Source organism: Bos javanicus, chromosome 13 (genome assembly GCF_032452875.1).
Source record: "Bos javanicus breed banteng chromosome 13, ARS-OSU_banteng_1.0, whole genome shotgun sequence".
NCBI lineage: Eukaryota > Metazoa > Chordata > Mammalia > Artiodactyla > Bovidae > Bos > Bos javanicus.
In genome coordinates this window covers 75,015,168-75,076,115 of record NC_083880.1, presented here as the reverse complement: position 1 = coordinate 75,076,115, position 60,948 = coordinate 75,015,168, and the positions used below count along the sequence as shown (strand labels likewise).

At 53.2% G+C, this 60,948-nt stretch overlaps 2 protein-coding genes across 10 annotated transcripts; both read left to right on the top strand.

The window, feature by feature from the left end:
* Nucleotides 1–7,628: 7,628 nt before the first annotated feature.
* ELMO2 (engulfment and cell motility 2) lies at nt 7,629–45,968 on the top strand. Of its 7 annotated transcripts, XM_061437816.1 has the most exons (23): nt 7,658–7,734; nt 16,143–16,270; nt 19,005–19,128; nt 19,422–19,462; nt 19,899–19,971; nt 20,316–20,366; nt 23,932–24,113; nt 25,736–25,835; nt 25,962–26,033; nt 26,930–27,081; nt 29,491–29,569; nt 32,575–32,625; nt 36,789–36,911; nt 37,211–37,345; nt 37,919–38,023; nt 38,108–38,216; nt 38,545–38,681; nt 39,772–39,935; nt 40,035–40,147; nt 40,330–40,437; nt 41,211–41,293; nt 43,279–43,356; nt 44,480–45,968. In XM_061437816.1, exons 3-23 carry the CDS (start codon nt 19,051–19,053, stop codon nt 44,678–44,680), a joined length of 2,235 nt encoding a protein of 744 aa, XP_061293800.1. In that variant the 5' UTR covers nt 7,658–7,734; nt 16,143–16,270; nt 19,005–19,050; the 3' UTR covers nt 44,681–45,968. The 7 variants fall into 7 exon arrangements, with proteins under 7 accessions (XP_061293796.1, XP_061293799.1, XP_061293798.1 ...); XM_061437812.1 differs by lacking the exon at nt 16,143–16,270 and having other exon boundaries at nt 7,629–7,734; nt 19,001–19,128; XM_061437814.1 differs by lacking the exon at nt 16,143–16,270 and having other exon boundaries at nt 7,652–7,734.
* Nucleotides 45,969–48,775: 2,807 nt separating this feature from the next.
* SLC35C2 (solute carrier family 35 member C2) lies at nt 48,776–58,890 on the top strand. Of its 3 annotated transcripts, XM_061437818.1 has the most exons (10): nt 48,776–48,850; nt 51,201–51,553; nt 51,870–52,020; nt 52,801–52,864; nt 53,363–53,435; nt 53,974–54,142; nt 54,237–54,320; nt 56,587–56,762; nt 57,881–58,010; nt 58,338–58,890. In XM_061437818.1, the coding sequence occupies exons 2-10, from the start codon at nt 51,434–51,436 to the stop codon at nt 58,466–58,468; spliced, it is 1,098 nt and encodes a 365-aa protein (XP_061293802.1). In that variant the 5' UTR covers nt 48,776–48,850; nt 51,201–51,433; the 3' UTR covers nt 58,469–58,890. The 3 variants fall into 3 exon arrangements, with proteins under 3 accessions (XP_061293802.1, XP_061293803.1, XP_061293804.1); XM_061437819.1 differs by lacking the exon at nt 54,237–54,320; XM_061437820.1 differs by lacking the exons at nt 48,776–48,850; nt 51,870–52,020 and having other exon boundaries at nt 51,470–51,553.
* Nucleotides 58,891–60,948: the final 2,058 nt, after the last annotated feature.

Here is a 60,948-nt window from a genome sequence, read left to right as displayed (position 1 = left end):
CAGGATAAGGATACACAGTGGGGTTGGAGGAGCTGGATTACAAATGATAGTGTGGTCAGGGAAGACTTGCCTGAGGAGGTATTAGAGTATGACCTCAATAAAGTAAAAAAGTAAGCCATGTGATGATGGGGGAAGAGCATTCCAGGAAAGGGAACAGCAGGTGCAAAGGCAGAGAGAGAGGAAAAAACTGATCAAGGAATGGGAGATTAGACCTATGAGACTCAAGTAGAGTGAGCTAGGAGGAGAGTGGAAAGAAATCAAATGCCAGATCATCTGAGGTCTTGAAGACGATGGTGAAGATTTTGTCTAAGCACCCCGAGCACTCTAGAGGTGGACCACAGTATGGCATAGGTGGATGCTGATGGGAATAACCAAAGCATTGGTCTGCAAGGGAGAGGAGAAAACTACAGAAGTAACATTTCTGAGTAGGTGACAGGAGATGAAATATACCTGCACCTCCAGGATCGCCCTTATGGAGGATCCGAGAAGGATGCAAAGCATTCAGGCTCTGATGCAAGTGGATGGGTGGATTTGCAGTGAGAAGATGAGGTTGTTTTCTTCTTATTGTTTCTTTTCCTTTCTTTTTTCTCTTTTGTCAGAGAGATAAGGTCATCAGCTAAGAATAAGGAATCGTCTCCTCTGGTGGACTGATGTGAGGGTCTGTATTTTCCTCTGGCCCCAGTCCATTGCTGGGCATAGGTGTGACATATGGTGATTTAGGTTGAGGGCAAACACAAGGGCATGATTATAGTGAAGACCAGGGGTGAGGCTGTGAGCTGGGTAAGGAGGAAAGTGAGGCCCCAAAGGGATGCCAGACTACACAAATGTGGGTGGTCAAAGGATTAGAGAACTGGGAGAAGTATTTCCATATGCTCCGGTTTCAGATGTGACTTTAGAGGAACTAAAAGAATACAGCGAGTACTTACTGCTGCTGCTGCTGCTAAGTCACATCAGTCGTGTCCAACTCTGTGCGACCCCATAGACGGCAGTCCAACAGGCTTCCCCGTCCCTGGGATTCTCCAGGCAAGAACACTGGAGTGGGTTGCCATTTCCTTCTCCAATGCATGAAAGTGAAAAGTGGAAGTGAAGTCGCTCAGTCGTGTCCGACTCTCAGCGACCCCATGGACTGCAGCCTACCAGGCTCCTCTGTCCATGGGATCAGGCAAGAGTACTGGAGTGGGGTGCCATTGCCTTCTCCCATTTTGAAGACTACATACAACTTAATGAGCACTGGTCATGTTCCTGCTGTTGCTGTTTAGTCGCTCAGTTGTGTCTGACTCTTTGCAACCCCATGGACTGTATGTAGCCCGCCAGGTTCCTCTGTCCACAGGATTCTCCAGGCAAGAATACTGGAGTGGGTTGCCATTTCCTTCTCCATATTATGTGCCTGGCACCCTGCTAAGTGTTGGGCATTTACTGTATTTCACTGAATTCTCATGACAGTCCACCAAGGTCGATACTGTTATTATCTCCATTGTACAGATGAGGAGACTGAGCTTCAGAAAGATCTAGTTAATGTACCAGAGAACACACAGCTTGGCCTGTATGGTTAGGCCATTCAAGACGGCAGCTCTCTTGCTCTCTGTACATCCCCCACTCAACCTGGCCCCGCTTCACTCACATGAATATCCAATTCTCTTAATTATAGGGCTGAATTAGACCCTAGTAACTAATGCTCCCACCTAGCATCAATTCCCCCTATAAACGGTCACCTCCTCCTCCACCCAAGTAGTGAAGACTGCTACCATGCCCACCATCTGCCACACACAGTAAGGTGTCGCTCCAGGACCCTTTGTGTAAGAGTGGTTGTTGTTTAGTTGCTAAGTCGTGTCTGACTCTTTTGCGACCCCATGGACCATAGCCTGCCAGGCTCCACTTGTCCCAGGCAAGAATACTGGAGTGGGTTGCTGTTTCCTCCTCCAGGAGATCTTTCAGGCCCAGGGATCAAACCCAAGTCTCCTGCTTGGCAGGTGGATTCTTTACCACGAAGCCACCAGGAAAGCCCTTGTGTAAGAGACAATAAACCATTGGTGTCTCTGGGCTCTTTCTTTGGTCTTTGCAGGTCCGTGAGGCTACAAAGGGCTCTTGTGTAATTACGAGGCCCGGGGATCATAACTATCATACCATATTGGCTTCCAGACATTGTGTTGGGTTCGTATAATGATGACATTCAGCTTCAGGTACTTCTCCTAGTTGATTTCAGTCTGAAAACAGGGCGCCTGGTCTGAAATGCCAGGGTCTCAGCTGGGAGTGGAGATGCAGGGATCTGAAGAATTCTTGCCTCGTGTAGTAGCCTTGGTTGAGCCGTCAATCAGGGTGCCTGCCTTCCTTGGCTAAGCGATGTTTCCTTAGCTGGGCATGCTACCTGAGCCCAGCCACTAGACTCTTGCTCCAGGGACCTTGGCTCTGATCAAAGAAAGATCTGATCAAGAAAGGGGAGAAGAGGGTGGAATGAATTCATTTTGGCTACGTACACACCCAAAGCATCTCCAGGCTCTGTCCTTTTCTAACCCTAGTCCTCCAGCTTCCTGTCACCTCTGTGAATTGCCACTAGCCTGCCAAGAAACTCCTTTACTGCTAAAGTTAGCCAGAGCTGGTTCCTGAGACTTGCAGTTAAAGAAGCTGCACTCGGGGAAGTGGGAGGGTGAGGAGACCAAGTATTGTAAAGCTAAAGGGAATGACTTATTCCTTGGCTAAATGGGTACTGAACAGGACTAAGACTAGGGTAAGGCAAGTGAGATACCCAGGGCACAAAATTTAAGGAAGCTGTCACTCTCGGGGTTGTGTAAGTGCAGGGCTGGTTCTAGCCAACAGACACGTACCCTCCCACCCCAAAAAAGTCAATGGCTTAAAGAACAAAGATTACTTTTCTTATGCTCACATAAGAGCATAAGGTGACCCAGAATTATTCCAGGTCTGCCTGTAGCTTTCTCTCCATGTGATCTATTCAGGGACCCCAGAACTTTCTGTGTGGTGGTCCTTTCATCCCTCAGCATGTTATGATCATCACAAGGTCAGGACTGGACCCAGCTAGAGAGAGAAGAAAGAGCAGGGAGGAGCCAGGCCCACTGACTAAAGGCCTTGCCTGAAGTTTCATACATCACTTCCACTGGCAAAAACTTCCTCAGTCTTCTTTTGTTTCGTTTTTTTTAATTTATTTGGCTGTGCCAGGTCATAGTTGAGTGGCATGTGGCATCTAGCTCCCTGACCAGAGATTAACCCTGGGCCCCCTGCATTGGAAGGAGGGAATCTTAACCACTGGGTCACCAGGGAAGTCCCTACCCAGTTGTTCTTAACTGTAAGTGAGGCTGGGAAGGGAAGCTTAGCTAGGCAGCTCTGTCACTGTGAAAGGCTGGGAGAAGGGGTTTTGGCAGACAGCTAGCAGACTCCACCAAAGCCAATGCCCACATGGAGTCTATTTCCCAGCAGGGTTTATTCTCAGTAACAAAGGCTACTAGGGAAACAGACTCACAGACCTAGAGAACAAACTTATGGTTACCAGGGGGGAAGAGTGAGAGGAGATAGCGAGAGAGTTTGGGATGGACATGTCCACACTGATATGTTTAAAATCCATAACTAACAAGGACCTAAGGTATAGCACAGGGAACTCTGCTCAATGTTAGGTAACAATCTAAATGGGAAAAGAATTTGAAAAAGAATAGATATCAATACTCATATATATAACTGATCACTTTGGTGTACACCTGAAACTAACATTGTTAATTACCTATGTTTCAATATAAAATTAAAAGTTTTAAAAAAAATGATAAAAATAAAAAGCTGCTTGGTGTGGGGGCTCAGGGAGGGAGAGGTGTTTATGGGCTACAGTAAATGAATAAGGCAGGAAGAGCTGGGAGAATGTTCCTGAAGAAGGGAACTGCAGGAGTTATTACCACCCGAGGCTGGGGAGGGAAAATGAACTTGGCCTGTCATCTTGTAATGGGGCAGGAAAAAAGTTCTGCTAGACCAAGGAGATTCAACCAGTCACTCCTAAAGGAAATCAGTCCTGAATATTCATTGGAAGGATTGATGCTAAAGCTCCAATACTTTGGCCACCTGATGTGAAGAACCGACTTATTGGTAAAGACTCTGATGCTGGGAAAGATTGAAGGCAGGAGGAGAAGGGGATGACAGAGGATGAGATGATTGGATGGCATCACCGACTCAATGGACATGAGTTTGAGCAAGCTCCAGGAGGTGGGGATGGATGGGGAATCCTGGTGTGCTGCAGTCCATGGGGTCGCAAAGAGTCAGACGACTGAGCTACTGAACTGAACTGAGACCAAGGTGGAACTCTCAAGGGTTCCTCCAACCAGTTCTGTAGACAGAAGATGAAACTGGGAATGAGGAAAGCTGGACCTGAGTTCTAGTTCCTGTTCAGTTTAGTTCAGTCGCTCAGTCGTGTCCGACTCTTTGCGACCCCATGAATCATAGCATGCCAGGCCTCCCTGTCCATCACAAACTCCCAGAGTTCACTCAGACTCACGTTCTTCGAGTCAGTGATGCCATCCAGCCATCTCATCCACTGTTGTCCCCTTTTCCTTCTGCCCCCAAACCCTCCCAGCATCTGAGTCTTTTCCAATGAGTCAACTCTTCGCATGAGGTGGCCAAAGGACTGGAGTTGCAGCTTCAGCATCATTCCCTCCAAAGAAATCCCAGGGCTGATCTCCTTCAGAATGGACTGGTTGGATCTCCTTGCAGTCCAAGGGACTCTCAAGAGTCTTCTCCAACACCACAGTTCAAAAGCATCAATTCTTCGGTGCTCAGCCTTCTTCACAGTCCAACTCTCACATCCATACATGACGACTGGAAAAACCATAGCCTTGACTAGCCGGACCTTTGTTGGCAAAGTAATGTCTCTGCTTTTGAATATGCTATCTAGGTTGGTCATAACTTTCCTTCCAAGGAGTAAGCGTCTTTTAATTTCATGGCTGCAGTCACCATCTGCAGTGATTTTGGAACCCCCCAAAATAAAGCCTGACACTGTTTCCACTGTTTCCCCATCTATTTCCCATGAAGTGATGGGACCGGATGCCATGATCTTCGTTTTCTGAATGTTGAGCTTTAAGCCAACTTTTTCACTCTCCTCTTTCACTTTCATCAAGAGGCTTTTTAGTTCCTCTTCACTTTCTGCCATAAGGGTAGTGTCATCTGCATATCTGAGGTTATTGATATTTCTCCCAGCAATCTTGATTCCAGCTTGTGTCTCTTCCAGTCCAGCGTTTCTCATGATGTTAAATAAGCAGGGTGATGATATACAGCCTTGATGTACTCCTTTTCCTATTTGGAACCAGTCTGTTGTTGTGTCCACTTCTAACTGTTACTTCCTGACCTGCATACAGATTTCTCAAGAGGCAGATCAGGTGGTCTGGTATTCCCATCTCTTTCAGAATTTTCCACAGTTTATTGTGATCCACACAGTCACAGGCTTTGGCATAGTCAATAAAGCAGAAATAGATGTTTTTCTGGAACTCTCTTGCTTTTTCCATGATCCAGCAGATGTTGGCAATTTGATCTCTGGTTCCTCTGCCTTTTCTAAAACCAGCTTGAACATCAGGAAGTTCACAGTTCACGTATTGCTGAAGCCTGGCTTGGAGAATTTTCAGCATTACTTTACTAGCATGTGAGATGAGTGCAATTGTGTGGTAGTTTGAGCATTCTTTGGCATTGCCTTTCTTTGGGATTGGAATGAAAACTGACCTTTTCCAGTCCTGTGGCCACTGCTGAGTTTTCCAAATTTGCTGGCATATTGAGTGCAGCTCTTTCACAGCATCATTTTTCAGGATTTGAAATAGCTCAACTGGAATTCCATCACCTCCACTAGCTTTGTTCATAGTGATGCTTCCTAAGGCCCACTTGACATCGCATTCCAAGATGTCTGGCCCTAGGTGAGTGATCACACCATTGTGATTATCTGGGTCGTGAAGATCTTTTTTGTACAGTTCTTCTGTGTATTCTTGCCATCTCTTCTTAATATCTTCTGCTTCTGTTAGGTCCATACCATTTCTGTCCTTTATCGAGCCCATCTTTGCATGAAATGTTCCCTTGGTATCTCTAATTTTCTTGAAGAGATCTCTAGTCTTTCCCATTCTGTTGTTTTCCTCTATTTCTTTGCATTGATTGCTGAGGAAGGCTTTCTTATCTCTTCTTGCTATTCTTTGGAACTCTGCATTCTAGTTCCTGAGTTGACCTCAAATATAATCCTTAACCTTGCTACACCTTCAGTTTCTCCTTTGTAAAACGATGAGGATGATAACGTCTACAGTAATTCATTAATAATTAAAAAGGACAGCCTGAATAATAACAGTCTTCTGTGAAGATCTCACAAAGCGATGGTCTACTAAAAGCTTTGGTAGGCAAGGCTTGGGCGAAGTACAGCCACAGGTCAACACCTATTTTTTGTAAATAAAGTTGCATTGGAACACAGCCACCCTCACTGGTTTACATATCGTCTGTGGCTGCTTTCACAGTCCAACAGCACAGTTGAATAGTTTTGACAGAGGCTGTATAGCCAAAAGCATTTACTATCTGGATATTTATGGAAAGTTTGCTGATGACTTCTGCAAGGGCTGTAGCTATGTTAGCTATTACTAAGCCACAACCTCCATGAGCATCATTGTATTCACCAGTAAAAGGGGACTAATAAAGGTCATCTTCAATTCCAAGATGTTTTGAGGATCAAATGAAACAACATATGTAAAACTGCCTTTCAGATGCTTTGCAGAGTGTAAAGTGCCATATAAATGAGAGTCCTTATTTAGTCTCTTTGCTGAGTATCAGTTTCATTATTTCCTCTCTTCGTTGAGCATCTGTAAACGGGACAACAAAATACCCATCCCTCAGGGGGTTGTAAGGATCCCTGAGACAAGACGGTTAAAGCATTGACTTTAGAATCAATCAGGCACAGGCCGGAGTTTTGCTCTGCCCATCACTAGCTGGACGGTCAGGGAACCCATTTAAAACCTACATCGGAGTTGCTGTGCGTGTAAAAGGGAGGCAGCACGAGTGAGGCCCTGGCGCAGGGCCCGGCTCCGATCCGCAGGTGCAGTGACAAATACCACCTCCCACGGGTCCCTACCAGCAGTACGGCTGAGCTGTACCCCTCTGCCTCTACTCCGCGCCCACGGTCAGCCCTGGGTGCGTGTATAATTAGCTCCAGCTCGGTGGTGAGCAGCCGCGGCTGCTCACAGCCTCTGACACGACTGTCACCTCCCACTCAGTTCTCCAAACCACAGTTATCCCACTGCTGTGTGCGTTCCATGCCTGCTGGGCACCCGGCCGAGTGCCATTGGAGGACATCTGAGCCCTCAAAACCTCTGATTTATCACCTGGGACCCAGGCTGTGCCAAAAGAAAAGTTTCGGGGAGCAGGGGAATGTGGGGAGGAAAGGCTGCTTCTTGCATTTGCCGGGGGGCGTGGAGGGGATCCCATTTCTCCAAAATCAATAACCCGAGGCGGGAGAAACAGGCTGCGCCTTTAAGAGGCCTCGGGCAGCCGGGTGGAGACCGGCGGCTCCCTCTTCCCCGCCCGGGCAGTTGGGCCCTCCCTGTTTTGAGTGACAGGCAATCCGCCCAATTGAAGAAAGAGAGCTCAGCGTGACGGCGAAACGGAGCAATAGGAGCCTGGGTCGGCGTGCGCGGGGCGGGGTCCCGAGAGGGCCGGGCAGGCGGGAGGCTTAGCGGAGCGGCGGCTGGGGGACCTCGGCGCGGGAGCTGGGCCTTGGTCGGCGCCCTGGTGAGTGTGGGGCGCTCCTGGGGCCGGGGCGCGCCGGGCAGCGGAGTGGGACCTGGCCCGAGGGGCGGAGGGCAGAGGGGCCGGGCCGGGCCGGGGAACGGGCGGAGGGCTGAGGCCTGCTTCTGCCCAGGGGCCTGGGGGCTGGAGAGGGCGGGCCTGGGCCCCCGAAGAGGTCAGCAGGCCCCAGGTGGGCCCGCCGGGACCGGAGGGCACCGGGTCCCCAAGCCAGAAGGGCCGGCTGGTGGGGAAGAGGGCGGAACAGGCCTTGAGGAGCGGCGGCTAGGCCGGGTAGGGGACGCGGGGTCGGAAAGGAGAAGGGTGGGAGGATGGAACCAGGGGGCGAAACGAGATGCTGGGGGCAGGGAGGGGGTGACCGGAGGGGGAGCGGCTGGCTGAGGACTCGATCGGAGCCCGGGAGTGTGTGGGGCTGGGTGGCACCCGTCGGAAGCCTGGGGAGTCTCCCTTTATATCGCCGCCCTCTCCTGCACAAACAGACCCTGCTCATCACCCCGCCCCGGCTACCGGGCCGGCCCTGGAGTCCCCCAGACCGTTGATTTACTGGCATCTCTGCCGCTTCCCCCTCAGTGCAGACCTCTCTCGCCTCTTACCTGGACTGATGCAGTGTTCTAACCCATCTGCCCACGCAGGCGCTGGGGCCGCTCTCCTGTGGGCCTCGCACCGTGGCCCGAGGGATCTTTTCAAAATTCCATCCAGATCCGTTCCCTGGCTTACTTTGTAACTGGCCGGCTTCCACCTCTTTGCAGGACCACCCTCAGATCCTCACCCAAGCTCTGGAGATGGGATGCCACCCACCTCTCCTCTCTAGTCTCCATCTACTAACCCTTCTTGCTCAGTACTCTTGTCACACTGGCCTTTTCTTGTTCCTGCTACATACCGAGCCCTGGGCCAGATCAGAGTCTGCACCCTTAACCTTCTTTCCTACTCCCCAGGAAGTACCTTCCCCTCCTGCCTTCTTCCAGTCAAGTCCTCTTTATCTTTCAAATCTCCACTCAAGTATCAGTTCCTCTAGAGGCATCCCTGGCCCCAGCAAGTGAATTCCCCGCTTTCATCACCCTCTGTACTTCTCCTTCACGCCACTTGAACAGCAGTTTGACATATATTTATGAACGTATTCGTGTCTGTCTGTCCCCCCATCCCCAGGTAGTAAGGTCCACAGGGGAAAAGAAAGGGTCCGTCGTTGCTCCTTGTATTTCCTGCATCTTGCCCAGGGCCAGGCACTGTGAATGTGTGTTAAACATATGAATGGAGGACTTGGCTTTGGCCAGAGGTACAGGGTGTGAGTCGCAGCTCTAATGTCCTTCACAAACTGTGCCAGGCTCTGTGCTCAAGCATTGCTGTCCAGTGGAAATATAATGCAATATTTGTGGTTAAAAAAGTTTTGATAGCCACACTAAAAAAGCAAATGACTTCCGTGGTGATTCAGTGGCTGAGGTTCTGCACTCCCAGTGTAGGGGGCGCCTGAGTTGGATCCCTGGTCAGGGAATTAGATCCTGCCTGCTGCATCTAAGTCCCGGAGCAGCCAAAAAAAGAAAAAGGGGAAAAAGTGAAATTACTTCTTGTCATTTTACTGAACCTAGTAGATTTTCAAAGAATACTCTTTTGACATATAATCAATAAAAAAACATTACTAGTGAGGTATTAACATTTTTGTGTGTTATTAAGCCTGTGAAGGGCTTCCCTGGTGGCTCACTGGTAAAGAATCCACCAACTAATGCAGGAGACATGGGTTCAATCCTTGGGTCAGGAGGATCCCCTGGAGAAGGAAATGGCAACCGCTCCAGTATTCTTTCTGGCAAATCCCATGGACAGAGGAGCCTGGTGGGCTACAGTCCATGGAGTTGCAAAAGAACTGGACATAACTTAGAGACTAAACAACAATAAGCCTTTGAAATCTGATGCGTGTTTTATACCTAGGGCCCATCTCAGCTTGTGATAACCACGTATCAGCTGCTCAATAGCCACTCATAGGGGTGTGCAGTGCTAGAAGCTGTATATACCGGCAGCATTTAATTGCCTTAAACCGTTTGAGGTAATTATTGTTACGTGCATTTCACTAATAAACATAATGAAGCTCCTAGAAGTCATGTTGCCTGCCAGCAGTCATCCTAAAGTTTGTGAGCGGAGGAAGCAAGATGGGACCCAGGACCCCAATCTCTTCATCTGGAGTTTGGTCCTTCTGTACCCTGTGCTGCTTCCGGGAGGCGCCAGGGGAGTCCGGGGGTGCCAGAAGTGGAGGCTAAACTTCTCCCCCCAAAACGGCACCTGTGGGTCGCACTTACTCTGCCTTGTCCTTGCAGAGTCAGTGTGTCCGGGTGCACGTGTGCCACCTATGTAGATGGCTCAGGAACAAGCGCGCTTGATGCAGTTGAGGAAAAACCTGCAAAACCAGTGCTTCTGGGTCCAGTCACCGCAGCTCAGCGCCTACACCAACTCAGCCTGGCCCTTGGGTCGAAAAATGTACCCAGCCCGCAGCATCTCGTACAAGGTGCCAATTAACAGTCTGGCTGTTCAGTTCAACAGCAGCTGGCTGAGTGAGGTCCCCATCACTGTGAGACCAGGATCTGGGGAGACTGGGGAGTGTGGTCACAGCCCTCATCTTCAGGACGCCAACTGGGTATGCGGAAAGACAAGGCCAGATCACGGAAGGATTAGATGAGCGGCTGGATACTCTGCAGTGTAGTGGAGGACCAGGATCTGGTGTGCAGAGGCTGCAGCAGCTGCATAACGTGTGTCAAGTGCTGGGTTTGAAATCCTCTAGGCTGTGGCAAGGGGTCCTTCGCAGTTTCCTACAGTTCCCATGTAGGTGCTGCCTGGCTTAAGCAGCTGAAATTTGTGAAGCCATTAGGCACAGTAGTTTTAACTGAGCCAGTAGAAAAGTTTGTTGAGCACCTGCTTTGTGCTAGGCGTTGTAGTGGCCACTGCTCTGGAACTCTGAAGCTCTCCAAGGTTCTGCTAGGAAAGGAATGTTAAGTATTATATATCACATCATCATTATATTATACAATTGTTACAATATTTATTATCTGATTATTATATTTACTATCATTATTATATTTCCCCTCTCTGATTGCCTTAACGTATGTTCTCTCATTCTGTCATCAGTGTGGTAAAGCCCAGTAGATAGGGCTTTGTCATGCCAGGGAAACACAGTGACCGTGCTTTGCAACTTCGTCAAGTTCACAGGGTTGGAACTCCGCTTACTGTGGGTCAGGTACTATGCTTAAATGAATTACGCGTATTATCGTTCACAACAACTTTATAGGGTAGGGTCGGTTGATTGAAATCCCCATTTTACAGGTAAAGAAATTCTTAGAGCTGGGATCCAAATCCAGGTCTGTCCCACCCCAGAACACGAGCTCCTAACCTCAGTAAGTTACTCTGCCGTGCTAGAACGTCAAGCTTAGAAGGGACCTCACTTACACCTAGTCCAGCCTCCTCATGTCGATCAGGACCTAAGGCCCAGCGAGGCTCGGGCTTGTGGCAGAGCTGTCGGCCAGGCCTCCCGTGCCCGGGGAGGGCTGACCCTGAAGCGCGGGGCGAGGCCTTCTCTTGCCCCTGACTGGCGGTGGGCCCTTGCCAGCTTCTCTGGGCCTCACTTCCCGTCTTCGTAAAACAAGAGGCTTGGCCCAGCTTTCCAGCAAGAGCGATGCTGTGCTGTTGGGGTCAGGATTGAAGGAGTCGGGCCCCCAGCCTGGGATTTCAGTCATCCCCCAGGGCTTCTCAGCTCAGCATACCTGCTCCCTACACAGTCTCTGCCTCCCCGCCGCAGCACCACAGCCCCATGAAGGCCCGCAGGACTTCTGATTCATCCTTCTTTTCCACTCCAGTGTCTGTTTCATTTCCGGAAACTGAGGCAAGTGATCTGGAAGCACTGACTCCTACGTCCACCTCGATGACTAGGGATTTGCAGAGTTCTAGGCAACAGCTAGTCCTCTGTCATTAGAGTTTTTGTTTCTCTTTTAAAGGCAGTCAGGTTCAGGGGCATCCTCGAGGGTATTTTTGGTGTGGAATTCCGTGGGCACAGCTGTGTGCCAGGCCCTGTGCCGCCAGCCTTGGGGAAAGGTGGGGCAGGGGAGTAGATACGGACTTGATGAGTCCCTGGCCTCAGCTGGCAGCCTGGAGCTGTGGCTCCCAGCCCTGGCTGCCCATCACAGTCACCTGCTGGGGGTGGGGAGGTGGGTGTTGCAGCCACCCGGGGTGGGCCTGGACGAGGCACAACCAGAGCGGAGAACCACCAGTCTTGAGTCTGGCTCCTCAGACTGTCACGTGCGTGCCAACCAGCTGGGAATCTTGTTTGAAGGCAGCTTCTGGTTCAGCAGGTCAGGGCTGGAGTGGGTGATTCTGCGTTACCTGGGGCTCCCCGGCAGCGTCGGTGGTGCTGGAAGGCAGGTCACAGTCTGAAGAGCAAGAGAAAAGGCTGCATATGCAGTTGTGAATCAGCTGGATCGTGACCATGTGTAAAAGATGCGAATGCAAACGAGAGCACAGTTCTCTTTGCCTGAGGTCAGAGCACCAGGAAGGCCGCACAGAAGAGGGACTGTTGGGCTTCGGAGCTCGAGGAGAAGTTTGGCAGCCAGACCAGATGGAGGCAGTAACGGCTGAGACCGAAGTACGACTTGGAAGCGTCTGGCAGTCGGGGGAACAGGGTGGTCCACTGGGACATTTGGAGTATCCACGAGGAGGGTCCGTGGTGGGACTGGAAGGAGCCGGGTGCCCTGCTGAGGAGTCTAAGCGCAATTCTATAAGCACGGGGCGCTGCAGAAGTTTTCTAAGCCAGAGACCTGGGTGGTTCTTAGAGCGGGTGTTTCGTGAGAATAAACCCAGACAATTCCCGTCTTCCCACACCCTTCCTCACCACGCTTGTGGCTCTAAGTCAGTGGCTTTTAACTAAGTGTTTGGGTGAGTTTTGTGTCCGACAGAAAAACTGGGGAGAAACCTCAGCTGCCACTGATACGATGGTCCTTCTAGGTGTTTCTAGCAGTGATTGGCAGAATCCGAGCCTGCAAACCCAGCTTCCCTCCCCGTACACCCGAGTCTCGCCTTCACTCGGGGGTCTGACCGGAGGGAAGTTGAGTCACTTCTCACTTGAGAAGCTGGCCAAGGGAGAAGCCTCTGTGGAGATTGTGCTGTTGATTAGAAAGAGGGTGTGACCTCTGGTCCCCTTTCTGATGCCGTGGGTTCTATCTCAGGAAACAGAAACCAACCTCCCCGGAGCCTCCCCCACTGTATCAAAAGCAAAAGAATGAAACAAAAAAGCACAGTCAGCCCTGGTCCTTAGGAATGAGGGGGGAGGGTGGAAAGCTGGAACCTTCTGGCCTTCCTTCTTCATTCTGAATTCCTTACTAATGGCCAGGGATCGGCTTTCACTTCCTTTCTGCTGGGCTCTCAGTATCCCGCTCCCAGGAGTAGTCCTCCCACCCCACCCCCGCCCCCGATGCAGGCGTGGTTAATTGATGGAGCTCAGTGGGGCCTTTTGTAACTGTGCTGACTTTATAAGCACACCTTCCAGCAGCCACTTAAAGAAGGCTCACTGGAGACACGAAGGTCCTTGTTTTCCTCTTGTTTTCCCCAGCTTCGCCTTTGAAAACCTGGGCTTTCATTCTCAAGTCTTAGAGTAGAATTATCTTCCCCACATCGCTGTGCATCTCTCCTCTTGTTTGGTGGCCTTAGCAGCAGCAGCAGCAGTTCCCCCAGTCATCTTTGTGTCTGTAGTATTTGAAAGGGGGCGGGGTGGGGTGGGGTGGAGAGTCATTTAATTGAAAGGGGTTGATGACTTCTTTGCCCTCTGGTCCTGGATGTGGACCCAAAGCTCCCTCATCCTAGCCATTAGCTGTTGAACTCTGTGGGACTGCCGAGGTAGAGCAAGAGGCTATTTATAACCCTGAGAATTTTACAATGTTATTGAATTGCTTCGACCTAATTTTCGCTTCCTTTCTAAAGTGAAAATGAAAAGAGTAAGCAAAGGAGCGCTGAAAGGGTTCCCCACAAGGAGATCCTTTATCCTCAGGCTGTTTGTTATCGTTGTTGAGTCACTAAGTCACATCCGACTCTGACCCCTCGGACTGTACCCCTCCAGGCTCCTCTGTCCATGGGGCTGTTACCTGGAGAATATCACTCTTCTAGCCTCCTGTCTCCTAATGTTTCCAAGGGAGAAAAGCAGAAGGATGTTTTCCCTCCATCTTTTAACTGGAGTCAGATGTGCTACATCTGATTCTCCAGTGAGACACATCTGATGATAGATGTGAAAACACTGGAAATGCTGTGGAGTTAGAAGGTGCTGGGTCATGGAGGGAACACACAGCTGGAGTGCCCGGTGCCCGCCCCCTTCCGTGTGCCACCGGCCCTGGCTTGTAGGAGTTGAAGAAGTCGGAGCTGTTGGATTTGAGCAGATACAGGTGCTCATAATGCTGTGCTAGGTGACGAAGCTGCAGGGTTGGACCTGTCCCCAGGAGGAGAGAGTGGAGAAGAGAGCTGTCTGAATCTAAAGCTGTAATGGGGTAGCCTGGGAGCCTTCGCAGAGCTGTGGACAGAAGGCCATGAGAACACGGGGTCCTGTCCTATTTCACATCGCCAAGACTGGTGCAGAGCGGAAATGACATTTGAGCAGGGCTCTGAAGGTTGCATACGAGCTCTCCTGACAGTCCAAGGAAGGAAGGAAATGTGCAAAGACACAGAGGAGGAGGAGGAACGTGCCCTGCCTCGTGGAAATAACAAGTAGTCCAGGAAGGTCCGGCTGGACCATGACGGACGGAGCCCCGTGCAGGAGAGTGGAGGTCACCTTCTTTAGACAGTGGACTCCGTTTTCTGTCACTGTGGTGAGCTCTTGTTGGTGCAGCCTCGGTGTGCTTCAGCTTCAGGTCCAGCACGCCCACATCCTCCCCGGAGGACCTGCTGTGGGTACAGTGCCCCCTGCTTTCATGTGGCTTTCAAACAGCCAGACTGGCTGGGGTCACATTCTGGTGGTGCCGCTTACTAGCTGCATGACGCTGAGCACGGAGCTTAATTTATCTGTGCCTCTGTTTCTTGTCCGTAAAATGGAGTAACATCGCACAGGGCTGCTACAGAAGAGAACCAGCTGTGAAGGCCCGAAGCCCAGTCTTTTTTTTTTTTTTGGGTGCTCTGGGTCTCCACTGTGGCTCGAAAACTTAGTTGCCCCAAGGCATGTAGGATCTTAGTTTCTCGACTAAGGATCGAACCCACATCCCCTACATTGGAAGGTGAACTCCTAACCACTGGACCACCAGGGAAGGTTCCCCTAAGAGCCGATCTTGAGATCCAGTCTGATGTGGTTTCTTTGTTTTTGTTTTTGTGTGTGTGTGGAGATGGGAAGGAGGCATGTGGAAGACCCGTTCTCATCCCGTGTGAACTTCGGTTGCCTCATCTGTCTAATGGGGATGGTGTTCAGGGTTCAGGTGAGCTTCAGCAGTAGTAACACCACAGCCATGTGCGATGGAGTGTGAAGAGGCCGTCTGCACATTACTGTTATACACAGGATGACTGCCACGAAGCCACCGCGTAACTGAACTGTTGTTAACAAGCTAGACTTGTCTAAGTGGGCTTTGCTCTTCAGTGTTCCGGCCAGTGTTCCTTAAGGGCCTGCTCCGTGCCCTGTGCGCGTTAGGCTGCCGTCTATTTATCTCCTTCCTCTGTAAGGCCCGTGGTTTTTGCGTCTCCTGTATCTTTGGCCTGCCGTGGTCCCCACTCTGAAGCTGACTGGCCTGCTCAGAGCCCGTCAACATCCATCTCCCTTATCCTGTGTCTTTTAAGCTCAAGAGAGCGGATTGGATTAGTCTGCGGAGAGTGGGTGTTCACCTTGGTCCCATAGGCTGTGGTGCGGGTGGAGAGAGTGCCAACACACGTGGGCTGCCTGGGCATTTGGGGAAAGGGCAGAATCGCAGAGAACAGGGGCTTACAGTGTCTCTGGAATAGTCCCAGCGATTGCAAATCCCCGTGCTTTCACAGGGATGTGAATTTTTGGAACAGACAAGAATCACTCATGGCTGACTTTAATAAAGAGATAATCAGCCTAGGATATGCCATATGGATCAAAGTGAAGTGTAACTGTAAAATACAGTGATGAGTGTCAGCTTTGTTTAGGAGTTCCAAAATATATGATTGGTTTCTTAGCAGTACCACTGAAGTAAAGGTGAAGATTCTTACGCATAAAACTTTGAAATGGGCAGTCTTCATTTGGAATTCTAAGCTCTAGTTTAGAATCTTAGACTTAAAAGGCACATTACACGTGCTTTAGTTCCACAGTCTCGCCTCGCAGGTGAGAGGAAAATCGAGACTTGGGTGAAAGGGACACGTCATCACCCAGACACTCAGCGACGGAGCTGTGACCAGGTCCCGAGTCCTCTGGCTCTGAACCCAGGTGCTTTCTTCAGCAGGGACCGGCATCCCAGCCCAGCACTCTTCCTCTTGCACCTACACGGCCTGCTGATTTTAAAAAGAAGAAACCAGGGGCTTCCCTGGAGGTCCAGTGGTTAAGACTCCGTGCTTCACTGAAGGTGACGTGAGTTCGATCCCTGGTCCGGGAACTAAGATCCCATATGCCTCACTCTGGCCAAAAAGTTAAAAAAAAGAAGAAGAAACTAAATTAAATAACAAATGGTCTTAGAGGCCATGTTGTGCATTTCCACATGTATGAAGTATTTATATTAATACAAAAGGCTGCAGGACAATCCATGGTGATACAAGTCAGAAAGAAGTTGCCTCTTGGAGGGCTGGTGGGTGAGGGGCTGACCAGAAAGAGGTAGGAGGGAAATTTGGGGGGTGTGAAATGTTTGGTGTCTTGTTTTAGGTGGGTGGTTACAGGAAGGTGTGTGTGTGTGTTTCTGTTTTTTGTGTATGTATATATATGTGTGTATTTACATATGTATACACACATATATACATAAACTCTGCATTGTATTTTATGTAATTTGTATCTAAATTAAAATGGTATGACAAGGATACCCTTAGAGAAGGATAAGGGTGTCCTGGGGATCCAGAGATTCATGGTACCATGCCTGCTTTGCTCTGTCACCTGAGCAGAGCATCTCCACCAGGACTTGGGCCCGTTTCTTTTCAGAGATTTGTTGTGTGTCTAGGCACATAGAAATCACATGTGAGAAGTTCCGCCTGGAGCTGCAGAAGATGTGAAAGCTCTCAGAGCCATGAGGCCAGCCCACTTCACCTTTAGGCCTAATTCAGTTGCAGTGAGCAGAAATTCAAGCCAGCTCAGTGGGGGGTGGGGGCGCAGGGGGTGCGCTGGCCAAAGTCAGCTCCACGTCTGTCCCCTTCACCGCTTTTATGCTGAGTGAGCTCGCGTAGCTTAGCCCACTGAGCTGCACTTCTGTCACCTTCAAATGGAGATGTCTTCAAATAATCCTGTTGTGCCTACTTCATAAGGCTGCTGGCAGAACTCAGCGAAGTACGTGATAGCACGTCAAAAACCATCTCTTCTGTGCTGCCGTGTTCTGACGGTGCTGGTAACAGGAATACACTGTGTGTGTGTGTGTTCTGACAGTGCTGGTAGTATAAACACACCGTGTGTGTGTGTGTGTGTGTGTGTGTGTGTGAGGCCGTGCTAGGTCTTCTCTAGTTGTGGCAAGCAGAGGCTGTGCCTGTCGTGGAGCCTGGGCTTCTCTTGTGGTGGAGCACAGGTTCTGGGGTTCTTGGGTGCGTGGGCTTCAGTACTTGCAGCTCTCAGGCTTGGTTGCCCGTGGCATGTGGAATCTGCCCGGGCCAGGGATCAAACATGTGTCCCCTGCATCAGCAGGCAGATTCTTAACCCCTGGGCCACCAGGGAAGTCCAAGTGCTGGTATTTTTGACAGTCGACTTCTGAAGCAGCCCACCCTGGTCAGGAAATGGTCAGGAAAGCTTCCCTCTGTCTGAGACCTGTGGGATGGTAGGTAAGGGACTTGTACATGCCAAGTCCCTTCAGTCGTGTCTGACTCTTTGCGACTCCATGGACTGTAGCCTGCTAGACTCCTTTGCCCATAGGATTCTCCAGGCAGGAATGCTGGAGTGGGTTGCCATGCCCTCCTCCAGGGCATCTTCCCAAACCAGGGATCGAACTCAGGTCTCTTTAAGTCTCATGCATTGGTAGGTGGGTTCTTTACCACTAGCGTCACGACCTGGGAAGTCCAAGGGACTTGTACCCCGTCACCAAAGAGGTTTGTACTTAGAAGTACTGTGAGAACTGACATCTGTGCTTGGGCTGCAAAAGTGCTGGCATCCATGAATACCAGCGTAGCAACAGCTGTGTTGCATGTTCCAGGAGAGGCAGGCAGTCTCCATTCAGAAGCAGAAATTGCGGGTGCATGGTTAAACTTGGAGGATACAGGAGAAAGGTCTTTTTGATGAAGAGTGAGGCCTCTCTCGAAGCTGCGGGCACGGAGTATAAACACACATTGAAATCATCCATCAGTGGGGCAACTTCCCGCATCAGACCCTGGAGAGAGAACGCTTTAGCTGCTGCCCGGAACGCCACTAAGCTGTCAGTTGCCTAGGAGACTGGTCACGTGGCCCATCTTCCAGGCTTGTTCAAAATGATTTATTTTCCTTTGTGTTGTAGGGCAGCAGGGGAGTGGGGTCAGAGGTACTTCTGAAGCCTTGTCCTCCGATAGTGGGGCCTTTGTGGGAGTGTCCTCACCTCCCTCCACTTCTCTTTTGGTGGCCCTTGCCCTGGGCAATTGGGATGAAGATAGCATTTCCTGTCCCGCTTCTCTTCCCCATTTTCTGAACCCTGTGTCATCCCACACGGGGGAGGCTTGAAGGGGAAGGAGTGGCAGCAATAAGCAGGGAGGAAGCAAGGAGCTGTGGCCGGGCCCTGTTGACTCTGGGATCAGGGCTGACTGCAGAGCTGGCGGGGCTCCTTTAACCACCCAGCCAGGAACAGCGTGTGTCTGTTCTTATTGGTCTTCGGGCATATGTTTCTCCCTCCCAAGGTCCCAGGACAGGGCTTTGCAGTCAATATGCTCATTTACCACAGGGCCTTCCTGGCCGTCCAGCTGAAGCGTCACATTGCAGATCTTGCTGCTGGCTTATCTGCAGTGGATAGATAGGTTTGTCCCTTTTCTACTAGCCGATTTAATCTAAAGAGACAAAAGGCCCAAGGAAAGGTTGTGGTGTGATCTCGAAAAGCTCAAAGCAAGTAGTCCTATGTGTTTCTTTGGACACTACCTTCCGATTTTTCAAAATATGTAACAAAAGTGAAAACCGAAGGCAAACCCGTTCTTTCTGATTCTTTCTCCCCAGGCAGCTGTGTCTGTGTGTCTGTCTTGGAGAGGCAGGCCCTATTGGGAACGATGCCGCCACCATCAGACATCGTCAAAGTGGCCATCGAGTGGCCAGGTGCTAATGCACAGCTCCTTGAAATTGACCAGGTAAGCTCTGGAAGTGAGGAGTCAGGGAGTGCGGGGTAGGGGTGTCTTTCGGGGCGTGGACCACTGGCATCAGGAGTAGGAGTCAGCCAAGGCCTGTGCCCGCTCTGGAAGGCTGGTCACCATGGCCTGCAAGAGGCTTCCTCTTCGAGAACAGGTCTCAGAGAAGAAGTCCGTGCTCAGGCGCCAGGCTGAGCCTGCCTGGCGGACCCTCTCACCAGGACCCTGGCACTAGCAGGGTGTGGCAGCTGGTGAAGGATCTCTGCCCCCATACCCACCACCCTCCTCTCTTTCAGAAACGGCCCCTGGCGTCCATCATCAAGGAAGTTTGTGATGGGTGAGTTGAAATTGCCCCCTGTTGCAGACAGTGACAGACTAAAGACAGAGGGGCACTGCCAGACCTTGAGAGGAATCCTGCCCGAGGACCTGCAGTTAGGTGGGTCCCCAGTCCGGGGCTCCCACGACGGAAGGATCGCTGGCGGGGATGTCCCCAAGACCTGCTGTCAGTCTGTAGGAGTGCCCCACCTGAGGTCCTGGTGGGGTCTGAGACCCATGCCGAATTGCACGTGCCACCTTTGTGGTGCCAGTCTCTGCAGAAGGCAGAGGGGGTTACTGTTGAATATCTCAACCCAAAGCTTTGTTTTTTCTCTCCCGTACATCACACCGGCCACCCAATCCCTTCAGCAGCTCTACTGAAAGTTCTTTATTTGCAGCTTCTAGACAGGCCCCCAGGTATGTATGGCCAAAGAGGCTGCTGTTTTTCTCTTACGTAGGTGGTCATTGCCAAACCCGGAGTATTACACCCTCCGTTACGCAGATGGTCCCCAGCTCTACATCACCGAACAGGTTAGTACAGGGACTCGCTCTCAAGTGAGCAGCCCAAGGCAGTGGTGCCGATGGCCCTCAGGGGGCTTCCTCTTACTGGGGTGAGAGCCGCTCCCTGGGCAGGTCAGGGCGCGTCAGCCCTTACTCTCCTCTAGTGGCTGGAAAATGTGGCTTCTGCTTCCTGAGAGGTGCTCGAAAAGCGTCTTAGAAATTCGTGGCCAAGAAACAAGCAGGAGGAGAGGGCCTGACTGAGGAGTGTCAGTTACAACTCCTTTAAAAATGACAGAAGGTTCTTGTTGATTCAGCTCACTTGCCCAATTTTAATATTTTATCTTAGCTGCTCTTTGTTTCTCTTTGCCACCCAGACTCGCAGCGACATTAAGAATGGGACAATCTTACAGCTGGCTATCTCCCCGGTAGGTATTCTGCTTTCCTTAGGAATTCTTTTATCTGTCAGGTGTACGTGAGTCCCTGCCCTGGGCCAGACTCTGTTCTAGAAAGTAAGACTTGGAGGTGAAAAATGCCCGTCTTTGCTCTCACAGCCTAATGGGGAGTAAACAAATATAGTATAAGGCCTTCTGGGGTCTGGAGAGAAAGTTGCTCAGGGAGCTGTGGGAACTCAGAAAAGGGCCCGCCTGACTCAGCCTGAGGAGTCCCAGAAAGCCCTTCCAGAGGAGGGGACATGTGGTTCCGGTGTTGAAGGGTAAGCAGGAGTCAGCTGAAGAAAGAGGAGAAGGAAGGGTACTCCATGCCCAGAGACGTGCCTTGTTAGGTGGTGCGGGAGTGGGTGGCCGGGGCCCGTAGCAATCAGTCGGAAGCCAACAGAAGGTTCCTCAGTGGCCTTCTTGCAGGTTGGACTTTATCCAGAAGGGGGTGTGGGGACACTGAAAGACTTTAAGCGGGAAGCAATATTTTATTTAGATTTATATTTTAGAAAGATGACTTTAGAAAGTGACAGTATGGAAGATGGCAGAAGGCATCTTCAAGAAGCCGATGAGCAGTGTTAACAGCCCGTGAAGGCAGTGGCCATGGAGATGGAAGGGTGGGCGGGAAAAGTGGAGGTGAGCTTGGCGAAGAAGCTGGAAGGAGCGAGACAGTCCACACTGGCCCCCTGGTTTCTGCCAGGGCAGCCCTTCCAGGTAGCTGAGGAGGCATCCAGAAGGTGGGAAGGAAACAGGAGTTTGAAGCGGCTTAGGAGCCGAGGGCAGGGGCAGCGTCAGAATGGAGGGCGGCGTGGTCCGCAGTGAGCAGAGAGAAGGGAAGCTGAGGACAGAAGAGCCGTCTGTGGGTCTGGGAGACTGGTCCCTGGCCGGTGGCAGCCAGGCGGCAGTGCGTCGACTTTCCGAGGCAAGGACCTTCCACTCACCGCATTATCAGGAGTATAAAAGGGTTTAAAAGGAAGTAGATAGAGAAGGTTCCAGCTCGGGGGTATGGAGTTGAAAAGATACACTTTCTTAAAAAGAGGAGAAACATTCGTGTATTTTAAAATCAAAAAGGTTTGACAGAGAGCCAGCGAAAGGTCTCCCTCCCACTCTCGTCTCCTCTGCCTAGCTCCCCACCTCCTCCGACCCGTCAGGGTTGTTACCTTCTCTGGTGGTTTTTCTGTGTCCTTGAGAATGTTTTCAGATGGAAGAGACAGAGGTTGCCAGTGCGGGAAAGAGGGGGCGAGTGACCGGACGGGCGGGACCTTGGTGCCCACAGGACAGGAGGGGCCCACCGCCCTGACTGCTCGGCCAGAGCAGGACCGGTGACATGGGGGTGGCCTCAGCGCGTCTGCAGCTTCTCTTGCAGCTTTTCGTGTGTCCTGTTACGGACATGTAATGGAGGGCGTTCCTGGCCCCTGTTCCCTTGGTAACGTGAGTGCCTGCTCCGTCTGCACAGTACCCGCAGCTGCTTTTTGCTGAATGCCTGGGTTTAGCTGAATCCTTTCACATAGGGTATCATGAGATGAGTACTCTCTACAGCCCCATTTTTCAGATCAGGAAACTGAGACTCAGGTTCAACAACTTGCCAGTTGTCGACACTCAGGACAGGTCAGAGCCGCATCTCAGACCCAGGTCTGGGAGCCACAGAGCCAGTGTTCACGGCATCTCTGCCTCCCGCTTCCCTCCCTCTCGTTCTTCTCGTTCTAAGGACCCCATCTCTGCCCCAGACGCTCTGCCAGTTTAACATGACAGCCTGGGAGCTGTGTCCTTCACAGACGTGCCCAAGCGTTTTCCGGGCCCCTGCGCAGACCAGGTGACTTTCCCTGGAACAGGAGCTGCGGGAAGCGGCCACCCAGAAACGCCGTCTCAGGAGGAAAGTGAACATTTGGGGTTGGAAGGTTCTGAGTGTGGTGCAGGCCAGTGCTCTTCGAATTGTTCTGTCCCGTGGCCCTTTCTTCCGCGCTCATGTTCTCCACTGTGTCCTCAAGAGCTGTGCATGGTTGGAAGGGAGAGACACGGGCAGCCTGACTCCTCGCCAGTGGAGAACGGGGGCTCCGGTCGCTTGGGAGAGATGCGGGCAGCCTAACTCCTTGACAGCGGAGAACGGGGGCTCCGGTCACTTGCTTTAGCACTGTAAGAAAAATTAAGACCCCGGGAGCGTTTTTGCTCTCCAGACTCTTCCATTCAAACCGAGACCATGAAATTAACACACAGAAAATAGAGTGATGAACCAGTAAGATGTGAGGCGCTGGCTGTACAGTTAAGAAGTTCAGCAACCCTGAACCCTGAAGGACCCGTGAACACGGGAGGAGGGGTCGCAGTCGTGTTTGCAAGAGGAGGCAGGCGCTCCAGGAGGGAAGGGGCCGCCTGCTCAGGGAGGCTCTGGCGCCGCTGGTCCTTTTCTAAAAGCTGTCTCGAAATTAGCTGCTGCTTGGCATTCTTAAAGTTTCTCCAGGGCTAGCACTTTGAGGAACAATGATTTGGACTTCTGAGAGAAAGTAAGTGTATATATATATGTGTGTGTACATATATATATATATATATATATGTATGTATGTGTATTGGGCTTACCAGTTTCAGATTGAAAAAGAGACCTTAGAGGTCATCAGATTGAATTCTCCATCCAATGCAGGAATTCCTCCGATAGCACTTTTGACAGATGTCATCCAGATTTTCCTTGATTGCTTCCAGTGACCAAGAGCCCAGTACTTCAAGAGACAACCTCTTCCGCTGTCTGATGGCTTTAGTTAATAGAGAACTCTTACGGGTACCAAATGGGGAAGGGGGTGGGGGAGGGGTAAATCAGGAATCTGGGATTAGCAGGTATAAACTACAAGGTCCTACCGCATAGCACAGGGAACTAGCTTCAGTATCCTATAATAAACCATGAAGGGAAAGAACACGAAAAGGAATGTATGTGTAGAAAACATGTGACACTTCGGTACACACTAGAAACTAACACAAAATTCTAAATCAACTGAAAGTCAATTTAAAAAAAGAAAAACTCTCCAGTATTGATTGAACCATTATCTGTTGATTCATTGGAAAAACCCTGATGCTGGGAAAGAATGAAGGCAAAAGGAGAAGGGGATGGCAGAGGATGAGATGGTTCGATAGCATCACTGGCTTGATGGACATGAATTTGAGTAAATTCCGAGAGATAGTGAAGGACAAGGAAGCCTGGCGTGCTGCAGTTCATGGGGTCGCAGAGGTGGACACGACTTAGCAACTTAACAGCAGCATTCGTCTGTCTCTCTATGACTTGCCGTCGGTAGTGGATTGTCATCTCTCAGATCTCTTATGTTCCATCTGTGGAACTCTTTTTAATACATAGACCAGAGTGATACAGAAAGGATACACTTGGCTACAGATCTGTCTTGACCTACTGGTGATTCCCTGATGGATCCAATAAACATTTATTTGGCAAATATTAAGCAGTGTGAAAAGCTCTTTCTGCCTTGGGCTTGAGAGTCCACAGGGGCCCCTGGGAGCTATTCACAGAGCAGTGACCCACCACGGGGAGCTGATGTCCTGTGTCTTGTCCTTGGTCCCATAGTCCCGGGCTGCACGCCAGCTGATGGAGAGGACCCAGTCCTCCAGCATGGAGACCCGGCTGGACGCCATGAAGGAGCTGGCCAAGCTCTCTGCCGACGTGACCTTCGCCACCGAGTTCATCAACATGGATGGCATCGTTGTGCTGACGCGGCTCGTGGAAAGCGGAACCAAGCTCTTATCCCAGTGAGTGTTTCCGAGGTCTCGATAGGGGAGTCTCAGATCTACGACACTGCGGGGCGTCCCAGTCTCTTCCATTGAGTCAGATGCGCTTGTTGGGCTCCGTCTGCGTGCGGAGCAGCGTGCCAAGCGCTACGGTCCACACAGGGGTATAACTTGTGGCCCTGAGTCTCCTAGTCTAGCTGGGCTCTCACAAATTCAGAGTCGGGACAGAGCAGCCCTGTGCTAAGTGAGAAGTAAACTCAGGGCTGAGGATGTTGGGAAGAGAGGTCAGCTCGCAGCTGCAATCGTTTCTGGAAAGTCGATGTGACGTGATGGAGGTTAATCAGCAGGCTGTCCGTTATCAACTAGAATAGATCTCTGTCTGTCTATTCTTAACCACATCGCACGTCCCTCCCTCTCCAGGCACCAGCCCCCAAACACAGGCTCCTTATACACAGACGTGTGTGGCCCTCCTCTGTAATAGCTCTCCCTCGCCCCTTCGCTGTCTGCCTGTCACCCGTTTTCACGGTGGGTGCGTACTTTGTGATACTCCAGTGCTAAGGGGAACGTGGCGGGAAACTGCCCTGTTGATATCAGCAGTGGATAAACATGTTTAGTTTGTCTTCTAAGCCCATGGAACCTAAGCCAGCAGAAAGGGAGTCAGAAGTCTTCTTTCAGCTAATGGGTCAGCTGTTGAAGTTTCTTAGCCAAACTGAGCAGCTCATCTCAGGTATTTGTTTTAAGCTGTGGATTCTCCGGCTGCACGAAAATCCTGAAGCCTGTGGCTGCCGTCAGCACCGACCCGGGCGTTCCCAGTCTCCCAGGAGTGCAGGGTTTGACTGGCCGTGGTTCCCTCCTCTTTAAAATGGAGGTGCTACCCACCTGGCTGTCCTGTCCTGAGGAGGATCGTGGGTGAGATGGGTCAGAACATGTTTTGTAAACGCAAACTTGGTCTGTAAATCAGAGCGCTAGCACGCCATAGTCCAAGGCGTAGCAGAGTCGGACACATGAAGGGACTGGGCCCGCACATGCAGGGGGTGCATAACAGATACAGTGTATACAGAGCAGAGAAGGGGAGAAAACATTTCAAGCCTTCCTGTCCATCAGCACTCTGGTCAGATTTCTCATGCCTTATCCTGTCCTCACTGCAACCCCGTGAGGTTAACACTGTGAGAAGAATTCCATTTTACAGAGAGAGAAATAGAAGTCTGAAAATTTTAGAAGTCTAAAATTTGCCCAGCTAGGAAGTGGTCAGACAGGAGCTGAAACCATGGGCCAAAGTTCACGCTCTTTCTCCTGCATCCTGCTGCCTCCTGGCCTGAAGGCGGGCTGGGACGCAAGCTCCCTTGGGCACCCCACCCGGTGTTGTGGTTTGATGGGCATTTGCTGGACGGGAGGTGGCCGAGGGACTGTTTCCCTGAGATGAGGAAGCCTGGTCGCCCAGCCGCCTTCCCCTTGGTGATACTAGAGATCCGGGGAGGAATCCGTGTAGGCATCGGCGTCGGCCAGGCACCGGGCCGGTGGTGTCTGCAGATTTCTCGCGTGGTGCTTACGCTGAACCCGTGCCTGCTGCAGCTCCCTTCACTCCCGTGTTCCCCGGTTCTGAATCTTCGTATCGTTTTGTGTGTGTTTTGCACATGTCTCAGCTACAGTGAGATGCTGGCATTCACCCTGACTGCCTTCTTAGAGCTCATGGACCATGGCATTGTCTCCTGGGACATGGTTTCAATCACCTTTATTAAGCAGGTGAGGCTTCCAACCTTCCTCCCTCAGTCACCAGGTGTCCTCTAGGCTCGAGGGGAGATGCAGGCCACACAGCTGCTCCAGGGAGGGTCGGCCTTCTAGCCCCAAGGCCAGGTTTTTCATCCTCAGGGTCTGGCCTTCCTGTGGCTCCTGGAAGATGTACCGAGACTTTGTTATACTCACAGGGCCTGTGCTGAGAAGGTGGGACTGGGCTCCCAGAATCCATTGTGGCCAAAGTGGGATTGGATTGTCAGTGAGACCTGCGGTAGCGCCAGCCAGCCCGCCAGCCCCATCCCTAAGTCTCTTGACTGCTTCTTGAGCCCTCCCTCTTCTTGGGATTTAAAAAAAAAAAATGTTCATTTCATTTGCCTTATATTCTCTTACATTTACTAGTGTGCCTTCTGTTTACAAATCTGCAGGCGAGCCTATTTGTCAGATGAACTCAGTGTGGAGAGGAGAGACTTCTTAGTTTTGTCCTTCTTCTAGAAGAAGAGGCAGTGTCACCTCCAGAAACTGAACTGAAAACCAATAAATGATATCTCAGCTGATCTAGATTGTACCTGTCATTGGCTTGGGACATTGAGAACTTCCTGATGGCTGGAGACACTTAGGCAGGAGTGCAGTGACCATGTGTCAAGGATATTCTCATGGGGACTGAGCAGAGAGATTAAATTACGAGACTTGGAGGTCCTTTCCGTGTCCCTGAGTCTCTGCGTGTGTACAGGGACAAAGTGTACGTCAGGGGAACAGCACATGGCGAGCACACGAGGTCCCAGGATCAGGAAGACCCTCTGCTCCTCACACTCAGCCCTTCCATGCCGAAACCCTTGTTTCTAAAAACAAGGGATTAAGTTCTTAGGTTTAAGGAAACACAGTTGAGTGGATGCTGTCATTTGAAATCGAGTTATGCATTATCCATGCCCGGGACTCCCTGGCACCCTGGCCAACACAGCAGACACCACTGTCACCTGGGGGTGGCTGTCCAGAAGTGGGCAGCACACCTAAGCAGGGAGAGTCGTGGGCGGGGGCCGGGCATCTGAAACCTAAGCCTTCAGCCCTCACGGGCTTCCTGACCGCCTCACCCTCTCTGGCTCTAGATCGCGGGGTACGTGAGCCAGCCCATGGTGGACGTGTCCATCCTGCAGAGGTCCCTGGCCATCCTGGAGAGCATGGTCTTGAACAGTCAGAGCCTGTACCAGAAGATCGCGGAGGAGATCACCGTAGGGCAGCTCATCTCGCACCTCCAGGTGTAAGTGTGGCCCTGCCGTGCTTCCTGCCCGGCCCGCCCCCCAGCCCTCTGCCCTCCTCCCGCCGCACCTGTATTCCCAGGTGCTGGGCCGCTTGTCACTCGTCACCTCTTCCCTGCTACTCACTGCCAGAACTCCTCCCATAATTCAGAGCTGGTCACGTCACGCTCCTGCCTGACACCCTCTGTAACTCTCTTCACCTCTTAGGATAGCATGAAACTGTCCCAGTCCCTCTCTGTATCACCATGGTGCCAGACAGAATTAGATGCTTTCTCTTCTATGAGCGCAGGAGTCCCTGTTTGTATCTATGACGATCATATTTACATGAAATACTGTATTTTTTATTATCTGTCTCCCGTTTTAAACGTTGAGTTGGGAACAGGGACCAGTTTTGTATCCCTTGTTTTAAGTAGAAGCTCTGTTAGTATTTGTCGAATGAACTCTTGCTGAACTAGCAGCATGCGGTTGAGGGTAGCCAGAAGTGTCTTGCAGAGCATGTGTTCCAATTCAGGCTCTACTGCAGACGAGGTCTCTGCCCTCGGCAAGCTAGCTCTTCTGGCTTCAGTTTCCGCACCTCTGCGCTGGGGTTAATCCCTCCCACCTCTCAGGCTTGGGAGGATCAAAGGAGAGAAAAGGTCTAGTGTAGAGACCGCACAGGATAGGTATTCATTCAGGAGAGGTTTTTTTGTTGTTGGTCATTGTTTTTTTGGTTTTGTTTGTTTTTTAAGTTTATCCCATCCTAAGATATTTAACAGATAGTAAACAAAGTCTAAAGACAGATGAACCCTTAGGAGGCTGTTCTCCCTTCCCGCTTCTTTTTTCTTCCCTTTCTGCCATTCCACATAATTTAAGGGGCCTGGACTTTCCAAAAGCAAGGATGCTGATACTGCTGACACCTTCCTACCTGCTGCCCCCTTCCAGCATGTGGGTTGTTGACTGAATACCCTTCCGGTTCCCGGGGAAGCCAGAATTCCCAGACTCGGTTGTTTTTAGCAGCCTTTTCTTCACTCAGCTATGCTCTCAGCCCAAACCTTCCCACGAGCCCAAGTGAAAAAAAAAAGCACAAGAAAATTTGCAACTCTGATTTCTTTCTCCTTGTCACTTCTCTAGGGGATTCTTCAGCCTGTGTTTTCATGCCCCAAAAGCCAAAAAGGTTGATTGAAGTGAGGGGATATGATCAACCCCAGATGGAGAGTTCTGATTTTCCTGACCTCAGAGTTACCTCTGTTTCTTTGTTTCTGAATTGGAATGACCCAGTCACCTCCTTAGGGAGGAGAGAGGAGCTAGGCGTTTCTTAGGGGTCAGTCTGTGAATATTTTCAACCCATTGCTGTCCCTGGAAGTCATGTCCGCTGCTGCTGGGCTGAGGGACGCCTCGTGCCCTCAATCAGACTTCCAAGATGCCCCCGCCTGACCTGGGAGCCCAGCAGCCCCTCTGGAAAGAGCCTCAGAATGCAGCTGTGACACAGCAGGTGGAGAGTTCTCATCAATTGCTGGGAGTATGAGATTCCAAAGAAAAGTGGTAGCTACTGTTGATTTAAAATAAAATATGTTCACAGTTGAAGACTTCAAAAAAACAGAGAGAAGCACAATAAGGGAACCGTTTGCCCATTATCCCACCGCCAGACATAACCACTGTTAACATTTTTTTTTACCACCCCACCCTCGAGGCATGTGAGATCTTAGTTCCCTGACCAGGGATCAAACCCACGCCCCCTGCATTGGAAGTGCAGAGTCTTAACAACTTGACTGTCAGGGAAGTCCCTAACATTAAATTGACTGTCTCACTGGTCTTGTCTTTTCTATGCATACTTGTAAAAAAGTTGGAATCTTACTACACATACTTTGTGTGCCTTGATTTTTTTTTTAACAGAGTAATAGGTCTTGAACATTTCCCATGTCAAAGAACCTTCTAAAAGGGTAGTTCTTAATCTTTTTGCATCCCAGATGCCTTTGAAAATCCAGTAATGGTTATGGACTCTCACCTCCCTGGAAAAACTGTCACATAGTCAACCAGATAAATGGAATAATGGCTATACCGTTTCTAGGGTGTATGGATACCCTAAGCCCATCCCTAACCCCAAATGAAGAACCTTTGTGCTAAAACAGTGACTGCTTAGGATTTTCATATACATGAACAGAGCTGTTCCTGTGGACATTCACATTATTTCCTATTCTTCTTTTTAATAGTACTTTGATAAAACACTTTGCCAGTAACTTGCACACAGCTCTCTAATGGCTGTCTTTGGATAAATTCTTCCTGCTTGAATTGCTGGGTCAGGGGCTGTGCCCTGTTTTAAGGCTTTTGATCCTTGGCCTCCGATTATTTTATGACAGTCTGCGAGTGGTTGTTGTAAACCATCTCTTGCTGTTCAGTCTGCTAATCTCCCTCTGCCTTCTTTGTTAACACAGCTCCAACCAGGAGATTCAGACCTACGCCATTGCACTGATTAACGCACTTTTTCTGAAGGCCCCTGAGGACAAGCGACAGGTCTGTGGCAGCCTTTTCAAGCTTTTCATTTGGGCTTTTCCGAGAGAAGACTTCTCACCCAGCCAGTCAGGGACTCTTGGGAGAGTCCTTTGTCCTGTCCCTCTGTAGCCAGAGCCCATCAGAGTGGCTTTGCTAATAAGGAAGACCCCGGGAAGACCAAGGAGGGAGACAAGCTGGGTCCTAGGTCAGGGCAGGGGCCTGCAGACTTTTTCCTCTCAAGGCCGAATAAATATTTTTTTCTTTGGTGGGCCTTATGGTCTACGTGGCAACTCTTCAGCTTTCCCGCTATAGCCAAGGAAGCCTCAGACAGTAGACAGCAGGGGGGTGTGGTGACTGTTCATAAGACCTTGACATCTCATTTGGCCTTAGTGTGGCTACCCCTGGGTTAGAGGATCAAGAAGCAGGGAGAAGAGACTCTCCTGGCAGCCCTGCCAGGTCCTATCCTTGCTGAAGGAAGCAACAGTGGAGAGACTTAGCTCAAAGTTTCATGTCTGAAGATCCTCTCATCCAGATTCTAAATTTTTCCCTATTAGTTAGCTATGTGACATGATGCAAATTGCTCTACTTCTCTGAGCCCCGGTTTCCTCACCTATAACGTGGGAGCAGCATCTGCCCAATTCATTCATAAGGATGTCATGAGAAAAAGGCTGTTTTCCCAGGGAGGAAACGAGGGATGAGTGGGCCAGTGGGGCAAACGCTGACCTCAGAGGCCAGAGCCCCAAGGCCGAGTGTTTTTCTCACCACTTCTGGGCAAGTGCTCTGACCCCTCCGGGTCTCCACTTCTCTTTCTGTAAAATGCAAGGGCCAGGTTAAAGGATCTGTAAGGGCCCTTCCAGCACTGCCGTTCTTGATTTCTCTGGTCAAAGCCCAAGAGAGGTACATAAGAAAGGCTTTGTAATTTTCGGTCAACCCCCTGGGCTCAGTAAGTTGGAATTCCCGTGGGATCATGTACTGAGTTCTTGGAAGGTTCTGGTGGGAGGACCTGGAGCATCTGTGGTTCTGTCTGTCCTTGTCTTTCTTGGATGGCTTGCTCTGTTCATCTCTTCCTCCCTAGTCCTGTTGTGAATGTAAGCCGAAAGCTCATTCTTCCATCTGCTTCTCTCTGTGCTTTTTGCTTTCTGCCGGCAGGACAAGCACCTTAATCCGCTAGACCTGCCTGTCACTGTAAGTAGCACTGCCGTGTGGAAAGGGCCCCGCTGTCTTCCAGGTGGGGAGGTCAAAGCCAGGCAAAAATCTCCTGATCTGATCAGGCGGTTCACGGAGCTCCAAGACACAGGAAAAGGTTGTGTGCTGTAAATCTCATTTGACAGGGCAGGGAGGGAAGCACTGCGGATCACAGTCACCTCAAGGATTAAGGAAGGGGCTGCCTGCCCCAGGGAACATGGCCCAGTCTGTTCTTTGTAACCTGCCTTCGTGTGGGTCTGTCGTTCAGCTGGAGAAGATCAGATTCAGGAATAGCCTGTGACTTTCATCTGGATGATCCCAGATGCATCGCCTTCCTGCTTGCGGTAGCAGTAGTAAAGGGAAATGTGTGCCCTTCTGGATGCTTACTAGACCATAGCAATTGGAGAAGCTTTAGACGGTTCATAGAGGGAGTTTGAATGCTCATTTCTTGGTTAGAGGGAGCTCGGAGAGGTCAGCTCTACAAGGATATGAAAGACAGTGAGTGCTTTCTCCCGCTCTCCCCTGCCAGCACCGCAGAGAAATCTTTGGTCGAAGGCCTTTATACTCCAGTAGCAGATCACTGGCAATTACCCACTGTTGACAGCAAGGTTTAAGCTCCATAACCAGCCTCCCATAGCTACTGAAGAAGTTTCTAGTCCACCTTCTTCCTCTGCCAGCCAGTGTGTGCTCGGGGGACACAAAGTAAAACTTAATGTTCCTGGCAGCGTCAGCCGTTGGGAATGTGGCCAGAAATCTAGAAGCAAGAGAGGCCTTCCAGCTCTGAGAAAGATGATTATCTGTGGAATTAAATGGAGGCAGTTTAGAAAGTGAAGTCATACGAATTAACATTATAAGAAGTGATGGCTGACACTGGAAGGAAGAGACGAAGAATTATGAAAAGCTGTCCAGAAAATTAAAAGCATAGTAATCTAGGCGCATTTTGTTTAGGGGAAAATAGCTTCACATTTCAGAAGCTATGTCAGAACTTTTCAGAACAGTGTCACAACATAGGATAGTAACTGATGTGGGTTTTACTGATGGGACCAAATCCTTGGCAGTGATTAAATTATAATCATTACAGTCTCTTCAAAAATAAAGAAGTGTATATATTTTGAGAAGATTAGCACAAGAATGGTCAAAATAATGGTTCTAAGAGGACCCTTAAGGCTTCATTCCCTGGGAGATTCACTTAACTTAGGACACTATTTCCTGAGTGTGCTAAATAGTTACTGTCAAAATCTGAACCCAATATAATAAAAAAGGCGACCCTGTCGTGAAAAAGTACCTCAAACCACACAACAGATTCTTCTCTAAAACCGGTCAGAAGTGAGTCATAAGCATCCTGCCCGAGCTCCTGCTGGCATGGTGCTGGGGGCTGGGGAGATGCTGGGGCCAAGCCCTATCCCTGGTTTGGAGTCAGCGTTTCATCAGAGCCCCTTGCAGCCTTGGCAGTGGTTCCAGCCGGGGACAGTGCATGTGGCCTGGGAACCATCACGCTGCTCTGTGCCCTGTGCTCATTGTCTGTTGCCCAGCGTCCTTGTAATGTCTCGTCCTAAAGTAGTCTTTGTCCCTCTCTGAAGATGACTCAGTTGATTGTGCCATTGAGAAAGGAAGCCCTGTTTGCCTTCACTTGTACTCTGGAAAGAAAATGTGCGGGAATTTTTCAAAGTATAAAATATATAGTTGAAGGTCTGTGAATTTTTACCCCACGTGCCCACCTTTCATTTGAAAAGAAGAAAAAAATCAAGGGGAAAAGCCCGAGAGCTGTGACATCCCTTCCTTTGGATCGTTGTCACAGCTCCGTGCCTGCCACCCGGCTCACATTTGCCTCTTCTCAACAGGACATGGCCAATGCATTTGCACAGAAGCACCTTCGGTCCATAATCCTCAATGTAAGTTCCTAGACAAGCTGTATTTTGTTATTGTTATTGTTTTGTTACGGTTCAGTGCAGCTGTTACTGTTTTTTGTTTTTCTTTAATAATTTTATTTATTTATTTTTGGCTGTGATGGGTCTTTGCGGCACTGGCTTGTGGCGAGCGGGGCCTTCTCTCTAGTTAGGGTGCGCAGATGCGTCCTGCAGTGGCTTCTCTGGTCTTGGCGCAGAGCTCTAGGGTGTACGGGCTTCAGTAGCTGCAGCAGGTGGGCTCAGTAGTTGTGGTTCCCGGGCTCTAGAGCACAGCACGTGGGATCCTCCCAGATCCGGGAGCGAACCTGTGTCTCCTGCATTGGCAGGTGGATTCTTTACCACTGAGCCACCAGGGAAGCCCCTACGATTCTTATAGTTGTACTACTATTAGTGAAATTGCTATGAAGCAAGGTGGGCACTCAGGAAACTTACTGGTAGGTACTTAACCCTTCCTCAGTTGGAAAGCTGTGTTTTGTGATCCTTTTAAGCAGGGTTGTCTCGAGGAGGCTGGCCCACCAGGAACTGCAGAGCCTCCAGAGAGGTCCTTAGCCAGCTAATACTGTTTGTTGCCCCACAATTCCAAAAAAAATTTATCCAGAAGGACTGTGTTAAAATAGACACAGAAAGAGCAATTCATTTGACTGACACCAGCCGTAACTCCCAAGTTGTGCGGGGCCCTGGGAGGGATGCCCGGCCTGTGGGTTCCAGGGGAGGACCCAGCAGTCCCGCCATGAAGGAGGGCTGTAGGAGGCTGTAGGTGAGGCTGAGGGTAAGCGGGCAGTCAGAAAAGGAATTCCTGCGTGGGGAAGGGGGACACCCAGGAGGAGTGAGTGGTCCTGTAAAGGGTAGAGCAAGGATGTGTGATCGGCTGGTGTGCTATGCTTAGTCACTCAGTCGTGTCCGACTCTTTGCAACCCCATAGACTGTAGCTTTCCAGGCTTCTCTGTCCATGGGATTCTCCAGGCAAGAATACTGGGATGGGTTGCCATGCCCTCCTCCAGGGACTCTTCCTGACCCAGGGATCAAACTCAGGTCTTCCGCATTGCAGGTGGATTATTTATCATCTGAGCCACCAGGGAAGCCTGTGACCAGCTGGAGAGGTAGCAAAGAGGACCTTGTTTGTTTTCTTTTTTTATTTTTCGAAAAGCAGTTGAGCTTTAATCAGGATCGTGAAGTAACCAGGCTGCCCTTTTAGAAAGATCACACTGCACGGTCTGTGTTTCCTGCAGAGCGGTGGTGGGGAGAGAGCTGAGGCGGGAGGTGAGGGCAGAGGAAGAGCACCAAGGAGCTCAGTTAAAAGACGGCCATCGTATCGGTTGTCAAAAACAAGGTGGAACTGGGAGACTGCAGTGAAAGAAACAAAACGAGAAGTCAGAGTCAAGTGTGAAAGCCTTCAGAAATCTGAACATGAACTTTGGAGTCGGCACCCCCGCCCCCCCACTGTTAACCGGTCTTTGATCTTGAGCAATCCACTTACCGTCTGTGGGCTTCGATTTGCTCACCCGGATGTGAGGACCGAATGAGCTACTGCACACACACAGGGCTTAGCGGGGGGCCTGGCGCTCGTTGAGTGCTCTGCTCACGGGCAGTTCCTTCACCTGAACAAGACGTACGGGGGCCACAATTCGAGACATCCCCGTGGGCACCTGAGAAGTGGATCAGCTGCTCTGAACGGGCAGAGCCGGACGTCACCCTGCAGAACCAGCCCCGCCTTGGGGCTGTCTCCCCGCTCAGAGCCCCATGACAGTGCGGCAGGACGGACAGGAGCAGACGCTGCTGCCCCCGCCTGCCGCACCAGGGCCCGTCCATGTGCGCGGGCAGCCGTGTCGGGCACCGTCCTCTGCCTGTGGGAGTGGGTGCCCTTCCCAGAGACCTTGAATGAATTCTGGGGCTCGTCCTTTGCCTGAATGGGTTTAGAAGTTCAGCTCATTCCTGGACAAACGTGGAGAACAAGCAAGGCTTCTGCCCAGTGTCAGGACTCAGGATCCAAATTGTCCACTCGGAAAAGGGTAATGAGTGCTCACCTCAGTCTGCATTTAGTGGAGTTGAATCAGAGAGCAGAGGCCTCGAGGTGCTTGGCAGTCGAATGAGACTCCATCAGACTGGAGCTGTACCTCCTTTAGCCACTGGGGGCTGGAGTAACCACCCTCCCCGGGCTCCAGCCTCTCTCAGTTTGAGGAAGGGAGATTATGTTGAATGAAAACCAGGCTCTCTTCAGAGTGGCTTCATGAATTATGGAGCGAGGCAAGGAGGGAGGCACAGGGACAGACAGGTAGGGAGAAACCAGAGTGGCAGCGGGACCCGGAGAAAGGAAGAGACTCTGGGCGAAGCGGAGAGGGCCGAAGCAGCCAAGGTGGAGGAGAGAGACTGGGTCGGGGCGGACCGTGAAAAGGAAGCTCGAGAGACAGACGGACACCCAGACCCACAGCGGAGGCAGCTGAAGAGGGCTGGGGTGGGAGATGAGGGCAGAGCGTGCTCACCGCGGGCCAAGCAGGGGCAGCGCAGAGCAGTGGCTCACGCCCCGGATGGCTGTGGGCACTTGGGATGTGCCCGGTGCGCCTGGAGAACTGAGCTTGTCGTCCTTGACAGTTTCAGTTTAAATTTCAGCACCACCTGTGACTTGTGGATCCTGTGTTGGGGCTTGCAGTCCAGGGAAGGGAAGAGTTCTGGAGTCGCAGGTGGGGAGAGGACGCCGAGGGCAGTGCCGGCCAGCGGGAACACGACGTGAGCCACGGTTTCATCGTCAGTGTTCCAGCAGTGGCATCAAACAAACAAAGGAGGAAAATTAGTTTTTTTGATAGCGCAGTACATTTACCCGGTATGTCAGAAACCCTGTGATATCACCATGTAATCGATAGGAAGGTGATTAAGGAGATACTTTACATTTTTTTCCATGCCAAGACTCTGTTTACATTCACAGCACATCTCGGTTTAGACCAGCCACATTTCCAGTGTGCAGCAGACGCGGGTGGCCAGTGGCTACCAGATCAGGCTGCACAGATCTGAAGAGAGTGTGCAAGCTCTGGAGAAGGACTGATCAAGAGTGAGAGAGCTCTAGATACAGCAGAACTTTCTGCGAATGGACATGTTCCACACCAGCTCTCTTGCTGGATGGTAGTCACCAGCCACAGGTGCCTGCTGAGCTGAAAGTGAGGCTAGTGCCTCAGCTTAAAATGAGGCCTCGTAACTTGAATTAATTTTAACTGATTGAGAGGCATGTGGACACATAGGCTAGGGGCTCGCATACTGGACAGCACAGCTCTCGAGATGAGCTAGATGGAGGAAGAGAACGCGAAAGGCACAGGTGGTGGCACGTGTGGGGACCGGGCAAGAGTTCCATTTGATGAGAAAAGAGCAAGAGCGACGGGGCCTCGGGATGGCGGGTGAGACGGAGGGAGTGAGGGGTGCAGGGAGCAGGCAGGAAAGGGCAGGAGGCCACCACGGGTGGGAGACGGGGCGGACCAGCGTGGTCAGCTGGGAGGACAGCGGGGTGATGTAGGGCAGGGCAGAGATGCAGCATGGGCAGCGAAGGAGGCCTGAGGAGCTGGGGCGAGCAGGCATCGGGAGGAGCGGTGAGCTCGGGGCAGGGGGGGATAGTCATCAGAGAAGAGGGACTGGGGTGGGGACACAGGGAGGGGGCGTAGAGTGAGCAGGGGGAAGGGGAGAGAGAAGGGGTGAGCGGGGGGCCTACAGGGAGCATTAGATGCCCCCCCGCCTTGGTGTACATGTCTAGAGATGACTGAAAGAAAATGATCTTTTTGAAACCTGTCTCCTCCATGAGGCCATCCTGAACGTTTTTCCTGAGACAAAAGCGTGCCGTCCAGTTCTGCCAGTGACTCTTGACACACACACTCTGTTGTGGGGATCGACTGGAATGAGGCCCCGCCACCTACCTCCCACGTCATAACCTTACCCTTCGTCCCACTTCGCTGCCCAGGACCGGGCAGAAAAAAAGATGGTGCCCTTGGGGCTTGCAGTGCGTCAGCCCTGCCTGAGTCAGGTCCGTTCACGCTCCCTCCACTTCTGGAGCATGCCGGCGCTGTGTGGGGAGAGAACCCTGTCCCCTGCCCAGTGCTTTGTCTTTTGCGCATCTATGTCACAACCCTCCAGCAGAAACCACTTCAACCCTCTGCCCTTGCTCTTTCCAGCACGTGATCCGAGGGAACCGCCCCATCAAAACCGAGATGGCCCATCAGCTGTATGTCCTGCAAGTCCTGACCTTTAACCTTCTGGAAGAGAGGATGATGACCAAGATGGACCCCAACGACCAGGTGGGCTCTCAGTGGGACCGGGCTCCCCCGGCTGGCGTCGTGTGCCGTGTGATGCGGCGCGCTGTGCCCTGTGTTTGGAGCGCCTGCTGGGTGCCGGGAGCCGAGCTTCCTTGTGTCTGCAGAAACGGTTTTGTCAGCTCTGTGCCTCGCCATGATCCCTTCCATCTGTGTCCTGTGTGATGCCTCCTCGGGTTGATCGGGGCCAGGGTTCTGCCTGGAAAAGCTCGACCCACTCCTTTCTTTTCCTTGCTTCCTTTGATCAGCTGACTCATCTGCTGACAGTCTGTTTCACCTCCCAGGCTCAAAGAGACATTATATTTGAACTGAGGAGGATTGCATTTGATGCAGAGTCTGACCCCAGCAACGCCCCCGGGAGTGGGACTGAGAAACGCAAAGCCATGTACACCAAGGACTACAAAATGCTGGGGTTCACTGTGAGTTTGCCAGACACTAACACTGTAGACCTTCCCCCCCGACGGAGTGAGCGGGCCCCCCCAGACAGAACCCTGACAGCCCTCCCTCGTAACACGTATGGTCATGGGAGCCCTGGAACTGGAGACACTGAGCGGCTGGAGGGCCCTCGACGCTTGGTCCACAAGTTTATGTGCAACATTTGGCCCCTTGAAACAAACCCATCTGTAGGGGGACCCAGGAAGTGGGCCAGATGAGTGGCGGGGGGACCACTCATCAAAGCAGCTGGTTCCACGAGAAGCTGGAGTGTGTATTGTAATAGGAGACAGCTTGAGGATAGAGTTAATTAAACACTTACTGGGCATCTACTCAGCAACCAGCAGTATTCTAGGCATTGGGGATGCCAGACAAGTCAGCCACAGTCCAGTGGCCAGGAGCCCAAGCCGTCATAGAGATGGCACATGACCAGAGCTTCGGCGGGCAGGTGTGGTGTGCCGGCAGGCAGCACGAGGTGGAGGGGCGATCGGACTTCCCCTCAAGTGAGCCCCCGCACTTGAGACCGTTGGGTCTCAAGTCGGGTGTCTTTCTTTGCCCAGAACCACATCAACCCCGCGATGGACTTCACCCAGACTCCGCCTGGGATGCTGGCCTTGGACAACATGCTGTACTTGGCGAAAGTCCACCAGGACACCTACATCCGGGTAAAGGCTGGGGCCGGCTGCCCCCGCGGATGCCCCTTCGCCTGCCTGCCCTCTCCTTCCCTCACGCCCTCTCCTCGCCCGCAGATCGTCCTGGAGAACAGTAGCCGAGAAGACAAGCATGAGTGCCCCTTTGGCCGCAGTGCGATCGAGCTCACCAAGATGCTGTGCGAGATCCTGCAGGTCGGGGAACTGCGTGAGTACGCGGCTCCCCTGCACGCCCGTTCCCTGTGCTCGGGGCCCGGTGAGACCTAAGAGTGCAACGTTAGGTGTCTCTGCGACTGGACAGCCTTCTTGGGCTTTTTTTTTTTAGTCACTGAGTGGGCTGTAATCCGTCTACCCTTGTTTATGGGAGTCGTGGCCGTGGCTTGTTTGAGCTGGTGATTTGAGCGTGTTCAGAGCTCCGCCACTGCCCACTTCCCTCCCGGTCCTCAGTCTGCTTCTCTTCCTCCGGACTGCAGAGGAGCCCAGGTTTCCAGACGTGGCCTCCCAGCGTCATCGTTTGCCCGCTTCTCCTTCCACAGCGAACGAGGGACGCAACGACTACCACCCGATGTTCTTCACCCACGACCGTGCGTTCGAGGAGCTCTTTGGCATCTGCATCCAGCTGCTGAACAAGACCTGGAAGGAGATGAGGGCGACAGCCGAGGACTTCAACAAGGTCAGGGTCGCAGAGCTCTGAGGCCCAGGCAAGGCCACCCCAGGGCAGCCTGGGGCAGCTGGCCCGAGCTTGGCGACCCCTGAGCGGGAACACAGCGTGGTTGGCAGCGCTGAGTCACAGGACAGAGGCGTTGAGCGTGTCAGCCCTCCCGGAACCTTGAGCAGGTGTCTCCCCGCTGGACCCCTGTTTTGCCCGGTGGACCAGTACCAGCCCCTCCCACCTTCCTTTGGGGACAGGAGGAAAGTGTGGCAGTGACAGCGTGGGTTACTGAGCACTTAAACCATGCAGGCACCAAGGCAATTGCATGAACTACAGGTGTTAGAGGTCCAAGTGGACCCGCAAGAATTCACGCCGGGGTACTTAGCAGTAGCAGCCACTCCTCGATGCTTTCTGAGTACCTACCTCTCTGACGGCACTGCTGGGCCCTCAAAAGCTGATAATCTAGGAGCTGGCTCTATTGAAGCTGCTCATCTCATTGTAAAAACTTTGTAAAATACAAAGAAGGGGAATATCTGTAATTCCCCTACCCAGCAATCACGACCCTGTTTATGTTTCCCTCTAGTATTTTTTTTTACATGTGTTTTTCCTTCATTGGTGGGGAGCTGATGGGATGTGCAGGTGGTGTCCTGCTTTTCACTTTAGCCGTCGTTCTGGGGGAACTAACAGGTATTTTGCACACACCATGCCGGGCACGGTGCATCCAGAGACTGGGGGTCTCCCATTCCTCGTGGCAGCCTCCATCAAAGATGTGTCTTCCATTCTCTCGCTTTAAAGACGAGTAGGTAGGGCCTGAGGGTGCTGAGTGAGTTGCTCGAGGAACAGATTAAGGTGCAGAGTCAAGCCCTGAACCCCTGTCTGGCCCAGCCATCTCCTCTCTTTCTCCCCCACCGTTGACCTGTTGAGAGGTACGAGAAATGAAGCGTTTGTCAGCATCGCAGTCCTCCGTAACCGTCTAAGTCAGTGTGCCTCGAGAGCCAGTGCTCTGGGCCCAGCGGATGCCCATGGTGCCTGTTCTGCCCAGGACCCAGAGGGCAGAGCCCGGTGTCCGTTTCACGGGGCAGCGCTGAGGCCGCGCCTCCTCCTCTCTCAGGTCATGCAGGTGGTCCGAGAGCAGATCACTCGAGCTTTGCCCTCCAAACCCAACTCTCTGGACCAGTTCAAGAGCAAACTGCGGAGCCTGAGCTATTCCGAGATCCTGCGGCTGCGCCAGTCGGAGAGAATGAGTCAGGATGACTTCCAGTCCCCACCGATCGTGTAAGTGCCCGAACAGGAGGGCCAGCGCCGCCTCCCTTCCGAAGCCCTCCCCCTACCATCCCTGTGACCTCCCCTTACTCCTGTGCTCATCCACCCCAGGGAGCTGAGGGAGAAGATCCAGCCCGAGATCCTGGAGCTGATCAAGCAGCAGCGGCTGAACCGGCTCTGTGAGGGGAGCAGCTTCCGGAAGATTGGGAACCGCCGGAGGCAAGGTGACCTGAGGGCGCGGTCCCCAGTCTGTGGTCTCCAGGCTGTTTGTCCCTCCTGCTGCACGCAGGGCTGCAGCATCCCTGGGGGGAGCGGGCAGGGAGCGAGTCCTCTCTTGGCCCCATGTGTGCCCGGGCCTTTCCTAGAACTGTCCTCGTTCACCTGCCTGGCTTCCCGTGTGTTCCAGAGCGTTTCTGGTACTGCCGCTTGGCCCTGAACCACAAAGTCCTGCACTACGGGGACTTGGATGACAACCCTCAAGGGGAGGTGACGTTTGAATCCCTGCAGGAGAAGAGTAAGTTCAGGTCCCTGTTGGGCTGTCGTGTAGCCGGACTCCCTGTCAGCAGATCTGAGTTCTGGTCCTGGCTGCTCCAAACCGATTATCTGGCCTCAGGTCAGTTATTTCATCTGAACCTGTTTCCCTGGTGATCAGTGGTCGTCTCTACCTGGCCGACGTCAAGGAACTGTTTGGAGATTCAGTAAGATCACAGATTGGAATGGGTTTTGCAGATTGGAAAAGATGATGCAATACTGCGTTGAAAAGCAGTGGTTAAGAGCAGAAGCTCTGAAGCCTGACTGCCCGGATTCAGATCCTGGCTTTGATGTTAATTCTAATTAATTACAAGTTACTTCTTCTCTCTGCTTTAAAGATTCATCTATAAAATGGGAATAATAGACACATTGCCCCCTTCAGAGGATTGAATGAGTCCTATCTGTAAAGCACTTAGAACAGTGGCTGGCAGGGAGGAAGAGTCATTATTAGCTGCTGGTTGCTATGGCCAACGTTGTCATCTTACTACTGTGAAGTGGAAGCGAGGTGTCTGAGGCCCCATTCCTTAGGGAGACCATGCAGAGGTCCTGCACTGACCCCAGTTAGGTTTGACACAGTCCAGCAGGCCAGGGTCCCGGCCAAGTGGCCACAGAGGAGGGAATGACGTAGGCCACCCTCCCTGAGCTCGTACAGCCCCGTGGGGTGGGGGGCTAGGGCGTCCCTTTCAGCACTAGGTTGGATGCAGGGACCAACCTACAGCATAAAGCTTCCAGAAACTAATTCTCTTCATTTTTCAGTTCCTGTTGCAGACATTAAGGCCATTGTCACTGGGAAGGATTGTCCCCACATGAAAGAGAAAAGTGCTCTAAAACAGAACAAGGTGAGTGGAGAGGCGGCCCCGAGTCCGAGCTGCTGTCCCAGTGATCCTGGGCGTAGTCAGTGGTGGCTGCTTTCTGGATGCATGGCCTCCCATTCTCTGTCTCTTTAAACTGACCCTGAATGTTTCATTAAGAACAATCTGAACAGACACCAAAGTAGATAGAACCCTCATATAGGCCTTGCCCAGCCTCATCCACCATGGCAGTGTCCACATCCACTTGTCCCTCTTCACTTACTACTTTGAAGAAAATCTCAAGTGTTATTTCATCTTACCTGTAAACATTTAGATTATATCTCTGAATTATAAGGACTCTATTTAACATAATTATAATACCGTTTTCACATCTAAAAGGAAATAAAAAGTTGTTATTTAGAATCAAATATTCCACTGATAGTTGATTTTTCCACTGTCTTAAAAACATCCCAGTTTCTCTACATAAAAATACATAAATGTTTATAAGCATTTGCACGCACATACACACACACTCACACCCAGTTTGTTTGCCAAATCAGGATCCAAATAGGGTCTACACACTGTGATGGGGCTTCCCTGGTGGCTCCGCAGTAAAGAATGTTCCTGCGATGCAGGAGATGGAGAAGATGCGGGTTTGATCCCTGGATCGGGAAGATCCCCTGGAGGAGTAAATGGCAATAAAGGCCAATATTCTTGCCTGGAAAATTCCATGGACAGAGGAGCCTGGCGGGCTACCATCCATGGGGTTGCAGAGAGTAAGACACGACTGAGTGTGCAAGAGACAGAGACACACACTGTGATTAGTCTTCTAAGTTTTTTTTTTTTTTAATTCTTTAAAAAATGTTTTTAATTTAAAGAATTTTGTTTATTATTTATTTGTGGGATCTTAGTTCCCTGACCAGGGATTGAACCCAAGCCCTCAGCAGGGAAAACACAAGAGTCCTGACCACTGGGCTGCCTGCCAGATAATTCCCTCTTTTAATTTCTTAATTCATAAGTTCCCCCTCCATCTTTTTCTCCCCCTTTCTTTGCAGTTCATTAGTTGAGGAAACCAGGTTGCTTGTTTGGTAGTTTTCCAGAGTCTAAAATCTGCTGATTGTCTCCCCATGGTGTAGTTGAGTCCACTCCTCTGTCCCAGATCTGTAATTGGTAGTGAGACCTTGAGGCTTGATCCAGCCCAGGCCTGACCTTTCTTATTGTGGCCAGACTCCTTCCTAGATGGTATTATATTCTATCAGGCACATAATGTCTGCTTGTCTCTCTGATGTTAGCAGACTCTGGACACTCAGTGCCTTGTTTCATTAGTAAATTAAGGTTTGCAAACTAGTGGTATTCCGGTGTAGTCATCCCTTTCCATGTATTAACTACTTCTCTAAAGAGAAACTTGCCGTCATTGACTGTGGTTCCCCAGTGGTACGGTTTATATAAGAAGGGAGGATAAATGCTTGATTCTTTCCTTTTATGTACCTACTTTTAAAACAAGGAGTTTGGTCTCTGGTATCGTCCAACAGTGACCTATTTTGTGCATGCGTTTTGTTTTTTAGTATTATTATAAACTCATGGATTTAAGCCTGTTATATTTCTTTCATTACAGTTGTGTTGTTGATGCTCAAGTCCCATCTGTGGCCACAATTTGTTTTTGTTGTGGTGGTTTTTTTTTAAACTGTTAAGACTTTCAGTTTAATTACCCATATATATATATATTTGAGATAATACAGTCATGGACTCTGACATTCAAAGGTTCAGAGCATTGAGAGATGAGTTCTCTATAACCTTTAAAAGTATCATCACGTCCCAGGCCTGACTTGGGTGGGGAGTGGGCAGGTGAAGGTTGATGACCGCTGGCCTCATCTCCAGCCCCACTTGTGCGTGAGCCCTAGGACTGATGCCATCACATCTGAATCGGCACATTTGGCAGTGGTGCCAAATTGCTAGGACTCGGGCCAGGATTCCGGTGTGTAGAGCTAAGGCCATTCCATTGCTCCAGATGATTGGAACCCTTTCTCCTCTAGGAGGTGCTGGAGTTGGCTTTCTCCATCCTGTACGACCCCGATGAGACCTTAAACTTCATTGCACCTAATAAGTACGAGGTGAGCGGTGTGGCACTGCCTTGGACAGCTGAGCCTTCTCTGTGACTCTACAGCTGGAGGGGAGGAGTGGGCAGAACAGGCACGTCTTTCTAAAGGCAGGGGCCTCCAGAGTGTCTCGAAGACTGTGACACCAAAGATCTGCCATGCTGGGGGTCCTTCCAGCAGCAGTAGTTGTCTTAGAAGGACAAGGTACCCTGGGGGTAACCTATTTGCCTGAAACTAGGAGGTCTCCTCTTTGTAGTTTCTGCATGGCCGGCCACCCGCCCAAGAGAACCTGAAGGATCCTCCTCCTTGGGTTTCTGGGCCGCATGTTGTAATGGATCTGACCTGGGCTTTGAAGCCAGGTGGATCTGGCGCTCCTGACACGGGGCCTGCAGTTTCATCTGTAGCACTGGAAAATGCTAGATATTAAAGAGCAACTGTGGTTAAGAGCACACATGTCTTGTGAGCTCTGGGAGCCACTGGAGGGAACTGGAGGTGGGGCTTCTGGAAGAGGAGACCCTAAGGCAGGGGGCCTGAGCCGCCAGTGGAGTTTATTGGGAAGAAATGAAGAACTTGCAGGTGGGAGACAGGTGAGCAAAGGTATGAAAAAGGTGGAACAAGAGGAGTTAGGGAGGAATGGATTGAGAATTCTCTGTTGTTCCCTCTTATCCTGAAGCCCTCAAGTTCAGCTTTTCTAGTACTTATTTTTAACACTTATTGACTTTTTTTAATTGACTTTTCCTGAAACAAAGTTGATTTTTACCGGGATTCCTTTGCTGCCTTTTTCACCGAATATGTGTTTCCTCCCCACCATTACAAATTTGGGGGCAATCTCAGGTAGTTGATGTCCCTGTTCTTAGATCCCGTTTTGCTGTTTTCCTTAATAGTATTTTTTTTTTTTTAAATCACACTTCATTTTATCTTAGGGAGTTTAAATGTAAATCCCTTATAAAAATCAAAAGGTCTTTTGGGCAAATGACTGATCACCTCCCAGCTTACCTTTGCCGTTATCTCGGATCAGTGCTGCGTGTCCTGCAGGGGGCCCAAAGAGACTCTGTGAGCCCTCTCAGCAGAGGGACCTCAGCAGGCCCTCCCACTGACCAGGGGACCCCGGGTGACATTTGCAACTTGCTTCCCACAGTACTGCATCTGGATCGACGGCCTCAGCGCCCTCCTGGGGAAGGACATGTCCAGCGAGCTGACCAAGAGTGACCTGGACACCCTGCTGAGCATGGAGATGAAGCTGCGGCTGCTGGACCTGGAGAACATCCAGATCCCCGAGGCCCCACCACCAGTGCCCAAGGAGCCCAGCAGCTACGACTTCGTCTACCACTACGGCTGAGCCCAGAGCCGGAGCGGACGGTACCCCGCAAGGGACGTGGGGCCCAGGAGGGACGCTCACAGTCTGGTGCCTTGTCTTTGCTTGTACAGAATCCCTAGTGACCATGGGGGCCAGTCAGTGCCAGTCACACCTCAGACTCACCTCGGACCACCCCGAGCTTCCTCTCGGTCCCCATCCACTTCGAGGCGTGAAGGCAGGGTGTTCTGCCCTCGCCATCACCATGGAGCCTGAGGACGGGCCATGAGGGACGAAAGCAGACACCCTTGCCTTCCAGGCCAAGAAACTGCTCCTGGAGCCGCAGTCAACCACAGCCACTCACCTTTTCTCCCTGAGCCTGCTCACCGGTCGCCTGGATCCCCCAAGGGGGCAAGAGCTGGCCCAGGAAAGGCTGCCCGCAGAGGACAGACGTGCTGGGCGTGTTGAGAGCCTCACGTGACCCGGGCCTGTGTCTCAGATCTAAGTGGAGCCTCGGCCTTTGCTCGCAGATGCCTTGCCGTTGCTTTTGCCGTCCTCATGAGGGCTCACGCGGCCTTGCCCGGGGCCGATCTGCTGCTGCTGCTGCTCTGACACCTCTGGTCTCCAAGGCCACTAGGTCCTCTTGCCCACGCATTTGCCTGGGCAGAGGGTCGTGGCTCCCTGCAAGCTCACAGTCTCTCATCCTGGCAAGTCAGAGACTCGCAGGCCGAGTCCCACCCCCTGCCGAGAGGAGGCCTGGCCCAGACTGTGGTGCGGCCACTCGAGTCCGCTGCTCTCCCCTCCACGTGTATATCACGTCCTTGCTTGGAGAAAACCCCACCTAACCGGAACAGCCGCCCTTCCAGTCTGTGCTCCTTCAGCCTTCCAGACCTCGGGAGGTTTGCCTTCCCTGCCCCGCCTCCGCCAGCGCTGTGGTCTCTGCCATTGGCCATGATTTCAGGGAGCTGGCCGGGGCCCGCGGAGGCCCCCGCTGTGCCCATGAGGCTTCCCTGGTGCTGCAGCACTCGTAAACCACACGCACGGGCACCGTGGCATTCAGTATTGGTAGCCTAGCATGGTGGGGACTGCCCAATGAAGAGTGTACTGTATATTTTCTTTACTATAGGCCATACTTCCACAGACATGTATATATATTTATATAAGATCTACCTATCCTAGGGTGGAATGTTGGAGGGAAAATAAAATGGGAGGCCAAAAAAACAAACCAAACCAAAAGTCAACACTTGCAGTTGCAAGCCAAGATTGTAACCTGAGAGTGGCCAGGAGCTTCCTGTCAGTAACCATGTTTTCAATAAATACTCTTTCATGTACACACCGGTTCCCATTAACAGCTGTTTCTCTGTACTTGCTCCCTGCCCCGGGGAACTTTCACCTTGACAAGCCTTCATTTCATTGTGTCTGGGAGACGCTGGAGAGGTCCAGCTGGAGCCCTCAGCCACCTTCCCAGAGCCGCCGCCTCTTCAGCCACTCTGCCCCACCACGTGCAGGACTGTACACTCACGCAGACCTGCCTGCTGGCTAAGGGCGCTCACAGACTCTCCCGCCAGGGCGAAGTGCTTTCTGCTCAGGCCTGCCAGTCACGGCAGGAAAGGCAGCCTGTACACCCCTGAGGACATGACCTTCCTCTTCTCCCTGCCAGGGACACAGCCAGGAAACAGCTCGAGTACTTGTGCCTTACAAGGAAGACATGTTCTTCACCCTGTGTGTTGCCGGTGCTCAGCGCCCAGCCTGCCAGCTGGGGTTCCATACTGTCCTCCAGACCTCAGCCTTGGTAGCCCGGAGGCTTGAATGAGGGCCGTGATGAAACAGATACTTCATCTTGCTTCTGCGGAAGAAGTGGGTGAGGACAAGTGATTTCAAAAGGCACAGAACGTGTATACAGCCTTGACTGAATAAAGCCAAGAGCCTTGGTGCTATTGTAGGTGTTGGTGTAAGTGCTGAATGAACGAATGCCTGGTGATGCCAGCTGGCGGGGGCAGGGCAGCAGTGGTTTGCATAAAGAACTGCTTACACTCTGGCCTTGAGCCTTCTGTTCAGAGAGGCCAAGGAGCCCAGCTGAGTCACTTATAAGGACTCCTGTTTGCAGCCAGCCTGTGAGCCATCCAGGAGTGGCTGGAGAGGGAGAGCAAAAAGTTCCAAACAACCCTACTATGTACCCTAGCTGGTTCTGGTCTCCAAATGGTCCTCTCTCGGCATGGTCTTAATGCTTTTCCTGAATCCTGAAAAGTGGATAAGATCTCAACTCCTCAGTTGGCGTTTTGGGGCCTACTGCAACCTGCCTTTTGCCTACTTTTCTAACGCATAGTTTTTGTCAACTTCTTGTAAACAAGTGGGCCCCAAGCCAGATTCCAGCCTTCTCCTCGCCTGTTTCTCCCACCTGGGATGTTCTCACTTACTCAACTTCCTGAAGTTGAGACCATGCTCATAAAATTTTCAGGCACTCAAAATGTCTCACCAATGTTTACTATTTGTTCCCTCCCAAGATGGACCACCTGACCTGCTTCTTGAGAAACCTATATGCAGATCAGGAAGCAACAGTTAGAACTGGACATGGAACAACAGACTGGTTCCAAATAGGAAAAGGAGTACGTCAAGGCTGTATATTGTCATCCTGTTTATTTAACTTATATGCAGAATACATCATGAGAAACGCTGAGCTGGAAGAAGCACAAGCTGGAATCAAGGTTGCCGGGAGAAATATCAATAACCTCAGATATGCAGATGACACTACCCTTATGGCAGAAAGTGAAGAGGAACTAAAAAGCCTCTTAATTAAAGTGAAAGAGGGGAGTGAAAAAGTTGGCTTAAAGCTCAACATTCAGAAAACGAAGATCATGGCATCTGGTGCCATCACTTCATGGGAAATAGATGGGGAAACAGTGGAAACAGTGTCAGACTTTATTTTGGGGGGCTCCAAAATCACTGTAGATGGTGATTGCAGCCATGAAATTAAAAGACACTTACTCCTTGGAAGGGAAGTTATGACCAACCTAGATAGCATATTCAAAAGCAGAGACATTACTTTGCCAACCAAGGTCCGTCTAGTCAAGGCTATGGTTTTTCCAGTGGTCATGTATGGATATGAGAGTTGGACTGTGAAGAAGGCTGAGCACCGAAGAATTGATGCTTTTGAACTGTGGTGTTGGAGAGGACTCTTGAGAGTCCCTTGGACTGCAAGGAGATCCAACCAGTCCATTCTGAAGGAGATCAGCCCTGGGATTTCTTTGGAAGGAGTGATGCTAAAGCTGAAACTCCAGTACTTTGGCCACCTCATGTGAAGAGTTGACTCATTGGAAAAGACTCTGAGGCTGGGAGGGATTGGGGGCAGGAGGAAAAGGGGACGACAGAGGATGAGATGGCTGGATGGCATCACTGACTCGATGGACGTGAGTCTGAGTGAACTCCAGGAGTTGGTGATGGACAGGGAGGCCTGGTGTGCTGCAATTCATGGGGTTGCAAAGAGTCGGACACGACTGAGTGACTGAACTGAACTGAACTGAACGGATCTTCTAAGTCCTGAAACCTGATGCCTCCGACATCACTCCCTAGCTAGCTTTTTCCCATAGGAAAAAGCCCAGGAGAGATCCAAGTGTTTCCATGGTTGCCCAGCACTGGGTTGCAGCTGCTGCTAAGTCGCTTCAGTCGTGTCCGACTCTGTGCGACCCCATAGACAGCAGCCCACCAGCCTCCCCCGTCCCTGGGATTCTCCAGGCAAGAACCCTGGAGTGGGTTGCCATTTCCTTCTCCAATGCATGAAAGTGAAAAGTCAAAGTGAAGTCGCTCAGTCGTGTCCGACTCTAGCGACCCCATGGACTGCAGCCTACCAGGCTCCTCCGCCCATGGGATTTTCTAGGCAAAAGTACTGGAGTGGGGTGCCATTGCCTTCTCCGCAGGCACCTTGGTTGACCAGGACCTCGGTTGATCACAGGAGACACAACCAAGGTGAATGCTCAGGCCGGGTCCCTGGGGAGCCAAGGCTCACAGCACGCGATTTCGCAGACCGCACGGGAGGACCGGCCCCCGATCCCGCCCAGCCCCGCCCAGCCCCGCCCAACACGACCCCGCCCCCGACACGCTCCGCCCCTAGCCCCGGCCCCACCCCCAGCGGCTTCCGGCAGAAGCGCCCCCTAGCGGCGGCGGTGGGCCTCGCATTTCCGGCAGGAGGATCCGGGCCTGCAGCGCCGGCAGGGCGAGGTGAGTGGGCGCGCGGCGGGCCTTCCGCGCGCTCCCGGGGTTGGAGGGGGACCCGGGCGGGGCTGCAAGCGGGGTCCAGGCTCGGCGCCGCGCGCCGCTGCCGCGGGGCCCATCGGGGTCCTGCTCTTCCCGGGCCTCGGTATCGCGATCGTGGAGGGGCCTGGGCCTCCGCGCTCTTTCCCCGCGCCGGGACCCAGGCGGGCATCGCGCGGACCCGGCCCAGCACTTGGAGAGGCCGCATCCCGCCGTGGGGTGGGAGTCATGGGTGGGTGGTAAACACGTGGACAAACAAGGAAACGTCAGGTAGTGGGAGGTGCCACCAGGATTAGAGGCCCCGCTCCCCACACCCCTACCCCGCCCCAGGCCCCGAGATGTTCAGCCAAGCAAAGATCCGCGGCCGCGAATACAAAGAAGGACACGGACCTGATGTGTTGGACAAATGGCCAGGGGCCAGCGTGGCGGGTGCGGGGTGGGGAGGAGAAGATGAGGTTGCAGAAGCTGGCAGAGGCCGGAGGCTGGGAGGCCTTCCCCTCGGGTCTGCTGAGGAGTTGGGATTAACCCTATGAGGGCCTGGTCTGCTTTCTGTGCTCAGGCCACCTCTGCGGCTGGATGGCTGCCTCCAGGCTGTAGGAGGAATTGGAAGCAGGAACACCAGTGAGGGGCCTCGTTAACTTTCGAAAAGGTGCTCCCTGTGGGCTGGGATCCTCACGGGGACTTCCCGAAGGTGGCGGGCCTGGGCTGGCTCCTTGAAAGAAGGGCAGGATTTGAATAGTGGAGGGAGCGCGTACATGGCAGTGTTGGAGCCGGAACCACTCCAGAAGCCAGAAGATGTAAGAAGACAATTCCCAGCAGGGTGCTGACCGTCCTCATGTGGGAGCCCAGGGCAAACCATGGAGAGGGAGTGCCAAGAGATAGCTCGCCTAGTACCAGCAGCCCCCCCGCCCCCGCCCCACGTTAACAGTTGGCAACATCTGGAGACATTTTTGGTCGTCCCAACTTGTGGGAAAGGGATGCTCCAGGCCTCTTGTGCATAACGACCAGGGATGCAGCTAAACATCCTCCCGTGCACAGACAGGGTTTCTCCCAGCCAAGGATTATCCAGCCCCAAATAGCAGTAACGCCACAGTTGGGCAGCCTTGGTACAGAGGAAGGAGCGTGGGCCTGGAGTTCTGTCAGAGGTGGGTTTGGTGCCCACATGCTCCACTCTGGCCACGTGAAGGAGTCTGACGCGGGGAGCACAGGTTTCCAGAATTTCCCGAAGAGAACCACAGCCTCTGATGTCCTTCGGGCCTTGCACCAGCTCCCACAAGGGGGAGGGGACACAGTAAGCCAGGCTCCAGAGTACAGAACTGAGTGCTTTCCTTTTGGAAAGGACTGGGGGTGGGGGAGGTAAGATATGTCAGATCGGAAGGCTTCCAGAAGGAGGTGGCATTTCAGCAGAGAGGAGCGTGGGGAAGGAGAGACACACAGATGGGGCTGCAGGTGGGTCACACTTGACCCGGGTCCACCTGGTCTTCCCCCCACCCCAACCTGCCAGCTCTGGACGCTCATTAGACTTGGCTGGATTGATAAGGCGGCAGGGCTTGGTTTCATTGGTTTTCTTTGGCTGAGACTTGAAGGCAGGCATCACCTCTTTGGAAATAGTTGTTAGAGGCTAAGGCACAGGAGGCATTAGTTTTCTGGTTCATTTTCAATGCCTCGAAGACCAGATTGTCCCCTGAAAATTACGTGCCCTCTCTCATCGAACCATATAGGGAACACAGGGTGCCAGGCAGCTATAAGCTGTCGTGAACACCACGCCTCCTGTGTGCCTGAGGCTCACCGCCCAACGATGGGGCACACAGCCGGCTCTCAGGCCTGGCACATGTGTGATGACGGAGGAGTGGGGGAGCAGCCATGTCTCGGGGCCTGTGGGGGCAGCGCTCCCCCAGGAAGAGCCATCCGAGCTGATGATCAGTAGAACCGCAGAGGAGGGAATGCAGGGCATGCAGAGCATTCGGCTCCCTGTGTCGGCAGGGAAGAGCCTGATGTGCCTAGGGAAAAGCAGGCCCTGGGTGAGACGGGCAGGCCTCCTTAGCCAGGGGAGGGTCTTGGTCTTGCTGTAAGAGCCCTGGCAGCTGCTGAAGGGCTGCAGCTGCTCTGACATGATTACATTTGCATTTTTAAAAGGTCACTTTGGTGCGAATTCATGGAGAAGAGCTCGAGGTGACAGGAGAGTGGAGGTGACAGGTTGTGGGGAGTCCCGTGGCCTGGGCAGCCCCTGCTCCCTGCAGGCCAGGGCCGGGGTGGCCGTGTTGGGTCACCCGCTCCCTGCCCCAGCCAACCGGCGTGGCCCTTTTCCTCTTTCTAGTCTCAGCTCCGGGGTCCAGCGAGCCGCGTCCACCGTGATCATGGAGAGGGTCAGCTCGGTCCACCAGCCCCGAAGGTGAGGACGGCACCTGGGGCTCCCTGGACGATTCCAGATCATGGAAGCGGCAGCCGGGAGGCGTGCTTGCTGAAAGTCGCAGGCCCAGCCCGACCGGCCCTTCCTGAGGGGCGTCTTCCCGAGAGGTGGTTGCTGCCCCTGCCGGCCAGCGTCTGCGGATGGGGAGGTGTGCCCCCGACGTGGCCTTCGTGTGGAGGGCGGTGCTGACCCTGGGGCTCGTGCTGCTGTACTACTGCTTCTCCATCGGCATCACCTTCTACAACAAGTGGCTGACCAAGGTACACGGGGGGCTGCGGCGCCCCCTAATATTTAGCAGCCTGGCTTCAGCCAGGGCTTCAGCCAGCCAGCCTGGGAGCCAGTCCACACCAGTGGGGGGACAGGGCCTCGCTGGGGAGTCCCCAGAAATACCGGGATGGAGGGGCTTCAGGAAAGGGGGAGACTGGGGAGTGAGCCAGAGCAAACGCGGGGGGTCAGAGGGCCCCTCAAACACTGCAGAGGCCCCTGAACCCGCAGCCAGGCCAGCAGGAGTTGGGGCGCTGGGGGCCAGGGGTAGGCGGTCATGGAGGCGCTCCACTGTGTGCTTGGGCTCCCCAGAGCTTCCACTTCCCCCTCTTCATGACAATGCTGCACTTGGCCGTGATCTTCCTGTTCTCCGCCCTGTCCAGGGCCCTGGCTCAGTGCTCCAGCCACAGGGCCCGCGTGGTGCTGAGCTGGCCGGACTACCTCAGGAGAGTGGCTCCCACCGGTACGTGCCTGCCTGCGGGCCGGAGTGGGGGGCAGCTCAGAGGGAAAGGAAGGCATGAAGCTGAGCCCATCCAGGGTCATTCCTCTCTGTGTCCTCCCTACCCCCACTGCCTCATGGGGGGTGGGCAGGGATGGGGGGGGTGTGGTGGCTTGGCCTACACCCTTGAACACGTGCATCACGGCCTGGAGACGCTGGTCAGAGGGTGCATCACAGCCGGCCCTGAGATGGGGTGCGGGAGCCCAGGGGAGGGACCAGCTGGCGGCCGCGCGGGAGGGCTTCCGGGAGCGGGGACTGTGGGCTGAGCCCTGGGGGGGCACGGGTCCCCTCGGAGGGGAGGCCCCCATGCCCTCGGGAGAGGCTTGGTGCGTGGGCAGGTCTGCCAGGGAACTGAAAGTGTCTCCGGAAGCTGAGGACTCAGCTGTCAGGAGAGGAAACAGAACTGAGAAGGCAGCTGGCTCAGATCCTGGAGGACCAAGTCCTGGGGGTGGGGGACGGTGTGTTTCATCCCGAGGGAGGGAGCCAGTCTGCAGAGTTTCCGGTGGGGGGTCCTCAGGATCAAGTGAACACCCCTCCCTCATGGGGGTGGGGGCGTGGCATTCCTAATATCCAACAAGTGGGAAGCGGTTAGACAGTGGACTGTTGCCCTAATGCTGGAGCAGCCCCCTCCGCTTTAGGGGCATGGGGCCAGGAGTTAACCCTTCAGTTGCTGGGTGGAAAAGAAAGCTCCAGGAGGGCTCCTACCCGGGCGGGGTGTCCCACGGGTGCCCTGTGTCTCCACAGCACTGGCCACAGCGCTGGATGTGGGCTTGTCCAACTGGAGCTTCCTCTACATCACCGTTTCGCTGTGAGTACTGAGCCCTTTGGCCGTCTGTCCAGCAGGCTGGGGCGGGGGGCTGCACCTTCCTGCCAGGTCCCTGCCAGGCAGCAGGGAAGAGGGCATGGAGGGCAGAGGGAGCAGCTATTGCTTATCTCAGATTCTGCGCTTCAGCGAGCCATGTGTGGCTGCCCCCTCTTTCTCCATTTCTCTCTTCCCTCCTTAATCCTGATCTCCGCTAAAGAGCAGGTAAATCACAGGACTCAGGAAGCTCAGTTTTTTTTATTTTCTGGTGATAATCAGAGGCCTCCGAGTCAGAGATTCCGATTAAAGGTCGCGTGTCAACCCAGACGACTCGGCTTCCCTTCTTTGGTCTTTTGTGTCCCTCGGGGCCTGCGGCCCACAGGGAGGTCAGGGGTCTCCCCTGGCCTCCTCCCGCCCCCTGGGGGCACCGAGTGGGCTCCTTTCCTGGCAGTAAGTCCGCGTCGCCGGCTCCAGCAGTGCATCGTGGGGACGTTTCCCTTGCAGGTACACGATGACCAAGTCCTCAGCCGTCCTCTTCATCCTCATCTTCTCTCTGATCTTCAAGCTGGAGGAGCTGGTGAGGCCCCAGCTTTCCTCGTGTCCCGCCAGCCCCCACCGATGCTAAGAATAGAAAGCGGGAGCTGCTCAGTGGCTTGTCCCTGCCTGTGACCAAGGAGGCAAGCCCAGCTCAGTGGCACTCCATCCCTGGGGACAGACCCGGGGCGCTGCTGGAGAAGATTTAGGGACCGGTGTGGCAGGAGCGGTGACCACAGGAGATGGGGTTCAAGGACGTGGGACTGGGGCAGTGGGTCCTGGGGGCTCCCTGCTGTGCAGCTGGGGCCCTTCATGTGCTGGGTCCAGGGGGGCGGTGGGGCCACGTGGGGCCATAGGCCCGCTGTAGGCAGCACTACTGCCCTGTTTCAGGGTCTGGGGTCCATGCCAACCAGGTGTCAGCCCTGGTAACATCGAGTGGAAGGGACCAGCCAGGACCCCAGGGTGGGGCAAGAAGAAGGAGGCCTTGCCCCAGGGGCAGCCAAGATGGTCACTGACCCCCAGTCTCCCAGGCGTGACGAACCCAAGTTGATTGCAGTTGCTCCCCCGCCCTCTGCTTTCAGCGCGCGGCGCTAGTCTTGGTGGTCCTGCTCATCGCCGGGGGCCTCTTCATGTTCACCTACAAGTCGACGCAGTTCAACATCGAGGGCTTCGCCTTGGTGCTGGGTGCCTCTTTCATCGGCGGCATTCGCTGGACCCTCACCCAGATGCTCCTGCAGAAGGCGGAACTTGGTGAGCGAGAGCCCGGGGCACTGGGCAGGTGGAGGCAGGCAGGGTGCAGGCGGGCGGGCCGGGTGGGACGGCTCACACGAGTCACTTTGTGCAGGACTCCAGAATCCCATCGACACCATGTTCCACCTGCAGCCACTCATGTTCCTGGGGCTCTTCCCTCTCTTCGCTGTGTTTGAAGGTACGTGGGGTCATCCACCGCGGGGGGACCTCAGCACAGAGCTCTGATCTCTGCTCGGAGCCCAGCGCTGTGGTAGCTGCAGAGGTTCCAGAGATTAGTGATGGTGGTCCCGACCCTGGCAGTGCCTGGTTTGGGGGTTGGACAGACACTTAAACCAAGGGGCTAGAATCTCGCAGGATAAATGCTACTGAGAAATCCCATGTAAAACACACCAGGCGGTAATGATGGTAAATGCACACAGCCCTCAAGGTATACCAGGGCTGTTCTGATTGTTCCAAACATATCGACTCCTTTAATACTCCCCCAAAACCCCACGTGCCAGTACTAGGACTGCCTCATCTTGCAGATAAACTGCGGCAGAGAGAAGTCAAGATAGCCTTGCTCAAGGTCCCATAGGTCATATACAAGCCAGCCCCTGGCTCTGGAGTCCCTCTCTTAACCGCGATGCCCTCTTTCTCTTACTTGGAGTAGAGTCATCAATGACTCCAGGTTGGTGGCCAGAAAGGCAAGCTGAGGCTTCCCAAACAGTGCATTTTTGGAGAATGAATGGGATTTTGACCCCCTGATGGGGGCGGGCGCCTCATAAAGTGGGAACAGGAGGTTCAGACGTGGAGAGGTGTGTGGGATTGGCCTTGGCTGTTTCTCAGTCAGGCAGTGGAGGAGTGAGGAAGGGGCGGGTGGGCAGTTCCTTCCCCCCTTCCCTCTTCCCCTCCCATGGAAGAGTTAGAAGGATGTGTCTAGCCTGGGTCGGGGGGGCCACCATGTTCCCCTCCCTGACGTTTTGGAATTGGTCTTCGTCCTGTCTGTTAATCCTTCCTTCCAGAGTCCCTTCTGTCCTCAGGGTCATTACAGAGAATTCTGTCCCACATCCATTTAAGTTTCAAGCAGTGAAGCGTCTCAAACCTCTCGGAGAAGATTATTCTGCAGCTCCGTTGTCCAGGAAACTTGTGTTCTGCAGCCTCATTTTTTTTTCCCCTGTTTTAAAATCTCTCTCCATCCCCTCCTTATGCCCCTCACCAAGCCCCACACTCTCCCTCCCTTCCCGGATGTTTACACCATTTCCCCATCTCTGCAAACCCTCACCCGAGAGCCCCTCGTAGTCATCACTTAGCAAAGCTGCATGGATTTAGCTTCTTTAATCTTTTCTGGTAAATTAATCCCCGAAGCGCCTTCATTACTTATGTTGCTCTTCCCCGAATTCCCTTCAATTTGCCGACGCCTTTGCAGTGCTGCCGAGCCCAGCACCAGACGAGATGTCCTGCGTCAGAAGGCTGTGTGCCCAGGGGGCTCCGCATTCTGCTTCTCCTCGGTGCTTCCCTCCAAAAGCCTCACAGGGCTCGGCCAGCCTCCCGCTCCCACGAGTGTCCATTTGCTGAGTCTAGGGCTTACCTTCCCACCAACTTCTACCCCCAGGACCCTTTCCTGTTCTCTCAGATGGGCAGTGCTGGAGAGCCAAGAGTCCTCTGAAAGTCTGGGCACAACTTGGTGTGTGGAGGCCTGTGTGGCTGTCTCTGGAACAAGGGGCCGTGGTTTTGTCGTGTCTTTGAATGTGTGTGTGTTTACTTTTTGAGAACTGTTCATCAAACTATACTGTCCAGCCTGGTCCCTTTTGTTTTGTCAGTGGGGAAACGGTGGTCTCGGCTACACCCCACAGCTCTGTAGTTAGATGAGAAGGTGTGTATGGAGTTTTGTCCCTGGACCCACCTGGAGTGAAGGGCCTCCTCCAGCGGCCCAGGGCACTGACAGTCCTCATGTAGCACCTGGAGTGAAGGGCCTCCTCCAGCAGCCCAGGGCACTGACAGTCCTCATGTAGCAGGTGCCCCATCTTCTTTGGGCCATGGGGTCTCACAGCTGCCAAGGCCACAGGAAGTCACAGCCCACCCCGCCGCCTCCTCCCCAAAGACGGGTGGTACACAGGGTGTGAAGGAGCAAGGCGCTTCCACCTGATGCCCCCTGTGTGCCAGTCCCCCGCTCTAGTCCAGAGGCTCAGAAGCCTCCATCAGGCCCTGTTAGGATCCTTGGCTTGTATCGCCCCTGGGCTCCCTGGCAGCCGGCCCTGCTTTCTGGTTTCCCCAAGTCCCCGGCCATCTGCCTGAGATTCTCTGACACCTCCCGTCCCGGGACTCTGGGCCTCAGACAGGTGGCGGTTGCAGGGAGGGTGGGGTGCAGCTGTGGCAAATCACACCACAGCTGTGGTGGGGTGAGGCCGCCCAGGCAGGCACACCCAGGACGTGGCCCCCCCGCTCTCTCCCCCCATTGCTTCCAGGTCTCCATTTGTCCACATCTGAGAAAATCTTCCGTTTCCAGGACACAGGGCTGCTCCTGCGGGTGCTCGGGAGCCTCTTCCTTGGCGGGATTCTCGCCTTTGGTTTGGGCTTCTCTGAGTTCCTCCTGGTCTCCAGGACCTCCAGCCTCACTCTCTCCATTGCTGGCATTTTTAAGGTACAGTCTTGGAGGCGACCCCAGTCCTGTCTTAGAGGGGAGCCCCTCTCCGGCGGGTGTCCCAACTCCTGCTTCCCAGAGCCCTGCGGGGAAGAGACGGAAGTTCCTGTCTCATCTGGCAGTCAGTCCATCATCATCATGGCCCAGAGTGGGGGTGGGGGGGTGGCGGGGGGGCAGCCCTGCTTCACAGATCGGGAAACAGACATGAAGAGCTGCCCTTACCCAGGGATATACAGCTAGCAGGTGGCCGAGCTGACTCCACTAGGCCCGGGACGTGTTTACATCTTACCAAGAAAGCCAACTCTAGTCATTAGGCAGTGGCCTGGAGTCAGGATTGAGAAGTCCCCAGTCAGACTCATCAGCATAGGGTCCTGTGCTTGGCAGTGATTGATTGACAGTGTCTGCCAGGAGCACAGTGAGGGGTGGTTCTATCACGAGGGCCCTGCGGCTGCTGATCCTGCCTTTACCGCTGTCTAGGAGCCCCTAGCCGTCTCCTTGCATCACTTCTCCCCTTCTTCCCCCCATCTTCACTCACTGCTTCCTGCTCTGGGCTGTGGACAGGCAGATCCTGATCCTGGAGCAGTGTTCCCTGAAACCAGCCGAACAGGGCTCCCTGAGGGTCTCACCCACCCAGTGATGACACGTGAGCCGTGTTTCTCAGAATGTCATCTGATCAGTCCCCTTTGCAGCCCGTGCTTACGAAGAACCCTGTGACCAGTGTGTCCTGTAGAGCCCAGTGTGACTGCACCCACCCCCGCCCACGGCAGCAGAGGCGCTCCGTGCACAGGTGCTTCTGGAAGGGCAGCTGTCCTTCCTGCCTGTGGACGTGGCTGCGGACTTGCTACCCTGTGTCCCCAGCCTGGATTCGGTCTGCCTCTTCCAGTCCGGACAGAATTCTGTGAAAAGCACCTCCCCTCTGTCCACAGTAACACAGAGCAGGGGAGGCCTCAGGCTGGTCCCCAAACTCAGAGAGGCTTCCCCCTTTGCATTACAGGGAGTTTGGGCAGGTCTGCCTCTCCCCTGCGGTGTGACAGCGGCCCCAAGCCCCACCTTCCTTTGCAAGGAGCGTCCCCCGCCCCGGCCCTGAGCACACCCTCTCCCTGCCTCTCTTCCCGCAGGAAGTCTGCACTTTGCTGTTGGCAGCGCATCTTCTGGGTGACCAGATCAGCCTCCTGAACTGGCTGGGCTTTGCCCTCTGCCTCTCAGGAATATCTCTGCACATCGCCCTCAAAGCCCTGCACGCCAGAGGTACCCAGAGCCCCCTTTCTGAAGCCTGTCTCCTGGTGACACTCTCCCCCTGGATCTCCCCTCTGCCCATCCCTGCCAGGAGGCAGGTGGCTCTCGACCCCCCAAGCCATTTGCAGTCCAGTCTGCTCAGTTCAGCTGCCCCTGCCCTGGCTGTTCCTCTAATTAAGGGAGTTTGCCTGGTGATTCGACCACCTCCACTCCTCCAAGAAGTTGTGGGGGTCATCTCCAGGGAGTGGGCGGGGGCCTGGGTCCCTCGGCACGCTCTCCTGTCAGGCTGGGGCAGGCAGATCCTTGCTGGATGTGTGATGCTGCTGTCTCTGTCCCCAGGTGATGGCGCCCCTAAGCCCCTGAAGGGGCTGGGCTCCAACCCCGACCTGGAGCTGCTGCTCCGGAGCAGCCAGCCAGAGGATGAGGACAACGAGGAGGAGGAATACTTTGTGGCCCAGGGGCAGCAGTGAGCAGCCGGGGGACCAGTCAGCGGCTTGGGGACCCGGGTGGTTCCTCCCGGCCGCCGGGCAGCAGTGGGCCCAGCGTCTCCCGGGCCAGGCCTCGGAAGGGCATGCGACCGGTGCTGGGGCCAGGGCAGAGAGCTGGTGTGCCGGGTGCGCGCCAGGCCAGCCTCAGGCCTGGCCGGAGCAGGGGCCCAGCGCACTGGTGTCGCAGCAGGGGCAGGGAGCGGGCTGTTGCAGCCACTCGCCTGGCTCTGAGAGCCAGGATGGTGATTTTAGAGAGAAGACAGGTTTCCGGGGGGCTGGGCTTGGACTGCAGTGCAGTTAGGGACGGGAGGTGGGGACGCTGGGGCCCCCGTCACCTGGAGACTGTCCTTTCTCCGCAAGCAGACCTATTTATAGCTTGGAAATAAAGGGTTTCCAGCCCACTGGCCACCTTGTGCTGCCTGGAGGTGTGGGGGCGGGGGCCCAGCCCCTCCCCTTCCGCCTCCTTCAGCGGACTCGCCTGTGTCTCTTCTCCCGGCCGCCTGTGTGCCCCCCGCCACACCTGCAGGCGGCAAGAACAGGTACTGAGTTTCATATTCTGGGGACTCCAGTGTTTTCACAGCCTGATTTGAATACTGACTCCCGTCATTCACTGTGTGACCTTAAGCAAATTACCTAACCTCTCTGAACCGCAGTCTTTTCATCTGTGGAATGGGGATAATGGTTATCTCAGAGTTGTTCTGAGGACCAAGTCAATGTTGGTAGCAGATCAAACGTTATTTTCGCACATATTCTGAAAGTCCTTTGACAACCATGGAGCCAAGACCCTAAGTGAATAGGCATGCTAAAGTTCACGGCCGGCTCCGTGTGTCTACATGTGTGTCTACGGGACATGTATGGAGGGGTTATGGGCCTCTGGGACCTGGGGCTTCTGCCACCTGCCCACTAGTCTGCAGTCCTCTTCATAAAATGGAGAGAAAGGAGATGAGATGCCCCTCTCTACGTGGCTGCCCTGCCTGGGAGCGGGCAGGCAGGTGGTCCTTCTGGGCCCCAGTGCTCCCAGCACTCACAGCAGGTGGCGCCACCGCACCAGGCTTTGGCTCCGGAAACCGCCCGTAGCTGGGCACCGGCCAAACCCAGGCAGAGTCCTGGGAGGAGGACCCGCCCTGGTGCCTCCAGGTAGAGGGACTTATGAGTTGGTCTAATCAGATCAGAGCCAGGACAGCCCAGCCCATCAAGCCCAGGAGAACGTTCATGTTTTAGAAACAGGTTGACAGACTTTCTCCTTGAAGGACCAGATAGTAAATATTTTCCGTTCGGGGGCCATATGGTCCCTGTGGCAGCTCCTCAAGTCTGCTTTGTGGCGGGAAAGCGGCCACAGACAGAGATACAGAAGCAAAAGGGCGGGGCCGTGTTCCAGGGAACGCTTCCTGCAAAACCAGGGTTCCACCTGCGTGCTGGAGTTTGCCAACCCCTGCTGTAAAAGAAGCCTTAAGAACAACTTTGAGTCCCATGCTGTCTTAGGACTAGGAAAACTGAGGCCCAGGAGGGGGCAGTGAGTAGCCTGAGGCCCCCAGGGCTTCTGGGCCCAGGAGGAATTAGAATCCAGGTCTCCTGCCGCCAGCTCAGCTTCACAACGCAGACTTCTCCCACAAATGGAGGTGTGACACCCAGGACTCCCCCGAGGTGGTGTCTTATCTGGTTCTTGCACCTCCACCCCGCCCTCAGATTCTGTAGGCTCAGAGGGTAGGATTAAAGGAAGCTTGTGCTCCACACCGCTGATGTGGGGAGAGCCAGCAGACAGGAGGGGCCAGGGCCTCCACCTCTGCCAGAGAACCTGCTTGGGATGCAGAATGCTTGGGCGGTGGGGAGAAGCTGCCAGAGCCCCGCTGGCTCAGGTGGATGAGAGCTTCCTGTCTGCTCCCCACTCCATCTCCCTCTCCCCACACAGGGAACAAGTGCTGTCCGGTTCAGTAATTACAGGGTGCAGAGCAGGGGACCCCACTACCAGAACGCTGGGTTCAGTGGCGGCCCCTCACTTAGCACCAATTACCAGCCAAGCCTAGAGGAGGGCTTCCCTCTCCTCCTCCCCCCATCGGGCCCACCCAATCGCCTGGCCTCCCAGGTCAAACAGCGTCACCCTCAGCTTTGAGCCCTGGGAGCACCCATGCTGTCTGCAGCCATTGCATCTCAGGGCTGCAGTGTCGCCATGGCAACTCCATTGCGCACACAGGTTGAAGGAAGCTGAGGATGTGACTTGTCTCCAAGGCTGTGGCGTCTGTCCCCACGAAGCCTCCAGCTCCAGCGCTTCTGCTGAGGAGGGGGCCGGGGAGGAGGGCTGACCCACAGGTTCGAGTTTTAAGTGCTTACATGCCCACCACCTCTCCAGGGGCCTACAGTGGGAAGAAGGTTAATGCCCCCAATATATGAGCATGTCTGCAGTTGGGGGCGTGGTGAGGATGAGAACAAGCTGGAGTTTGCCTGTGGGAGAAAGCTGAGACATC

Excerpts from the sequence above, each read along its gene's own strand:
- ELMO2 (XM_061437812.1), top strand. The coding sequence starts at position 19,051 with ATGCCGCCACCATCAGACATCGTCAAAGTGGCCATCGAGTGGCCAGGT. Across the intron at positions 20,367-23,931 it reads TACAGCTGGCTATCTCCCCG|TCCCGGGCTGCACGCCAGCT; the intron begins GTAGGTATTCTG and ends TTGGTCCCATAG. Across the intron at positions 38,024-38,107 it reads ACCAGGACACCTACATCCGG|ATCGTCCTGGAGAACAGTAG; the intron begins GTAAAGGCTGGG and ends CCTCGCCCGCAG.
- SLC35C2 (XM_061437818.1), top strand. The coding sequence starts at position 51,434 with ATGGGGAGGTGTGCCCCCGACGTGGCCTTCGTGTGGAGGGCGGTGCTG. Across the intron at positions 52,021-52,800 it reads CAGGAGAGTGGCTCCCACCG|CACTGGCCACAGCGCTGGAT; the intron begins GTACGTGCCTGC and ends GTGTCTCCACAG. Across the intron at positions 53,436-53,973 it reads TCTTCAAGCTGGAGGAGCTG|CGCGCGGCGCTAGTCTTGGT; the intron begins GTGAGGCCCCAG and ends CTCTGCTTTCAG.